Consider the following 72,089-nt stretch of genomic DNA (forward strand, 5'->3'; position numbering starts at 1 on the left):
GCACGTGATCCTTGGTTTCAACCCCATCTCCAAATGTTTCCAAATCCGTAAACACGTAATTAGAGCTAAGGATCCAAGGCTAGCTTTAATTGACATAGTAGTTCCTAGCTTCCTAACAACTCCACCTCTATCCGAAACTCAAGATGCCCAACTTCCAAACCTGCTCGTAACCAAACTACTTTATTCTCAGGAGCAGCCCATACCTTTGAATAATGAAGCCAAGAAGCGCACTCCCGAAACCACTTAAGAGGTCACAGATAAAGACTTTGAGGTCTTCTACCAGCAAGAGGATCCCAAAGACCTCCCCAGCCTCTCCCATCACCGTTTACTACTTGCCTAGGTCAGTACCAACCAAGAAGAAGCCAACATCCCCGAAGGAATGGTGCTAGAAAAGAAGAACCCAGACCTGTTGGCGTTGCTCATAGCCCATGTTAGGGTGCTTCCCAAGCAGTCCCAGAGATGCCTCGACCAACAACTCCTGCCCCCACACATATGTCCTCTGGTGACGCCGCTAACAAAAAAAAAGAAAAAAGAGGCCAAGGGGTCTAAAGGTGCAGAGGAGGGAGAGATCACATGCCCATCTTAGCAGCCTCCACCTAAAGAGCCCCAAACGACCAAGGCTCAATAAAAAATGATTGTTCCCTTTAGGACCTCTAAAAGCTCTAAAGGGGAACAACACCCAAAGGCCTCTATATGGAAGCCTTCGTTTGCCCTATGCTCGGGAGACCCAATCATGAACGAAGTCTCCCTTAGGGATCCCTAGAAGTGCAGGTTGGGCATTCTTTCTGAATGCCTAGAAAAGGTTCCGAAGATATGCATGAGCTGTAGTCTTTGCAGAAGCGTGAGGTCTTTCTTTCCTTTAAGAAAGACCTTGCCAAGATATGTACTTAACCTTTTACTTTTATAAATTTATATGAAACATGTACAGGTACTCACACCTAATGATTTTGTAGTTTGTGCAAGCAGCCCTTGTGGCTGAAGAGTGGGTGGACCACGCATTGGGTCAGGCCCATAAAGCTAAGGGCAAGCTAGAGTCAACTGAGTAGGCCCATGCAGGTTGGGCATTCTTTTTGAATGCCTAGAAGAGGTCCCGAAGATATGCATGAGTTGCAGTCTTTGCGGAAGCGTGAGGTCTTTCTTTCCCTTAAGAGAGACCTTGCCAAGATATGTACTTAACCTTTTAATTTTATAAATTTATATGAAACATATACAAGTACTCACACCTAATGATTTTGCAGTTTGTGTAAGCAACACTTGTGGCTTAAGAGTGGGTGGACCACGCATTGGGTCAGGCCCGTGAAGTTGAGGGCAAGCTGGAGTCAGCTGAGTAGACGAGGTGGAAAAAACACACAAAAACGCTAAGTCTACCTTGGCAGGCATTGAGATAATCTCTTTAACAGATGACTGATAATGATCATGTGTGGGCACAAGCACTAGTGACGTGTGGTCTCCTCATGGGAAATATGCCTTAACTTGGAGTAGACCAGGCAAAGGGTGAAAAAGGAGTCACCACCTGGTTTAGCTCCAAGAACCAAATTGGGCCATTTGGGCCACTTAACTATGCATATGCATGGTCGAAACCATGCACACACATACTTAATGATGCGTACACATCTTTTAATATAGATCCAAAAAATCACATTTTTATTGAACCAACCAAACACAAAACCAAAGAAACACAAGAGAAACCCTAAAAATAAATATGATCAAATACTGAAAATTAGATTAATATGACAAGAAAAGGAACATGGCAATTAAATAAAATAAACATGAAAATAAAATAAACTACATTAAGAAAAGCATGTGAATATAAAAACAATAATGAAATAAATGAATAAGAACAATAAAAATAGATTATATTCAACCTTAAATCAGATTAATACATATCAAAATAATCATTAACATCAAACAAATCAAATATAGCAATTAGAAAATACTATATTAATAAACTCATGTGAATCATATCAAGTAAAGGAGGAGTTCATGGGAAAAACACTCACCTCACTTAGGATCATGAGTTTGAGGTTTTTAACTGACCCTTCAGTGCCTATAATACTGAGATTAGATTGAGATAACAAGATTCACGATAAAACTTATTAATCACAACTCTAGAAGAAGATTATAATTGAAAAGGTTTTGAAAACAGTTGGAAAACTAGTTTTTGCCTTAGAACTAACTAAAGAGAGGTTTTGAATCTGTAAAAAACATGCTTAGGTGTTGTGTGGGAGTTTTAGAAAAGAGGATTAGGGTTTTAGAAAAGAGAGAGGAAAAAAATAAACTTTCTTTTAGGACATATGTGATTCAATGTTAGGAATATATGTCAATATTTTATGTAATTGGCTAATCTTTTGATAAAACACACTTAACTTATAATTTGGTAGATCTAGGATATGATTAATGCTTCAAGAAACAAAGTTTCAAGATCAAGTGTTAAAGCCATGTGAGTCTGTCCAAGAATCAAGTAATGAAGTGCTAGATTTTAAAGTTCGACAGCTAGCATCTATTGAGGTTTAAAAGCTATTGAAACCCGATGCTCGATAGCTAGCTCGACAGATAAACTATCTATCGAGGTTTATGAAAAACAGATTTTTAGTTCTGATTTTCATCCAATTCATATGTATATGTTTGAGTTTTCTTTTCTCACAACCCTAAACATATATAAGGAATATTTTAAGAGGCGTCAAAGGTGGCACAATTACATAAGTGTAGAGTAAAGTCTTGTTCATGCAAATTGTGACCGAAGACTGAATTTGCCCTAGTTCTTCTTTCTCTTGAAGAAGCTTTTGTGTTTATACACCGTAAGGTTTTGTGAACAAGAAGCTTCTTGATCTTCATTGTGTGATGAACTGAAGAACTTGTAGCCAACATTCTTCTCAAGTTGGTCATTAAGTCGCGTACTGGTATCCGCACATCTATTGGTTAGTCATATAATGGGAGCCATGCATTGAAAATAAGAGATTATTACTACAGAACAAGTCTAATTGGGTATTGGAGTAAGGGTTCAACTGTAGGTTGGTATAAAGTACTGGGATTCCTTTACTTGTAACCACTTGTTTTGATAATAGTGGATTCTCGGGAGTGGTGACCTTAAAATCACCCAATGTGGTTTTTGCCGTGTAGGTTTTCTCCATTCATAAACAAATCACCGTGTCAATTTATTTTCTGTTGCATTTAGTTTAATTGGTGATTTTTTTGTGCTGCCACACATTTTGTATGTTAATTTGATTAATTAATAAACTTGGCTAATTAATCAATTAATTCATCACAAGGGGTCAATACATTCTTGGCCTATCACTTTCTCTAGCTAGGGTTTGGATTGGAGACATAAGATGAGTATTTATACGTTAACACTAATGTTTTTGGGGCTTTTTAGAGGCCTTTGGACATTCCCAAGGGTCTAGAGGTTGGCCTACATCAAAGAATGATATTTTGGGTGCTTAAAACTAAATTTCTAAGGACCTGGAAGCAAGGGTGCATATTCAAGGCAAAAGGCGTGCACACACTCTTAAACCCATGCGTACGCATGCTTCCTAGAAATCCTAAATTTGACTGTAGTTTTGGTCCAATTTCAAACGGCTATAACTCACTCAATATAAATTCAAATTAAGAAAAATTTATATTTCAATTGAAGTCTAGTATGTTTAATTTCCAATGAAGCAAAACTTACTTAAAAATTTGTTGCGGATCAAAAGTTATGGTAAAAAAAGTGAGCAATAGTTATTTTTCAGCATCATTTTCAAAGTGATTTGAACACATTCGAGTTTTGATTACTTCCAAAATATTGTGAACTTTTTAATTACCCTTGGTTGACATATATCAAGCTATCATTGGGGTTAGAGACTAAAGGTTATTAACATATATAAAATGAGGTGTCTAGACCATGTACGAGAGATGTACGAGAGATTGCTATTGTGGAATTTGAGAGGATATGGGCTTAAAAGCTCTAAATTTTTGAGAGGCAACAAGGTGAGGAATATCAAAGGTTCGAAAGCACTGTCGGCTGATCTTTGAGTTCTTTGGGACATAGTGGAATCTATCCTAGGGCTTACTTGATCATTATTTTAGTTCTCCCAATGCCACGATTGAAGTTAGGTTGTCTAATCATGCTCGAAGCCCTTTGACTTCATTTATTCCACGTCTAGTCTTTGCCTCACCTTAGGAGATGGAGATCGTTATTTCATTTTTACACCATCTGCTAATCTAATAAGAGAGTGCCACATTAGCTTTTTACTTAAAACTTAATATATTCTACCACATATAATAACATGTTAATAAAATTATAGTTAATTTGGATTTTCAAATGGGCATTAGAATTGATTGGGTGTAATTATACCTATTCATTAATATGTAATGTGATGATGTGGTATGTTAGGATTGGAGAGTATAAAACTTAGGTTTTACACCACATTCTTACAAAATTTAATCTCTTCTTGTATTGACTTATTTAAGTGTAGGCAAGTACAGTAACATTTATTGTTTAAATTATTTTAAACTTGTTTAGTTTTTTATATGTTGCAAATTTAAAAATAGTAGAATAATTTAAACGTGTAGACTCAATGGTGGCTCCAGGATATATTTTTAGGGGTTTAGTAAGAAGATGCATTTTGGGTAAAAAGTGAGTCTTGCAGTCTACATGATTTCTTTATTACAATATATTTCATAGTACGTACTAGTAAGAGAATACAAAATGAGAAGTACTACATCTACAATATTTTCACAACACTTTTCCAACAAATTTTAGGTTATAAGTTGTTATTAGTTCTAATTTGAACTCACTACTGAAGTTACTTTTTTTTCCCATTAGTAACAGCTGATAACAATCTTTAACTTAGGTTTTTGTTATGAGCGTATTATGAACATATCATTTCTCATATAAGATAAATTATAAGTTTATTGCATATTGTTTATTAATACGATGACGATACTAATTATTTTTGCTAAGATTAAATCTTGAAAATCATTTTTTTTTTTAAATTAATACAATCAACATATGAATTATTGTTGTTAAGTGAGCTACAAGCAAGATCTAAATACAATAAACTTTTATGTATTAGTTTATTTCAAATTTGTTAAGATCCAAATGATTTTTTTTTTTTTTTTTTTTTTTTAGATTTAAGATGAACAAATTTATACTTTTGTTGTCAGGTTTACTATTCCCCCCCCCCCCCCAATATTTTAGATTAAATTGGTTTATTATTGGGTTTTTTTTTTGGTTGAAAAAGACCAAGATATTGTCAAGATAATCATATTCAAGTTTATTTCAGCTAGGCTTAAAAAAAATTTAGGTCTAGGAGGTTCAAAATTTATCTTAGGAGGATCAAATAAAAAAAATTAAAAAATTATAAATAATTTCTTTTTTGGGCCCACCAACTCAAGGGTTCATTTGAACCCCTTGGATTGTACCTAGAGCCTCCTATGTGTGTAGTCACTAAATTATTTAATGAAAAAATTGGTTTACATATTGATTGGATGAGAAAAGAATTATCTTGAATGATGTAAAGACTAACTTAATAACAATATTTATGTATATAAGAAATAGCATATATATAATTAAAAAGAGAGAGGGGAAAATATGTATATATATTATTATTATTATTATTATTATTCTATTCATTTATATTTATTGTTTTTCATTTGTTACTGTAGTTATCTTGCCAAATACGAGCAACACAACCACAACCATTAGCACGGGAGCTAGGGAGGAACGTATCTTAGGACTTGGTCCAATTATGGTATTGATGCTTTGCTTGTTTGCTCCTGATAATAACTCTTTATTATCAGACCAAGACAGACGGGGATTGAACTCCAGATCTCTTATTCAACCATTAGAAACTTTACCCGTTGAGCTAATTGGAACCCATGCTAATTTGAGTGTTAAAAGAGATTATTTGTAGCTGTTTTGGGAGACAACAAAAAACATTTGTGTTTCCCTAATTCCCTCGGCTCACGAATGTATCATTATCATCATCATCATCACCTGCTCACTTCTTCATGCATACTTTATTTATTCATTTTTCTACTAAAACTCAATATGTCATAGTTTTGAATAGAAAAATTACATCATGATCTTAGGTAGAATTCAACGATCACATCTTTAGCGAGTATAGAATGAACGGTTCAAATCAAAATACTATATTACATTTAGGTGGAAAATCCAAGTTTTAAACATAATTTAACAAAATTAAAATGAACCCAAATTCAAATAATTCAAAGAATCAATTTACAATTATTGTTATTATTTTTGTTGGTGTCAATTGATCTTTTCTTATAGGTACGCCCATTGAAATATGAAAATGAAATTAAAGGTTACCCTTTTGATGGCCAAGTATCTTTAACTCTTTATATTATAAATGCCAACTCATCATTATATTATATTCACTTAAAAAAAAATTGAATTTGAAAATTAAGAAAAGAAAAGGTTGGATCATCACAAAGAGAAAGAGGAGTAATTAGAAGACCATAATAGTAGATTATGATTGACTGTCTATCATTCTCATATGGACTCATTATTTTGGATTTGTCAATTTTAATGGGTGTGGTGTGGTCCTAAATTTTGTTGAAATAGAAAGGTCATGTAAAGAAAAAAGTGACTAAAAGAAAGATATAGTTTTCATTGCCCCAAATTTGAGAAAGCACATACCAAAACCTACAAAAATTATGAAGGACAAAAAATATTACCAAAAGAAAGAGAGGAAGCAAATGCAAAACAATGTAACGTTAAGAGCATTAGCATCGGGGAATGCAAATGCCAAATGTAAGGAGAATTTGGCATTTGTAGCCCCAAAGTGCTCTACATAAGAGAATTGTAAAGCCAAGTATTGCAAATTTTTTTGCAATACTGCTACAGTGCAATTCTAAAGGTAGAATTGCACTGTAGCAGTATTGTAAAATAAATAAATAAATAAATAAATAAATAAATAAATAATTTATCTTTGACTCTCTTCATCTCTATCTCTCATCTCTCATCTTTGTCTTTCATCTCGGTCTCTCCATCGCTGAAGCTTCACCAGACCGCAACCCACAGCATAGCCAACCCACCACCACAGAGCACGGCGAAACCCAAAAAACTCATATCACAACCAAATCATAACCAACACGACGAAACCCAAAAACCTACCGGATGCTGAGCACAGCGAAATCCATATCACGCCATCAAGCATGGTGAAACCAAAACGGCGACGCCATCAAGCACGGCAAAACCCAAAAATCCACTAGATCACAACCATTGAGCACGGCGAAACCCATATCATGAATTCACGATCCACAACCAAAGCAGTGCGAGTACGAGCTCGTCATGGAGCGAATGAAGTTTTGGGTTTTATCGAAGTCGAGTTGTGAAATTTAGGATTTTCCATTTGTGGGTTTTGTTGATTGATGCGTTTTTGGTTGATCTATGAAGTTTTGGGTGTTTGAGTTGATGGGTTATTGTTGGACTATTTCACCACCTTGCCAGAAATGAAGGCTTCGGCGGAAGTTGCAGATGGAAGAGAGCTAAAAATTAGAGAGAGGAGAGAGATGGGAGAGAAAAGATATAATTTTGGGATATATTATTTTATTATGTAGATATATTATTTTAATGAGTAGAAGAGGAAAATAAAAGTTTGAGATGCTGGAAGTATTGTAAAATTGTATAGTATAATGATAAAATGGCTTTTTGAAATGGTAAAATAGAGTGGAATTTTCCAATGCCAATGCTCTAAGTACTCCATTCGTATGCTACGTGCAATGGCTACACGTGTGTGAGAAAGAAAGTCGCTACGACAGACGACGGTTTCGGTTTCAGTTTCAACAAACCCATTGAAACTCTGTTAAGACAATGTAACGCAAGTTGCTTTTTTTAAAATTTGTCATTTATTGTGTTTTGGTGCTTTTGCCTTTTGTAGTTTCTTTTGTTTTCTTTTTTGGTTTCTTTTCTTTGATGCACTGTTTGACTTTTGTCTGTTGTTGAAAATTGTTTTGCTCTTTTGCTTTGGCTTGTTTTTCTTAATTTATTTTTTACATGATGATGATGATAACTTTCACTGCTACTTGATCTCTTCAATGATAATTTTTTTTTTTGTTGAAAGTGAAAATTTTTTGTTGAAATTGAAACTGAAACTTTTTGCTGCTTGAACTGCTCGATCTTCTATTTGGGAATAGTTTATTTAGCTGAAACTAAAAACATTTTGCTGAAAGTGTAAAAATAAAAAATAAAAAATAGAGCTAGCTGAATAGTATAATGAGATCCATAAATAGTATCAAAATGTATAATGAGATCCATAAATAGTATCAAAAAGTATAATGAGACCCATAAATATTACAAAAAAGAAATTACAAAATCAAATAAACTATAAGTTTTCATCACTTCTCAAACAGACTCGAAGAATCCTGAAAGTTGGATGAAACGAAATCCTCTCAAGATTTTTGTGCTAAGGCTAGGTTCCACTCTTTTCAGACTCTTTTGGGTGGAATATGCATGGAAAATGAGTTAATTTTTTAAAGAATATTTATAACTATTTTTTTTTTTTTGTGTCAATAAATTTTAGTTCAGTTTTCAACCAACAAAAATAAGGGTGTGTATTCAACCTATTAGCCCATTGAATCTAACCCATATAATTTCTTGAGTTTTCTTGGGCTGATGGATTGTGTTCAATTTATTTTTAAACTTGGGTTGATTTGGGTTTGAATTGACAAAATTTTGAACTCAAGTAACCCAATCCAATTCACGCTATTAACCATTTTTTAATAATTTTAAAATTTTGTTAATTTGAACTATTTTAAATTTTGTCACTTAGACTAAATTTGTTAGCTGAATTTATTTTAGTATTTGAAGTGTTATTTTTTAAAAAGTACTTTTGCAACATCATATGAATCTTATGTAAATTTTCTACCTCCCAATTTATCTTGTTGGATTGCTTTTCGTAATTAGGATGAGATTATTTCCATGTATCTCTTCCTCTATAGGTTTTTTCTCTGAAAATTGAGATGGTTTGGGAACATTCTCTGTTTCCATATTTTAATACTTATTAATATAGATATATATATATATATATAATAGTTTGAGCTTGCATATATATATGTCTAAAACTAAATTGAAAATTCTATATAAAAAAATTATTTTGAAAGCTAGTTAAAAACCAAAGACTATAAATTTATAACACTGGCATTGAAAAATGTCGATTTTAAAAGTTTTTGTGACAACATTTTAGAAGTTCAACAAAAAATAAATGAAAGCCTTTCAATTCATTATGTAGACATATGTAATAAACACATTGTATGTATAGAAGTTTAAAAGCATATATGTAATAACACTGGAATTTTGAGATTGAAATTTCTCTATTTAGTAAAGATTCGGCTAAGGAGAAACAATAAAAAGCAAATACAATAATAAAGATTATAGTAGTGGTGAAATTGAAAAAAATAAATAAATAAATAAAGATCCAAATCCTAAGCTTTATGAAGAAATCGTTTTTGATACTAGCTAAACGAAGTATATTCTCTAGCTGTGAGTGTTGTGTCAAATCCGGTAGCATGTTGTGTTCGTGTCATGGCAAGGTAGGGATGTTCGGTTAAATGGCTCAACCCAGACTTGACCCTTTTAATAATTATGTCATGACCTTTCAACTCAAACATGACCTGTTAATGCAGTGGGTTGACAAAACACAACCCACTTGACATGCTTAATAAACATGTTATGTTGGGTTAATACGAATGTAACAAGACCCATTTCAATCTACTTAATATTAAACATTTTGGGTTGACAAAAATTCAATCCATTTAACCCCCCCCCCCTTGTTTAGAGACTATTTAATATTGTTATAAATTTAATAAACCACAAATTTCATATGTAGTCTGTGGACTCGGACCGGTCACGTGGTCGTGGTAGTAAGTTTTCTACACGAGGTAGTAATAAAATGTTAGTGGTCTAAGTCTTATTGTACAAATTTCAATTCTTTCATAGTGGATCTTTTTTTACCTTGAGGATAGTTAGGTTAAATCCTCCCCAAGTTTTTTACCGGTTAGGTTTCCTTGGGTCATCAGATCTGTGTGTTCTTTATTTTCCACATTATATTTGTTTGACACATATTGGTTTAACCTAGATCTAATTAACAAACCTGTTAATCAACTTGGCTTAATATTAGGTTAAACATAGTGTGTTAAGGGGTCTAAAAACTAACAAGTGGTATCAAAGCGGGTTAGCTCTTGTGTTTAGATCTCTTGATCTAAGAGTTGATCCTTATCTCTTGATCTAAGAGTTGTTGTCATGGAACACGGTCACTCTCTTGTGATCCCTCCACACTTTGATGAGAATAACTATGCCTATTAGAAGGTGAGTGTTAAGGACATATTTTGTATAATTGGCTAATTCTTTGACAAAACGCACTTTACTTGTAATTGGGTAGATCTAGGATGTATTTAATACTTCAAGGAACAAGAATTCAAGTCTAGTATTGAAGCCATGCAAATCTGTCTAAGAAACAAGTGAAGAAATGCTGATTTTTTAAAGCTCGATAGCTGCTCGACACCTCTTGACAGCTAGGCAATTTGTCGAGCTATTCAAGTGATTTTTATCGCAATCTCAACACCTCTCGATAACTAGGTGGATTGATCGAGAAGTTTCCTGTCTCCTCGATAGCTCCTCAATAGCTTCTCAATAGCTGTATCTATCGAAATTTAAAGCTCGACACCTCTTGATCAATCGTGGTTACGAGAATTCAGATTTTCAGATCTGATTTTCAGCCCATGCTGACATGTATGTGTAGGGTTTCTTTTCTCACAACCCTAGACCTATATAAGGCTTATATTAGAGGCCGTCACATAAGAGAATACAAGGAGAACATATGCAAAAGGTGACCAATGCCTTATTCTCTCTGAAAGAAGCTACTACGTCTTTGCGTCTTAGGGTTTTGTAACCAAGTGCTTCTTGATCTTCATTGTTGATGAAGTGAAGCTTTGCTACCAATAATCTTCTTCAAGTTGGTGAGTGAGTCACGTACTGGGATTCGTGCAAAGGAGTTAGTCACGTATTGGGATTCATGTATCAAAGGGCGGCATTCATATATTGAAGAGTTCAGAGGTTCTGAAGCGATAGAAGGTTTCTGCTGTGAGTTCATCTACGGGGATTGTAAAGTCTAGGGACAAAGGTTTTGTACTAGATTTGAAACGTCTCTTTACTATAGTGGATTGCTTTTTGGGAAGGTTTCCCCCTAGGTTTTTTACTGTGAAACTAGTTTGTTTCATTAGTTTTCTTGAGTCATCATATCTTATCTTATTTATTTTTCCGCTACATGATTTTGACATGATATTGATGTTTGTTTATTTTAACAAGTTTTATTCATAATAAATCTAATTAACAACTTGGGTTTAAAATGTTAATTCTATCAACCGGGGTCTAAATTTCCCAACAGTGAGGATGAAAGCTTTCCTGAAATCTATAGATGAGAGAGTGTGGAACTCTGTTGAATGTGAATGGGAGAAACCGACAACTCCTGTTAGTGGGTGGTCGACGTTCCAAAAAGAGGCAGCTGCTTTTAATAGCAAAGCCATGAACGCTATTTTTAATACTGTTTCTATGGAGGAATTCAGGAGAATCTCAAATGTTGATATTGCTCATACTGCTTAGAAAATTCTCCAAACTGTGCCTGAAGGCACAAAGGCTATTAAAATTAATAAGTTGCAGTAATTAACAACTAGATTTGAAAGCATTAGGATGTCTGATGATGAAAGTTTTAATGAATTCTATGCTAAGTTTAATGATATTGTTAATTCTGTATATAATTTAGGTGAAATTTATGATCAACCTAAGATTGTTAGGAAGATACTTAGATCCTTAACTGAGGATTTTAGACCCAAAGTGACTGTCATTACTGAAAGTAAGGATGTGGACTCTATCCCTGTTGATGAGCTTGTAGGATCTCTTTAGTCCTATGAGCTACACCTACCCAGAACAAACAAATCTAAATCAATGGCTCTTAAGTTAGTTGATAATGTTGATAACAATGGATTTGATAATGAACTCTCTTCTATAGAGATTGCATATCTTGCCAAGAACTTTAGAAACTTTCTTAGGAATAACAACAGAAGGGCAAGAGGTAGAAACAATGCTGAACCTAAGAATTTTAAGAAAAATGAACCAACTAAAATCAATAATGCTAAAAAATCAATAGAAAAAGTCGGTCAATCTTCTAGTAATTCTTTAGGTCAACAATGTTTTGGTTGTCAAGGGTATGGTCATGTAAAATCTGAATGTCCAACTTTCTTGAGATCAAAGGGTAAAGCTATAGCTGTAACCCTTAGTGATGGTGAAGTTTTTGATCATGAGTCTGGTAGTGATGAAGATGGAAACTTCTTTGCTTCCACAGCTATTGCTGTAGTTGATGAAAGTGTTTTGGTTGAAGAGAACCCTTTTGGTGGGGAACTCTCTGAGTGTGTTGACTTGCAAGAAGCTTATAACAAGCTATGCAAGGTTGCTGCAAAGGATGCAATGAGTGTAGACTTAGGGCCAAAGAAGATTGCTACTCTTGAACTTGAAAAGAAAAATTTGTTGTTGAATTTTCTTGATGCTAATGAACTGGTTAATAAGGTGAAGATTAAAAATATGATGTTGCTTAATAAGATTAAGAACCTAGATCTAGAATTATCTATTGCTAGAGAACAAACAAATAGGTTTGCTAGTTCTAAATTTGATCACATGTTAAGTGTTCAAAAGTCTCCCTTGGACAAAAAGAGTTTAGGTTTTGTTGATAGCATCTTTGAGTCTGAAACTCATTTCACAAATTTTGTTCCTTTTACTGAACCATCAAAGATAGAGATTGTCAAACCTATAGAAGTTACTCCTGCTCTTAGGAAGATTAGAGTTGATTTGAAGGTGTCTAATCTTAAGAATCCTAACCTCCTTAAGGACAAGAAGCAAGATAGACCTTTTTGGGTTTGTCATTTTTGTGGAAAGGCTGGGCATACTCGCACAAACTGCTTCTAGTTGGAAGCTGCAAAGCGAGCAAATAAGCAAAAAGTACTTGTGTCTCAAGCACAAGATCCTATGGTACTTATTGGGGAATTGGTAAAGGTTTTAAACCTTTATACCAATGCTGGAGTTGCTCATAATTCTAATATGAATAATAACTCTAAAACTAGAGTTGCATCTAAGAAGTTTTGGGTGCAAAAGGCTCAATCTAATTGAGTCTTTCTAACATGGGACTTGTCCTTCATCTCAAAATCCTTTGTGGCCATTTTTTCCTTGATGTTTTTGTTTTCTTTTGCTTTTAGGATTTGTATTGAATTACATTCATGCATTTCATATTAGGTTGTTTTTGTTTGTTTTTCCAAAAAAAAAAAAAAAAGGGAAAGTGGAATGTGGAAGGATGTGTTTTGTATTACATATCATGGATGTGTAATTAAGGATGACCATATTATCTTTACATAACATGCTTATGTATCTTGTTTAGCTTGGATGAGTTTTTTTTTTTTTTTGGTACTTTGCTAGTTTTAGCTATGTAGTGCATGTTGTGCGGGAGTTGTTTATAGTTTATGATCACATGATCTTGATTTTGAAGTCACATGCTTTTAATCGTAAGGACTAAAAAATCCTAAGAGAAAGGCATAAATAACCATCTCACCACTATTTACTAGCCAATCATGAACACCTTAGTGCATATCATAAGATTTTGTGCTAGAGAAAGTGTAGTATATGCACAAAAAGAAAATAAGGTGTAGCCTTAAAATAATAATAAAAAAGGCAAAGAAAAAAATGCATGTATACTATAAGGCTAAAATAAAAAATAAAAATGCATGATTGCATGCTTGTTTTCTAGGAGATGTGGGGAGGTAATGTGCAAACCAACAATGCAAAAGAATTGTATATAGTTAGTTAAGCAACGTTTGAAACAATAAAGGAAAGTAGCATCTCGAGTTTTAGAAACTCGAGATCTATATTAGAAAAAGACCACATAGATCTCGAGTCTTTAAGACTCGAGTTTTATGCGAAAAAATTTCACCTACAGTGGCGTTTTTAAACCTTTCAGTGACATTTTAAAGTCCTATAGCGGCGTTTTCCTGGAAATTTTTTTTCAGAAGTACAGATTTACAAAGTCCTATAGTGGCGTTTTTAAGCCCTATAGTGACGTTTTATAGACCTATAGCGGCGTTTTTATTCAATTTATGAAAATCGAGTCTTTAAAACTCGATTTTCAGCTTAATTTTTTCCCACTCCAGACTAATCCACTTACAAATCGATACTTAAAAACTCGATTTTTATCTTGGAACTCGAGTTTTAGACACTCGAGATGCTAATTTTCAACATTGTTTTGAAACGTCACAATTAACTAAATTTTTTAATATTTATTGTTATTTAGAAAAAAAAATCGAGATGTGGGAGTTATATGATGTAACTCTTTAGGTGATAGTTAATTTCAAACTTATGTGATGAATAGTTTAGAAATTGTGATTGATTACTATCTACATATCACCTCACATGTATTTCATGCTGTTACTAGTTGCACACACTTCACAAGTTATTTTTTGCTAAACTTAGTACATGAAATTGTGTGTGAATTTGGTTTGGCCATCCAAGATTATATGTTCTATGATTTTGATGCAAAATATGTTCATTGATTGAAATTTGGGGGCAAAATGTGTTATAATTTTGTTTTTGAAAGTTTTGGGTTGAAAACAAATGTTTTTGAAAAACTTTTAAACTTATACTCATGCATTTAAGAAATCAATTGATTTGAGTGTTTTCTGCATAAAACTTCTGCTGTTTTTCAAAATTTCAGTTTTTCCAGAATTTTGATCGATCAAATGTGTTTCTCGACCGATCGAAAATCCCTTGAGTTTTTAAGCTTGGTTCTGCCTGGTTTGATTGCTCCTTGATTGGTGCTCTTAATCAATCGAAACTGTTTTTTTCGATTGATTGAATACTAATTTCAACCAATTGAAAATTTTGATTTTTTTTTTTTTAGCTTACCTTTTATCTGGCTCGATTGGTACCCGATCGGTGCTCGACCGATCTAGTTTCGAAAGAAAAGAACAAAAAGGTTTTTTCCCTCACGTGTTCATCACTTTTTCATAAAGTTTTTCTACCTTTTTCTCCTTTCTCTTTCTCGACCGATCCAATCTAAGCTCCTTTGTCGTTTTCTTCCTCAAAATTTTCAAAAGTTTTTGTCCTCAATAGGATGTTAGTGGTCTAAGTCTTATTGTACAAACTTCAATTCTTTCATAGTGGATCTATTTTTACTTTGAGGATAGCTAGGTTAAATCCTCCTCGGGTTTTTTACCGGTTAGGTTTTACTGGGTCATCAAATCTCTGTGTTCTATATTTTCCGCATTATATCTATTTTACACATACTGGTTTAACCTAGATCTAATTAACAAACCTGTTAATCAACTTGACTTAATATTAGGTTAAACATAGTGTGTTAAGGGGTCTAAAAACTAACATAATACAAACTCATAACATCAGAATTCCTATTAAGCATACAATTTAAAAGTTAATAATAAAATCAAATACTTAACGAACATCTTCCAAAATTTCAAAATAACAACAAAATACTTAATAAATATTAAGTCCATAATGTAGTACCATCCATCTAGAAATCATTTCTTTACATTTGAAAAGAAGTGCATACACTTTAACGCAAATTCAAAATAACATAGTTCAACAAATCTATATAGGTTGGATATAAAAGGTATTTGACAAATCTAAAATAAAATCAATATTTATTTGTTATAAGAGTTAAGTGGGTTGTGTTAAAGGGTCATTTTTGGTTGACACGAATAAATTGGCGTGTCAAATATGTCAATTGTGGGTCATGCGGGTCGGCCTGTTTATGACATGTGCTTATTGTGTAGCTTTCAAGTTGACCTGTTTACAGTTCGAACTTACTAAGACCGAAACCTAACCCGGAAAAACTTGTGTTGTGTTTGCTAGTTATGTCAATTATTGATACCCCTCTATGAGAGGGAGAGAGCCATTACATTTTCTTTACTCACTAGAATTTTTGGTTAGGGTAAATTACACTACCCTCATTTGAGCTTTTACAAAATTACACTCTTTGAAAATTGTCATGAAATGATACTCTCCATGAAATTTTTAGAAATATTGTTAAAAGTAAAATGAAACACAAAATATTATAGAGAATTGAGAGAGCGAAAGCATGGAGAAAAAAGAAAGAGAGAACACGAGGGTTACATGATTTGGCTTGACGACCTACGTCCACGAGATAAAGCCCTAACAACTACATTTTACTATATGATCAATTGCTATTTACAATGAATCCTAAGCAGGGTATATATAAAGTCTACAAGACAAGGTTAGCCCAAATTGAGATTTACACTAAATTAGGCTTCTTGAGCCATTACATAATAAACTAATGTAAGTTAATCTTTTAGTCACTCCCTTCAAATTCAAGGCACAAGCTTGATGAAACCTTGCATTAGAGATATAGTTGCATGATGATCCCTTGAAATTGGCCTTGAAAATGATCGGATTAGGCAAAATGGAGAAAAAATCTTGCGAATTGGGATGGCGATATCAAAGGAACGTTGGACAACAACCGCAAGGGCTAGAGAATGGTAGCATTGGCCCAATTGATTGACTTTTTTTTTCTTAAGAAAACCGAATCTCTCTCTCTCTCTCTCTCTCTCTCTCTCTCTCTCTCTCTCTCTCTCTCTCTCTCTCTCTCTCTCTCTCTCTCTATATATATATATATATATGTAAATTTTCATTTTCTTTGGCTGGAAGGTGAATAAATTCTCATGCAAAATGTCTATGCAATATGTCCTACTTTAATAGGTACTAGTGTTCATGTTCAAAGATGATAAAGGTATTTTAGATAGAGATTTAATAACCCTGGACATGTCACGCTAGGAAGCCAATGGTGCCCACGGGCCTATCTGCTCCACGGAAACAAATGAAAGACCCAGGGTGACGGCAACACGAACAATGACCCCGCAATGACAACTCGACGGGCGCTTTTGTAAACCAACAAGGGACCTTTGGACGGGGTGAAGAGGCCGACGGGGTGGAGGGGTTGACGGGTCTAGCATGGCTTCGTTTGATCCCCACGAATACCTATACATGGAAACATCTCGCGTGACACATAAAATAAAGCCCATTACTCACCCATATCACTCTCATATGGAAAGGTACCCTAATATCTAGGAAACCTTAAGTGCCAAACCCTCCCAGTAAGGAAAGATCCCTACTTTCAAGGGATTTCGATTCACCACTCACCACTATATAAGCACTAGACCCCCACTTTTCTCAGGTACGTAGTAAATCCCTAGATCTCTCACAATAGAGTTCTTAGAGATTTCTCATTCGCTAACTTAACCTTCAGAGAGTTCTTGGCCGGTATCACACCGGTGCTATTTGGCCTATTTGTTCTTACTCCACAGGTACCCATTGGAGTGATTTAGAGCCTACAACTCACTAACAATTTCATCACATCATCAGTTGGCGCCATCTGTGGGAAGCAATTGTGATTAACCATATCACCGCCTCTGAGATAAAAAAGTTGCATAGTCCAAACATGTTCAATGGCTACCATTAACCAGGAAACAGGAAATCCTTCCAACGCCCTAGAAAGACAAGTGCAAACCCTAGTTGCAGCGGTAGAGCGACTTCCCAGCGTAACTAGGAGCTAAAACAACAACTAAATCAAAGGAACGAGCAAGGCCAATGCAACGAGCGCGATGTCGATGAGCAAAATAGTAGTCACTTACTAACGGGAGACAGACAGGAGAGGGAAGACTAGGAAGAAAACAACGTCCCCAACAGAAGGGACTGTCTAGAGGATACCAACCGCCCTTTCGAAATAGAAGTAAGCACAATGCGCATGGCCCAAGATATGCAGATGATAAAGGAGAAGATGGATATGATGATGAATGCCATAAGGTGATAGGTGTCCACAAATTTGGATGAGTTGGTCCACTGGATGAACTCCTCATTCACTGCCCAGGTGACTTGTTTCCCCTTTCTAGCAAAGTTTCGGATGCCGCAGGTAAAGGCATACGACGGATCAAGGGACCTGCTCAACCATCTAGAGTCATGCAAAACCCTCATGCACCTGCAGGGAGTTCTAGAAGAAATCATGTGCAGAGCATTCCTTACCACACTAAAGGGGTTGGTGAGGGTGTGATTCAGCAAACTTACCCCGAACACTGTTTCCACCTTCAAAGAGTTGAGTGGAAACTTTGTTATGCATTTCATAGAGGGATAATGACATAGAAGATCCTTAGCGGCCATACTAAGCATTACGAAGTGGGAAGATGAGAGCCTAAGGTCATACGTAATCCATTTTAACAAAGAGGCCCTCCTGATTGACAAAGTCGACAACAAAGTCCTTGTCACTACCTTTACTCATGGGTTATGCTCAGGGGAGTTTCTTTTCTCCCTCTACAAAAATGACCCAAAGATGATGTTCGAAACATTGTACAAAGCCACGAAATACATGAATTTCGAAGACGCAATGATCGCCCGGGGGGACAAGCTGAGGAAGAGACAAAGACAAGATGACCCTCGTCCAAACCAAGGCAGGAAGACAGTCTGAACAAGTGACTGAAGGGACGACAAGAGTTCAAGGCCTCAGTAGGGGTGAGTGACGAATTTCACTCCTATAAATATCCCATTGGATCAAGTACTCATGTAGACAAGAGACTTCACAACATTGACCTGGCTTGATATGCTAAAGGGCGATCCAAACAAAAGACCCTGAAACAAATACTGTCGCTTCCACCAAGACCATAAGCACAATACTTCTGAATACTATGACCTCAAGCAGCAGATCGAAGCCCTCTTTAAGTATAGGGAAATTACAGCGGTTTGTTAAGGGTGGAGAAAACCCACCAAGGGACCCCAAACCCAATTGACGAGCCGAAGAAAGACCTAGAGCACTGCTTGGAGAGATAAGGATAATTGTAGGAGGAAACACTATGGCAGGATCATCCAAAAAGGCAAGGAAAACATATTTGCATATGGTGCAGAGCGTCCAAATCTCCGAACGGCCTCCTAAGCCCCGTTATCAGCTTTACAGAAGACAATGCTAGAGGACTGCACCACCCCTATGATGACGCTGTGCTTATCAGCCTATCAATTGCAGATTTTAATACTCGAAAAGTTATAGTAGATAATGGGAGCTTGGTAGATATCCTCTACTACCCTGCATTTCAACAGATGAGGATTGACAGAGAACAACTCCTACCCTCAGATGCACCGTTAGTAGGGTTTGGTGGCACCAATGTCTTCCCCGTGGGGAATATCACCTTATCGGTAACCATTGGGACGTACCCTCAGTAGCTCACTAAGGAAGTTAGTTTCCTGGTAGTTGATTACTCCTCTGCCTATAATGCCATAATTGGTCAACCTATGCTTAACGCATGGAGGGAAGTTACGACCACATACCACCTGCTAGTAAAGTTCCCAACGGAGTACAGGATAAGGGAGGCGCGAGGGGACCAGATGGCTACCTGCGAAAGTTATGTTGGCATGCTAGAAATGGATGGTCACCTACAGGCATTGAACATAGAAGAGAGGAGGGTGACTGTAGAGCCAACGGAAGTCCTAGAGGAAGTCTCCTTGGACGATAACATCCCGGGTCGAACCACTTGTATCGGTACACAAGTTGACCCTTCAATTCGCAAGGAGCTTGCCCTCTTCCTAAAGAACAATCCAGACATCTTTGCCTGGAGTCACGAGGACATGTTTGGGATCAGCCTTAATACTATGATACACAAGCTTAGCGTATACCTGTCCTTCCTCCCAATCTGGCAGAAGAAGAGGGTCTTCACCCAAGAAAGGGATATAGCCATAGCCGAAGAAGTACGCAAACTGCAAGAGGTAGATTTCATTAGCGAAGTCTACTACCCCAACTGGTTGGCCAACATGGTCATGGTCAAAAATGCAAATGGCAATTGGAGAATGTGCATGGACTTCATTGACCTAAATAAAGCATGCCAGAAGGATAGCAATCCACTCCCACGCATTGACCTCCTCGTGAACTCTACAGCTGGCCACCAGTTGCTAAGTTTCATAGACGCCTTCTCTAGGTACAATCAGATCAGATTGATGAAGTTGACCAAAAGAAGACCTCATTTGTCATAAGCCGAGGACTTTTCTGCTACAAAGTCATGCGATTTGGATTAAAGAAGGCAGTGGTGACATTCCAAAGGCTTGTGAACAAGATGTCCACTTAGCAGATTAGGCAGAATGTAGAAGTATACGTAGACGACATGCTCTTAAAAAGCACAAGAAAGGCTAGCCATTTAAACGACCTTTGGGAAACATTCGATACCCTTCACCTCTACGATATGAAGCTCAACCCTAGTAAGTGTGTGTTCGGCATGGCATCGGGGAAGTTCCTGGCCTTTATAGTGTCGCAGCATGGGGTGGAGGTTAATCCCGACAAGGTTCGAGCTATAATGGAGATGGCTTTGTCAAAGAACGTCAAAGAGGTGCAAAACTTTAATGGCAGGGTTGTAGCCCTCAATAGGTTTGTCTCCAGTGTGCTAGGGGGCATTTGAAGAACTGAAGACATACCTTATATCCCCACCATTGCTCAGTTCGTCCAAACCTTGTCAAGAGCTCTCCCTTTACTTAGTCGTATCCCCAACGGCTGTTAGCTCTGCTCTCATACAAGAGGAAGACTGAGTACAGTTACCTATTTACTACACCAACCGAGCTTCGGGAAGCTGAAGGGAGGTATCCCCTAATGGAGAAACTAGCCTTCGCACTAATCACAATTGCACGGAAGCTTAGGCCGTACTTCCAAGAACACACCATAGTGGTCCACATAAATAAGCCACCACGGAAGGCGATGAACAACCCAGAAGTAGCAGGGCAACTAGTTCTATGGGCGATAGAACTTAGTGAGTTTGACATCTAGTATCGACCCAGGGCTGCAATTAAAGCACAAACTTTAGCTGTTTTCGTTGCTGAGTTCATAACAAAAGAAGATGAGGAAGTGGAATCGATGGTATGGATGATATGGACGGATAGTTCGTCTAATAAACGGGCTGGAGGAGCTGGGATCCTACTACGATCGCTAGAAGGAGATACAGTAGAGTGTGCGATCCACCTCCAGTTCTCAATAACCAATAATGAGGCAGAATATTAAATGGTCCTTTCGAGCCTCAACATGGCTAAAGCAGTAGGAGCTATGTTAGCAATCATACATTGCGGTTTACAAGTTGTTGTCAGGCACATCAATGGTGACTATGAGGCAAAAGGGGAATGGATGAAAGAATACTTGAGCATGGTCAAAATCAAGATGAGCAAGGAATTCTCTACTAAGTTCGTGCAAGTCCCAAGGGAAGAAAATGAGCAAGTAGACCGTGTTTGTTTTTAAACCCCTTAAAACACAACCAGATTAACCTAGTTATTTAGCCAAGTAATTACTTAGTCAAATTATTAGATCTAGGTTAACACAAATATATCATATCAATGTAAAGTGTGGAAAATAAAGAACACAAAGATATGATGACTTAGGAAATCAAACCGGTAAAAACCTGGGAAGGATTTAACCTAGCTATCCTCAAGGTAAACCTGAATAAATTATGAAAGAATTGAAGTTTACACAATAGTGACTTAGACCACTAACATTCTATTGCTACCTCGAGTAGAAAATTTACTACCATGACCCCATGATAGTTTCGAGTCCACGGACTACTTCTTTCTTGGATTCCCAGTAAGTACAAGCACACCAGCTTGTGTACCTTTAAGCTTTTTGAATGCAGCAAATGAATGATCACCAAGTACTTGACATAATCTTGAATCTTGGAAACCCAAAGTATGTGTGAAGGAAAACACCTCTAGATCTCACAAAAGATTCACACATACAGCATAAGGAGCAACATCAAAAACGTGGCTAGGGTTTCCTTTTTATACCTAGGGCAAAACATAAAACCCTACACATCATATGGGCCTAGGGATGAATTGGAAATTTTGCAGAAAAAAAAAATCTGCACGAGTTTCGATCGATCGAGTCTAATTCTCGATCAATCAAGCCAGACAGAATTACACACTCAATTCTACAGTCACTCGATTCCAACTTTACATAAAAGGCCTATACTTTGAGCCAGTCTAAAACAAGACTAAACTTGTTTTGATCATGGTTTGCCAACATATAAAATGAAGTTTTAATACATTAGTTTCTAATTACTTAGAACTTAACAAACTCCCACTTTGACAATCCGTGACAAAACACAAACACAATGCTCAAAGTTACAAGGAAAACAACCCTTTACAAACAATAAAGCCCATTACAAAAAATCCAACCTAACTACTATCCATCAGTTGCAAATGTAGATAGCAGCACGACTGAATCAACCTGGATATTTCCTGAAACACTCAACAAACGCATAAACGCATGTGTGGAAAATACAAGTAAACAAAAAATAAATTCTTGATTTCACATAACACAAAATAAAGACATATATCATGAATAACTCATAAATATAAATCAATAAGCAATGTGAAACAAGAAACATATACAAAATAATGTATCTCCCCCTATCATGAATAACCCAAACAAAAATACATCAAGAGCCAAAAAAGGTAAATACACAATGAAGCACCTAGATACAATCTATAGCTCCAACATACAAAAAACTCCCCCTAACTACAAAAACCCTTTACAAATGTCCAAATGTACTCACCCATTTTGTGATGGAATGCCAAAGGGCAATCAGAATTCATCATCAAAAGGAGGTGGCGGAGGCGATCGTCTAAAATGCTCCAGATCTGCTCGCAAAGCACGGATCTCGTCAAGCAAGTTCACCAAAAGCTAACCATGAGCCGACTGAACAGTCATGAAAATCTCCAACGTACGATGAATGTAAAAAACATCTGAAGTAAATGGTGGAGGAACAGCAATAGTAGCAGGATCAACAGACGCCTCATCCCTAGGAGGAGGTATCACCTGTAGAAGTGGGAGGAGGGGCTACGACACCAGAACGCTCATCCCTAGGATGTTTAGAGCCAGTTCTCATATGAGCAGCCCTCTACCTAAGAAAGGTGGCACTTATGGGAGCTACTATGTGTATGGGCTTAGAAGCCGGAAAGTCATCTAAACCTAAAAACAACAAAATCCGATGAATGAAAACCGGATGGAAAAGAGCATGAGCATTAGAAGAACTCCTATTAACCTCATCCATAGAGTGAAGAAACAGATGAGGAAAACTGATAGGAGCATCAGTACCAAGAGCATACAAAAATACACAATGCTCCAAAGGAATGGTGTCCAGATGAGAGATAGGCTACAAAGAATGACAAGCTATCCTAAAGAAAAGATAGTGAATCTCAGTGAGCTCAGCAATAGTGATCCGAGGATCAGAACCCCACTGGATAGAAGACCCAGTTATGTACGACATAATGTCATCAAGGGGTGGAGACTCTGAATAGGGATAGACAGGGTGTTGGACCAATGGTACCCCAAGAGCATCAGCCACTACCCTAGGAGTAATGGTGTACTCTTCACCTCGTACCCAACACTTAACTTGAGTGTTGGAATCATAGATGTGGATAGAGAGGTTCAAGTAGAACTCTCTAATCAGGACAGCTGGGGGTGGATGATCAATATCCAACATTGGCAACCGGCCCCTACGCTCAAAATTAGCCCTAATGGCTAGATCAAGCTCATCTAACAAAACCTTTCTCTCAACCCAAAATTTTCTCTTAATGTTCAGCATCTCATACAACTCTTGGTTTTCACAGTCGAAAACTTATCACTCTCAAAAGAAGGCTCAAACGAAGTGGAGGCTTTCCTATTGGCTCTAGTCTTCCTAGTCATGGTGCTAGGGTAAGGACAAATACACAAGAAAAAGAACCAAAAGAAACAAAAAGAAAAACCAAGGGCAAATTGCAGGTTAGCAAAAAAAGAAAAAAGAAAAAAAAGAAATAATAATCTATATGATGCATGAACAGTATAATGTCATGATACATGCTCTAATGCAGTGAGAATAAGTTCAATTTGAGTTTAGAATCACAAAATTGGCTTGAGCATAGAGTTTATAACAAAAACCCCAAAATTTTGAAAAAACCACTTGTTCAATTTGTAATAAATTGACCAATTGATAATTACACAAGTTAGAAAACAATTTAGAATGATCAACTCAATCAACCCAACAAGCCAATTTCATCAATTAATCTCAATTTGAACAAAATCCCCAATTCGGGTATATTTAAGCCCTAGAATTTTCAATTTCTCACAAATCACCAAATAGATCAAATTAAACCATCAAGAACAGTTATTTAGCATTTTAGAACAAAAACCCATTGATCAATTTGAACAAAACAATCTTGAATCATCAAAAAACCCCAAAAATTTATAGGTTCAAAATTTCCCAAAAAATGCATGAAACTTGAAAATAAATGCAAAAGGAAGGGTAAAAGAGTCTTACCGGCCTTAGAGGAGAAAAACCTTGCAAAAGAATTGGAGGAAAACGACAAAAAATTTGATTTGAGCCTTGACTGATCGAATAGAGAGAGTGTTTGAAAACTTTTTGAAAAGTAAGTTGAACACGTGAGAATCAAGTTTTTAAAAAAAACTTTCTATACGATTTTCAATTGATCGAAAATTCTTTGATTGATCCAGTATCAATCGAGCATCGATCGAAACAAATAAAGGCTGACCAAAGATTTTAATTGCAATTTCGATTGATCGAAAAACAAATTCGATCGATCGAAATTCTAGAAAAACAAATTTTTGAAAAACAAAGCAATTTTGTGCAGAAACTCCTCAAAGCATTGAATTTTATGAATAAAATGCATGAGTATAAGATGAAATATTTTTCAACAACACAAGTTTTGAACCCAGTTTTCCCAAAATTAAGATTTTCAATCCATTCTCCTTAAATTCTCAAGCATCAAATATGTTTTGCATAAAACTCAAGGAATTTCAAACTTGGTTGGTCAAACCAAAGACACACACAATAACATGTACAAAGTTTAGCAAAGAGTAACTTGTGTAGTATGTGCAACTAGTAAAAGCTTGAGATACATGTCAGGTGATATGTGAATAGAAATCAAACACAAAGTCTACAAAATTCATCACATATAATTTGAAAGAGACTATCACCTAAAAAGTTACATCATATAACTCCCACATCTCCTAGATCATAAGCTTGCAATCATGTAAGTTTCTTGATTTGCCTCATATTGTACACACTAATTTTAATTGAGCAAAAACTTATTAAAATAGCTGGGATAATGTTCCCACCAATTTTATTTGATTGATTTAACTTTAGGTCCAATAATGTACACACCAATTTTAAGTATTTAAACCGAGGCTATACCTTATGTTCTTTTTGTGTATGTGCTACACTTTCTCGAGCACAAAATCTTACGATATGCATTAAGGTATTCATGATTGGCTAGTGAATAGTGGTGAGATGGTTATTTATGCCTTTCTCAAAAGGTTCAAGTCCGACAGTCAAAGACATGTGACTTCAAGATCAAGACAAAGTGATCAAGACATGTGCCTTTCTCAAAAGGTTCCCACACAGCATGCACTTCAATGCTTCAACTAGTAAAGTGTAATAAATAAGTTCATTCAATCAAAACAAGGTACAAAGACATGTTATGTGAAAATAAATTGACCAACCTTGTTTTCAAAAACCAAGAAGATAATACAAAAACATAATTTGCTTCATTTTTCCCTTTTTTCTCCTTTTTTTAAAAAATTTTTTTTAATAAAAAGAAAAACAAAAGCAACCTAGAATGAAATGCATGAATGTTATGCAATGCAAATCCTAGAAACAAAGAAAACAAAAACCAAAGAACAATGATCACAAATAGTAGAGCAATGAAGCACAAGAGCCATGTCCGAAAGACTCAATTTGATTGAGCTTTTTGCATCCAAAACTTTTTAGATGTACCTCGAGCATTGGAGTTATTATTCACATGAGAACAATTACCAACTCCAAGATTGGAATAAAGGTTTAGAGCCTTTACCAATGCACCAATAAGTACCATAGGATCTTATACTTGAGGCACAGGTACTTTTGGTTTGTTTGCTCGCTTAGCAGCTTGCAGCTTGTAACAGTTTGGATGAATGTGCCCAGACTTTCCACAAAAATGACAAACCCATGCAGGCTTTTCATGCAACTTGCCCTTAGGAGGGTTAGGAGCCTTAGGTTTAGACTCTTAAAGATTAACCCTAATCTTCCTAGGAGGTGTAACTTCTACAGATTTAGTCTCACTCACAGAGGATTTGACAACCTCACTCACAGGGGGTTCGAAAGAAGAAGAAGGAACAAAGTTTATGGAATGGGGTGTAGGCACAGAGATACTTTCTACAAACCTAAGCCAGTTTTGTCAAAGGGAGACTTTTGAACACTCAGGATGTGATCAAGTTTGGAGCTTGCAGACCTATCAGTTTGTTCTCTAGCAACAGATAATTCAAGTTCTAAATTCTTAACTTTATCAAGCAAAAGCATGTTCTCAGTCTTCACATTATTCAACAATTCATTAAGATCAAACAGTTTCACAAGCAAATTTTTCTTTTCAAGTTCAAGAGATGCAATTTTCTTTAAGCCTAAATCAACACTCATAGCATCTTTTGCAGCAACTTTGCAAAGTTTATTGTAGGCTTCTTGTAAATCTGCATCCTCAGAGAGTTCCCCATAAGAAGGGTTCTCCTCAACAGCAACACTTTCATCAACTGCAGCAGTAGCAGTGAAAGCAATGAAGTTTCCATCATCATCACTACTAGATTTAGTGTCTGAAACTTCATCATCACTAAGGGTTATAACCATAGTCTTACCCTTAGACCTCAAGAATGTAGGACATTCAGATTTCACATGACCATACTCTTGACACCCAAAACATTGTTGACCCATAGTATTATTAGAAGGTTGACCTACTTTTTCTTTAGGTTTTTCAGTGTTATTAACCTTAGTGGGATCATTCCTCCTAAAATTTCTAGGTTCAACAGTGTTTTTACCTCTTGCCTTTTTGTTATTATTCCTAAGAAATTTTCTAAAGTTCTTGGAAAGGTAAGCAATCTCTGTAGCAGAGAGCTCATCATCAAATCCACTCACATCAACATTATCAACAGACTTAAGAGCTATTGATTTGGATTTGCTAGTCTTAGGTAGGCCCAACTCATAGGATTGAATAGATCCTACAAGTTCATCAATAGGGATAGAGTCCACATCCTTACTTTTAGTGATGGCAGTCACTTTGGATCTAAAATCCTCAGTTAAAGATCTAAGAATTTTCCTAACAATTTTAGGTTGATCATAAATTTCACCCAGATTATATGCAGAATTAACAATATCATTAAGCTTAGCATAGAATTCATTAAAAGATTCATCATTAGACATCCTAATGCTTTCAAATCTAGTTGTTAATTGCTGCAACTTATTAATCTTAACTGCCTTTGTACTTTCATGCACAGTCTGGAGGATATTCCAAGCAGTATGAGCAACCTCAACATTAGAGATTCTCTTAAATTTCTCCATAGAAATAACATTAAAGATAGCATTCATAGCTTTGCTATTGAACACGACTGCTTCTTTTTGAGAAGTTTGCCACTCATTAACAAGAGTAGTGGGCTTCTCCCATCCGTATTCAACGGAGTTTCAGACTCTCCCATCAATAAACTTCAGGAATGCTTTCATCTTTACTTTCCAATAAGCATAGTTATTCTCATCAAAGTGAGGTGCAATAACAAGAAAGTGTCCATGTTCCATGACAACTAGGGTCAAGAATCAACTCAAAGATCAAAGGATCTACAACAAGAGAGCAACCCGCTCTGATACCACTTGTTTGTTTTTAGACGCCTTAAAATACAACCAGATTAACCTAGTTATTTAGCCAAGTGATTACTTAGTCAAATTATCAGATCTAGGTTAACACAAATATATCATATCAATGTAAAGTGCTGAAAATAAAGAATACAAAGATATAATGACCCAGGAAACTAAACCAGTGAAAACCTCGGGAGGATTTAACCTAACTATCCTCAAGGTAAAACTGAATCCACTATGAAAGAATTGAAGTTTACACAATACCGACTTGGACCACTAACATCCTATTGCTACCTCAAGTAGGAAACTTACTACCACGACCCCATGATAGCACCGAGTCCACAGACTACTTCTTTCTTGGATTCCCAGCAAGTACAAGCACACTAGCTTGGGTATCTTTAAGCTTTTTGAATGCGGCAACTAAATAATCACCAAGTTCTTGACATAATCTTGAATCTTGGAAACCCTAAGTATGTGTGAAGGCAAACACTTCTAGATTTCACAAAAGATTCACACACACAGCATAAGGAGCAACATAAAAAACGTGGTTAGGGTTTCCCTTTTATACTTAGGGTAGAACATAAAACCCTACACGTCATAGGGGCTTAAGGTTGAATTGGAAATTCTGCAGAAAAAACAATCTGCACGACTTTCGATCGATCGAGTCTAATTCTCGATCAATCGAGCCAGACAGAATTGCACACTCAATTCTGGAGTAACTCGATTCCAACTTTACATAAAAGGCCTATACTTTGAGCTAGTCTAAAACAAGACTAAACTTTTTTTGATCATGGTTTGCCAACATACAAAATGAAGTTCTAATACATTAGTTTCTAATTACTTAGAACTTAATAGATCGTTTGGCCAAAGCTGCATCTGCAGAGTATACATACGTCACTAATGAGGTTCTATCCTTTGGCTAGAGGTATAGGTTATCCCCCTAGGGACTGACTGGATGAGGCCAATCGTATCCTACCTCAAGAATGCGACATTGCCAGAAGACTGCAATGCTTCTCGTAGACTAAAGGTATAGTCGTCACGTTTCTTAATGATTGGGGATGTCCTTTACAAAAGGGGTTTCTCCCGTCCATATCTTAGGTGCCTAACCCTAGCAAAGCAGACTATGTCATGAAGGAAGTACACGAAGGGGTATACGGGAACCACTCAGGGGCACGCTCACTAGTATACAAGTTGATATGAGCTGGATACTACTGGCCTACTATGCAAAAGGACGCTTAGTCCTATATAAAGGAGTGTAACAAGTGCCAACGCTTCAGCAACGTCATACGACAGCCAACAAAGGAACTTACACCAATGAGCACCCCTTGGCCATTTGCCCAATGGGGATTGGACATAGTATGACTCTTCCCCATTGCCTTATGGCATCTCAAGTTTCTCATTGTAGGGATTGACTACTTCACCAAATGAGTTGAGGCTGAACCATTGGCCATTATCACAGGAAAAAATGTCCAAAGCTTCGTCTGGAAAAGCATCATTTGCCTCCTTGGAATCCCTAGGGTCTTCATCTCTGATAATGGAAAGCAATTCAACAGTGATGCATTTAGGGATTTCTGCCAACAGTTGGGGATCAAGAACCACTACTCCTCCCCCGCTCACCCCCAAGCCAACAGACAAGTTAAAATCACAAACTGATCCCTGCTTAAGATGATCAAGACTCGACTTGAGGGGGCAAAGGGTATATGGCCAGATGAACTACCTGATGTTTTGTAGGCGTGTAGGATGACAACTCACACACTTATAAGGGAGACACATTTTCGCCTTGCATACGGACACAAAGCCATCATCCCAACAGAAGTGGGATTGACTAGCTATCTAGTATCCTACCATGATGGAGGAAGGAATGAATAAGGGATGCACCTGCAATTAGATCTTCTTGACAAAGTCAGAGCAACGACAAAACAGAGGATGACTCATCATTTTAAGGTCAGAGACCTGGTCCTTAGAAAGATGACCACGGCCACCTGAAATCCCTCACAGGGTAAGCTGGGCCCCAATCCTCAATTGGGAGGGACCTTACAAGATCGTCGATTGCCATAAGAAGGGGACTTACTACTTGGAAACCCTCGACAGGCAGATACTCCATCACCTATGGAACATCGAGCACTTGAGGACGTACTACCAGGAGTAGTTAGATGCAGCTTATTTTATCGCTTTCTTTTTGTTTTTCCATTTTTATATCAAAATTGAATATCGAAAGATGTTAAGACTCTGAGGATGTTAAGTTTCTTTTTAGCTTTTTCTATTGTTATTAATAAGACTTGGATGCATTATTAGAAACGTTGCTCTACTCTCTACCTTTCAGTGGACCATGTAAACCATACTAAGTCCTACGTACGGGGTAGACAGACGGGGTGGATGGACGACCAAGGATACCAATAGGTACCTGGTCTTGGAAATTTTACAAAGTCCTACTTATGGGGCGGACGGAAGACCAAGGATATCGACAGGTACCTGGTTTTGAAAATTTTACTAAGTCCTACCTATAGGATGGACGGATGACCAAGGATATCGACAGGTACATGGTCTTAGAAATTCTTACCAAATCCTAGATATGGGGAGGACGGACGACCTAGGATACCGACGGGTACCTGGTCTTAGAAATTTTACTAAGTCCTACCTACAAGGCGAACGAATGACCTAGGATACCAACGGGTAGCTAGTCTTGGAAATTTTACTAAGTCCTAACTATGGGATGGACTGACAACCAAGGTTGCCAATGAGCACCTAGTCTCAAAAATTGTACTAAGTTCAAGCTACGGGGTGGACGGACGACTAGGGAAATTGATGGGTACCCATGCAAGGCCTTGCCTATGAGGTAGACGGGTAAAACCAAATATCAACGACACTAGTATGATGAGGTCATATAAACAAGTATAGTAAAAATAAAAATGAAAGTATAGGCAACGGTTAAAAGTAGTGGGCAAACACCCAGAAAGGGAAATATTCTTACATAACATAAAAATAAAAGTATTTACATAAAACCCGACGGAAAGGGCAAACGCTATTGACTTACAAAGAAAGCTAATGGAATAAAAGAAAAAGTAGAACTTATAAGAAGAAAAGATTCAAGACGGGGGGGGGGGGGAACTTAAGAAGCAGTTGAGTCCATAGGAGACGGGGTAAGCAGCTTCCACCTACTTCAAACAATCATCGAACCCAACACCATAGTAGACGCCGCACACGTCAAAGAAGGATTGGGAGACACATAACTCCACCACAACGTTTGCCTTGGCCTTCTCCATCTGCTCGCGAAATGCAGTCAGCTCCACCACTAGATTGGTCTTCGCCTTTTCTGCCTTTTCATGCTGATGGGTCTCCTCTGTAAGCATCGTTGTTTTGGATGTTAACTCCTTGTTAAGGGTGTGGACGGCCTCCGAATATTATGCTCGCTCCTTTTTCTCTATCTCTTGACGCTTGTGGAATTGACAGATGACCCCCTCGTTGGCCACACATCTGTCCTGGAGGGCCCTCATCCGCACCAACACCTAAAATAGAAAAGAACGACGGAGGTTAGGATGAATACATGAAAATTATCAAACTGAAAACGACGGGTACGTACCCTTGACAAATCATAAAGGCTTGAAGCTCCTATGTCTTTAGTAGCATGCTTACCACAGGGGTATAGATCTGTCTCCTTGATGATCGAATTGACCATCTCTGCAGCATAGTCTTTATGGGTAACAAGCCTTTAGACTGGGTGGTGATGACTGGGCCCTTGCCTATCATCAAACCCTTACCAACCCCATGGCATATAGGTGAAGCGGATTTCTGTTACTGATCCCCCACGGATGGGCTCGTCCCCTTCTTGGGCAGACGGTCGTCCTTGGCATCATTTTTCTCTTTAGGGCAACCTTAGGGACCACCTCAGGTGTTGACCCCACAGCCTCCCCCTGTTGCTTGCGTGCTGTAGCTGACTTCCTTATCAATGCCCTCTACCTGCCTATATCCATCTTTGGAAAAAGTGACAAGATGAATTAGAAAATGGATGGATAGATATAACAAAGTTACAGACAGACAGTGGGACTTACAACGTCGTGAGGAGGCATGTAGTCGTTGGGCTATGGGCATTAGCTTGGGACTTTCGTAGAATGCATAGAGGGTGTCAAGAGTGACCAAGTTCTTCTAATTCCGTTGTTCCAAGGGGATCTCCTAGACCTTCCTGAGGAAGTTCTCCTGCTCGTCAGTTATTTCAGGATGAACTTGTGTTGAAAAAAAGAAAGCAAAGTGTTAGATACATGATGAAATTGACGAGGCAATAGGGAAAGGACACCAACTACTCACCAGACTCTTTAACAATTCCACATGTATTATCAAACCCGTCAGGCATGCCAACCCACTCCAAAGGCCTACATACCCACTCCGTTCCTTTAACAAAAAAAAATTATGTTGGAATTTGGCATGTCAGATACTAATTTGAGCGATGACTTCCTAGCAAAGAAGTGGTAGATGCCCTTTGATGAGGAAATTTGTTAGGGTTTGTAACAATAACAGAACTCGTCAAATGTAAGCCGACGATTCCTTTCGCTCAATTGACCCTATATACCTCGGCACCTATAAAAATCCTCCGGTTGTTTGGGGTAATCTAGTTGATGGACAAGCCGAGATAGTTGGCAAGTTGACGGTGTAGCTTTGTCAATGGCAAGCTCAACCTAGCAGTGAACAAAGCATCATACATGCCCATGTTTGCCATCTTCCCTGAGTAACACTTCTCAAACTTCTCTGGTAGATGGAGGGGAATGTTGTCTAGGATTTAATGACGGTCACAGAGGGTGTTAAAAACCTTAAGAGACATAGTCGGGTAAAAATTGTTCACCGTCCATATACTCGGTAGAATGAAAGGTCTAGTGCTGCTACTGTCTACCTGGCCTACCGATCCGTCATTATCCTCTTCGCTCCCTTCATCACTCTCATCTTCTTCTTCATCGTGTCCTCCTTCCTCCTCCTTGTCTCCTTCCTCCCCCTCGTCACCTCCTTCTCGCTCATCCTCCTCATAGCCCTCTTCCCCCTCAACAGGAGAATGAGCGGACGGTTCCCTTGCTGGGGACTAGGTTAAATCCTTCTCAAGCTCACACCCTCACAGATAGACATTGTTATAGCCCCCACCCTCACGAATTGATGATGACTGTTCACTCGTCGCTTCTCTACCACTTGACATCTATTAACCTATAAGTGACGGAGGTATTCTAAGAACCTATCTGACTGTTCTCTAAACAAGCGATGACAAACGGGAAAATAAATAAAAATAAAGTACAAGAAGAAGAAAATTATGATATAACGGTTGTACGGGGTGACGGTTGTACGAAGTGACGGTTGCTAAAAAATGACGGTGTGATGCGGTAACTCTGATCTCCAAAGCTCTTAAGTAGCAGACAGTGAAATAAAAAAAATGACTAGAGAACAAGGAACTATTTATAGAGCAAAGGGGCACATTATACAAAGCGACACTTTTGATTAGAAACTAGGCCAACCAGCAAATGCCACGTGTCGCCTAGCATTTAAACTTAGGGCCACCTACACCATTTAATGACACTGTCTCCAATAAAACACCTAATTAATGGTCATAAATACTCGTGTACTCTGTGACTCGTCAGCCAAAACTGACGGTACCACAGAGTAGGGGGCAGTTCATAGGGTTATTTTAGACAGAGATTTAATACCCCTAGACACATCATGAAAGGAAGCCAACGGTGCTCACAAGCCCGTTTGCTCCACGAAAACAAACAGAAGAACCAGGGCGACGACAACACGAACGATGACCTCGCAATGACAACTCGACAGACACTTCTGTAAGCCGACGAGGGACCCTTGGATGGGGTGAAGAGGCTGACGGGGTGGAGAGGTCGACAGGTTCAGCGTGGCTTGGCTTGATCCCCACAAATACCTATACATGGAAACATCTTGGCTGACACGTAAGATAAAGCCCATTACTCACCCATATCACTCTCATATGGAATGGTACCCTAAAATCTTGGAAGCCCTAAGTGCCAAACCCTCCTAGCATGGATAGATCCCTACTTTGAAGGAATTTCAATTCACCACTCACCTTTATATAAGCACCAGACCCCCACTTTTCTCAGGTACATAGAAAATCTCTAGTTTTCTCACTATAGAGTTCTTAGAGATTTCTCATTCACTAACAACCTTCGAAGGGTTCTTGGCCGGTACCACACCGGTGCATTTTGTTTGGTCCATTTGTTCTTACTCCACAGGTACCCAATGGAGTGATTTGGAGCCTACAACTCACTGACGATTTCTGCACATCATCAAAAGAATTTACGAAGCAAGGATGTATATCATAGCATAGGTCATAAAAAATACAATGAATTTGTTTAAATGAAAATAAATTAATGTATTTAAGGATATATGAAAGAATAGTAAAAATGGCAAAAGCAATTATTATTATTATCTGTTTTTTTAGGGTGAAGGCAAAAGCAAGTTAAAAAGTAATATAGTTCATTTATGGATATATGGCATATGATTAGTATATAACATATACCGAATATAGTGTTCTAAAAAAAATATTATTCTCTCTTATCTCAAAAACAAATTCTTAATCTTCCTAAAAAAAAAAAAAATTCTTAATATAGATTTCCTTTTAATTAATATTTTGCCAGCCATAACAATTTCTTGAAATTTTCCTAATGTAAACTTTTTGAAAATTTAAGTTTCCTTTTAAGTCGATTCTCAAAAAAAAAAAAAAAAAAAAAAGGGTTTCCTTTTAAGTCATGCTTAGTCCATTAAACCTTGATTCTGAAAACTCTCCTTCCCCCTTTCCAAAATTAATTCCCAACACAACCAAGGCTTCTACAACTGTTTCCCTAACACCAAACCAAAGTTACCAAATGAGAGAGAGAGAGAGAGAGAGAGAGGATAATTCATTCATTTAATGTAAAGGTTAAAAAAAAGGGGTTTGGCTTACCTTCAGTATTTTTTTAACTAGCCATGTCCTTTTGTTTTAAATATACAATGACAAGTGTAGTGGGTTTTAATCTCCACCTTTTATTTAGTTAGTGGATAATGTGGTAGTTTCTCCTTAAAACAAAAGGAGATTCCAGTTAAAAGTATTGCAGTTAAGCCAAACCCAACTGTTAATAACAAATAAATTAAATAACAACTATGATTGTTACTCAACTCAATTACAAACTTTCTTTTACTACTTTAAAAAATAGAAAAGTGATATGCATCTATTTAGTACACAACTTTATTTTCAAAGACATGTCTCCTTCCCCCCTCTCTTCCTCTCCTATAATATATAGCTTGACTTCTATGTAAGTAATGTTGTTGTTGTTGTTATTATTATTATTCTTGTTGTTGTTGTTGTTGTTGTTGTTTACATTTTATTTATGTGCATTTTTTACTCCATATATGTATTTAATTTAGTCAAATTGCATAAATTTAAGACATTAACTCTAAAGCTTATGAATTTGAAATTTTTTTAATACAAGATAGAATTTCTACTTTAGCCTAATCTAAGTGTATATGTGTGTGAAACTCCCTCCTAGAGACTTGAACCCCGACCTTTGCCCCCCACACCCCATAAGCATTTATACTTCTAGAATGACCATTGCACCAAAGGTGCGCATTGGTTTATGATGATTTTTTTTTGGGAGCCGGAACCAACCAATTTTCATTAATTTAAAGCATTAGCATCCAAATACAAAGCATCCACCATAGGTGGGGGATCCTCTTCCAACCAAACAATATCATCATCAATTAATCTAGCGAATCTAGACAAAGCATGAGCGACACCATTAGTAGTGCGCCTAACACAATTAATCAAAATGGATCTAAAGCGTACAGCCAAGCACCAAATATCCTCATAAATTAATCCAAGCCATGAAAGATTTGGTTAAGCCTGGGAAACCATTTGCATCACCAATGCACTATCACCTTCCAAAATAATTTCCATGAAGCCAGCGTCTATTGCAAACTCGAGAGCTTTATGACATGTAAGCACTTCCACCTCTTCACTATCACTTATAGCACCGCCCTTCACAGCCAGAGCAGCCATTACTTCGCCCTTTTCATTTCTAATCACAGCCCCATAGCCTAAAGCAGCTCCCTCATTAAAGCGAGCACCATCAAAATTCAGTTTGAAGCAATTACCTAGTGGAGGCTGCCATACCTGTTGCGATGCAGATAGAATTGGAGCTGATACACTCAACTGGTCTTGTGCCTCTATATACTCTCTCAAATACTCCAATGCTCACTGAGATGACCTTGAAGGATGTTGGAATACACCTTTGTGCATGGCTGAATTGCGCTGATTCCATATTTGCCAACAAGTGACCCAAAACAGATCCCATTCCTCCCTTGAAAGTTTCGGCATTAAACTTGTAACCAACTGCAGAAAATCGGTCTGCTCAATACTTGATTTTTGAAGTCGAGTTAAACTCCTAGCCCAAACATCCTATGCCACCCCACAGCCCCACAACACATGTAAAATCGATTCAACCTCCTTTTGACAGAAACAACACCATGCCTCCTCCTTCACTACCCTTTTACGTACTAGATTTGCTTATGTAGGCAGAATGTTCAGGCATGCACACCATGAAATTTTTTTAATCTTGTTAGGAACATTGGCCTGCTAGATATGTGACCAGAGTGCCCCATTCATTCTTTGCCTTGATGACTCCCCAAAGTTGCTCTCTTCCATTTGTAGCTGCTTTGCCACATAATACCCGAACTTCACTGTATAATTTCCCTTCTTTGAACCAGACCACACCACCACATCTTGCACCACCTGCCTGCTTAAAGAAACTTGGAGAATATCTTCTGCATCAAATGGATGAAACATGGTAGTGATACGTTCTTTGTCCCATTGGTGATTCGGCCAAGCAATTAAATCCGAGACCCTCCACTCCCAAATCTACTTCTCTGATTGAAAAGGAATTTTTTTTGTTGGTTGATTAGGTAGCTAGCAATCCTTTAAAACCCGGAGAGAAGCCCTATTACCCACTCTCCAATAATATCCTTTCATCAAAATTGGTTGAGCCGCTATCAAACTCTTCCATACATAGAAACTATTTTGACAATCCTTTGCCTCAAGGAAATCACACCTCGGAAAATATTTTGCTTTGAAACAACTATACAAAAGAGAGTTTTTATCTTGCAATAACTGCCAACCCTGTTTTGTGAGCATGGCTAAATTAAATGATCATAAATCTCTAAAACCCATTCCACCCTCTTTCTTTGATAGTGTTGAAAAACTCCAATTTTTCCAGTGTATTTTCCTTTCCTCTCCAATTTGTCCCCACCAAAATCTAGCACACATAGCGTCCAACTCATCACATAATTTTCCAGGTAGCTGAAAAACTCCCATTGAGTATAATTAATGTCAAGCACCATATGACCAGTATGGAGAAAATTTAACACAACATCGGTCACCACATTACCAACAATATGTCAAAATTTTTGATAAAAAAGTGCATTCATGCCATCAGGTCCAGGAGCCTTTGTTGGTCCCATCTGAAACAATGCTGCCTTCACTTCTTCACTGCTATACAGCCTAGACAGCACCTCCAACATATCATCAGTTATTTTTCTGTTAACTGTATTAAGGCATTCCTCCATTCTATCACAAGTACTTGCTTTAAAGATATTCATGAAATACTCCGATGCCACCTCCGCCACTTCATCCACTTCCTCCACCCACACCCCATTAGCATTCTTCATTCCCTCAATAAAATTCCTATGCCTTCATTGGGATGCCTTGGAATGAAAAAATTTAGTGTTTCTATCCCCATATTTTAACCATGACACTCGGGACCTCTGACGCCAAAAAATCTCTTGCTTAAGCATTAAATCATCCAACTATTTACTCACATCAAGAAATTCCCTTCTGCTCTCTTCGGCCAACTCCTCTGCATTCAACACTTCCAATTTCTTTTGTAATCTTTTAATTTCCTCTGTTTCAGGTTTAGTTGCATTCAAATCTACCCCACATGCTTGGATTCAGTCCATAACACCCCTTCAACCCGGACTGCCCTGCCCACCTTTGTCCATGCCTCATGCATAACTTCCTCACAATCATCCCACAAAAACCAACTCTCCTCAAATCGAAAACCACCAGCCCCCCTTCCCCTAAGCCGCTTGTCATTCATAGTTCTCAACAAAATAGGAATCTGATCAGAAGCATGGTTGAACAAGTGAGAAACCGAACTGGCAGGGAACTTTTCAATCCAATCTTTGTCAGCAACAACTTTATCTAATCGTTGTTTTGTATGGGCTGATCCTGGGCACCGGTTTGTACAAGTAAATTTATGCCTTATAAAACCCAAATCTGTCAATTCACAATTCTCCAAAGCAACCCGAAAATCCTCCATCTGATTATGATTAGGTGCATTGACACTTTGTTTTTCCAACAAAAGACTTTAAATGAGCTAAAAGTGCCCACAACTTCTGCTTTTCATTTGCCTCTGGCCATCCATAAAACCCTGTGAGATACCACACAAAACCATCCTTCTCCACAACCTTAGCCAAAATATGGTTATCAGTAAAATTAATAACATCTAAAGTCACCTCCTCCTTCCAAAGCAAAGCCAACCCTCCACTCGAATTAAGCTTTTTCGCTATGAATTTATTTTTAAAAGGTACATCACCACAATGCTTCTCAAACCCACTTCAATCCAACCTTGTTTCCATTAAGAAGCATACATCGGGAGCTTGTTCCCTCACTAATTTGTGAAGGCTTTGAAATGTCCAAAGGTTTCCAAGTCCTTGGCAATTCCAACTTAAAAGCCTCATTGCTCCTAGCAAGGGTGTTGCAACACCCTCGCCGCTTTAGTCATGGTTAAGTCCTCACAAACCTTCCCTTTTTTCCCAAGATTCTTGTCTACCTCTACCTCCCCATCAACTCCATAGTAAAGTTATTTCTTTTTCCCAAAATGGATTTAGCTCCTTCTTTTAACACTCCCACATGCCCAACCTCCATCCGGACTAATTTGGTCCATGTAGAGGGCTTTCTAGTGTTATTCAGCCCAACCCTAACATTACTGATTTGCACGCGCTCTGCATGAATTTTTGGCACCACCTCAAACCTCTCATGTAGGCACGGTTTCTACCCTCCCAAAATTAAGGAACCAGAATCTCCACCTCCCTTCTCCACGCCTCCACGCCTCCACTCCCTTGATTCTCAACAATGATTCCGCTGTCAACCCAATCTTCTCCCACACTTTCGGTAGCACCCCCCCTCTCCTTTTTGACCGTTTTAGTATGTTTACTCCCTTCCCCACCACCGTTGACTCCCACCTCTTGCTGTCACCTTTCTTTCCCTTATACTCATCATCCTTTGTGGCTTCTCTCTGCTGTGGTGATCTCGTTCTACCCCCGGAAGCCTTCAGCCAATCTCCATAACCACATTCAACCTCAGTCCTAGATTTTGTTTTGCTAAAATAATGAGCACAAAACCTTAGTTCATGCCTAAGCAATCCACAGTAATGACAGAATATAGGCAACCACTCGTACTTGAGATCCACCCAATATTTCTTCCCATCTGAACCTGCCAAGAAAGCCCCACGCTGTATCTCGTTTTCTAATGGGATAGCCACCTTAATCCGCATAAAGAAATTCTGCCTGTCATTGTTGCGCCGCCTGTCGACCTCTAAAACCCTCCCTAACAGGTTCCCCACCTCCTCCGCTACCCAGGCCGATCTCATCTCAAAAGGTGCCCCCCAAATTTGTATCCATAGAGCTATTGAATCAAACTTAACATTCATCGCCGTCATCCCCGACTTCCATCTTGTTAAGAGTAGTGCTTGATTATTAAAACTCCACAGACCTCCAATATAGACTCTGTTCAACTCAAATTCAGATCCGAACTTAAATTGAAACAAGTTTGAGCAGACTTCCACAACTTGCACACTGTCCTCAAATCCCCAAGCCTTTTTGAGTGTCGCCAAAGCTGCTCTTTTATTAAAAGGTTTGCAAGTTAAAAACTTCCCAATAAGACTCAAAGCACAGCTCTCTAATTCTTCTTGTTGACCTTCTTCAGATATGTTAATTGTCTCTTCTTCATCTAATAAGGTTAACTTCATCTTCTCTAGGATTTGTGAGACATCGTCTGCCATGTTTGTGGACTCCACGGTAGAAGAAAGCAATGACAAAAGAAAAGCAAAAAGGAAGCACCGTAGGCAACCCTAGGGGAGAGTTCTCGCGGAAAACAAGAGAGAAAAACTCCTAAAAATTTTAGATGAGAATTTATTTCCTTTCAAAGCAAAGTTTTAATGTGTCAGCAACATTATTTGTGAAACAAAGAATAAAATTTTATTTATATTATTTTAGTGAAAAATATTACATACAAGGTCCACAAAAATATTTTAATATTAAAATTATTTATATAACACTCGTTAAAGATTATTATATAAAATTTAAGACTATACTTTTGCTTTATGAAATTTTTTTTAACAATAATATTATATATTTTTTAAAGAATACTACGATATAAGAAAATTTGAAATACAAAAACATGAAATTTAAACATTTGATTGATGACATAGGTATTAATCTTTGGTGTTTTTGAAATTTTACAAGTATGAAGGATATAAGAAAAAAAAGGTAATCCAATGGTGGATTTGTCAAAATTTACATCCAATAAAAAATATTGAGTGGAATTATAGCCTTAATCTATAATCAAGTTTGTTGCCAAACTTTATCTAAAGTTTGATTAAGTTGGGCCTACAAAATTTTAGGGTGGTTACTAATATTTTTCAAGGGTAAAATAATTATTCAATTTTTAAATTTTATATATAATAATTATATTTTTTCAAGATCAGGGTAGTCATGTGACCACCCTGGATTCAATGTGGAGCCGCCCTTAGGTCATGCTATTACTTATGGTAATAGATTTGGAATATGGCAATAGTGTGGGATGCCTTGCACGTTCTTTGAGCCAATCTGTTATTTTTTTTTTTTTTTGTTTGGAACATATTTGATGTAGGTTTGATGGAAGATATTAAAAAAAAAAAAAATTGTCATTGAGCTAAGATCGGATTTGGCTTTCATACTGTGTTGAAATTAAAATGAAATACAAAAAAATTGTAGAGAATTTGAGAGATTGGAAGCATTAAGAAAAGACAATGAGAGAATACGATAGTGTAAATATCTCATTTTGTACCCGGTTAATAAACTTTAGTCCATAGTTTCAATGATGAACTTTATATGTCTACAAAGGGTAATTGAAGTTATCTTGATAGTCCGAAAGTAATCATAAATCAAAAGTGCTTAAATCGCTTTGAAAATGATGCTGAAAAATGACCTATGCTCATGATTTTTATCATAACTTTCTAACCACAAAGTATTTTTAAATTAGGTTTATTTCATTGGAAAGTAGACATCTTGAGCTTTAATTTGAACATATATTCTGCATGATTTCGATTTACATTAAGTGAGTTATGGCCATTTGAACTTGGGGCATTAGTGCAGTTAAAATTAGGGTTCCTAACGAGTATCGGTGCACATGTTTTAAGTATGCACACGCATACTTCTTGCATATGTGTGCATCGACATTTCTAAAACCTCAGAACATCAATTTTCAGGGCCCAAAGCTTCCCTTTTTGATAGGGCCAGGCCCCTCTACCCTTAAGAACGTCCAAAATCATCTAAATAACCCCGAAAACCCTAGTTTATAAGCATATAAATATCATTTTATGCCTCCAACTAAAACCTTAGCTAGAGAGAGACTCTTTTTCTCTAAAAACTCTTCCAAAACTATTTCTTTCTCTGAACCTTCTGAACACACAACCATAAGCACTATTTTTAAAACCTCTCTCTAGTGTTCATTCAAGCAGTAACTATTACAATCATTGAATCAAACATTTTCAAGAATCCTTTTTATTTTGAGTTGTGATAATTAAGAACTATTGAATCTAGTTGCCTTTGAATCTTATTGAGAATTTTTGTGTAGGCATTGAGGGGCCAATTATAAATCTCTGATTTTCAGGTAAGGTGAGTCTCTCATCCATGGCTTTTATATTTCTTGAATACGATTGAGGTTTGTGTTATTTTTATTGATTATTTTCTTCAATAATATCCTTTTCTAAGAATAAGATTTGGTTTGCTTATTTTGATTTGATGTGCTGTGTTTTATTCTGAATTAAGAGCTGAATGAACATGATTAGATATATGAATATGAACATGCTTTGTTTGTTCTTGTGTTGTTCTTAAATAATATGAGATTCTATGCATGATATGTTTTTATTTTTTACTTTTTATCTTTGATACCTCTGTTTTAGTTTAGGTTTTATAGTTTTCATATTAGAAGCATGCTAGGTTGTGTTTAAATTGCTGTTTTGTTACTATTTTGAAATTATGTTTCTGGGCATGTATGCATGCAGATGTTTCATGTATGTGTACACATACTCGAGGCATGCATATGCATACTTCGTGTATACACACGTATACTTGTGCCTAGGAACCTAAATTTAGGGTTTTTGCTGCTTTACTGTTTTGCTTCGTTGTATTCATTTGTTTAGGTCATATTGAGTCTAGTTTTCACATGTTTGGCTTCAATGTCAGTCAAATAACATGTTTCACATGCTTTGATTGTTGAATTAATAATTAGGGTTTATATTTTGGATGAACAGTATTAACATGCATATGAACGTGAACATGCAATGATGTGTAGGTGCTATGATGTTGTAAGATAAATGAGGTAAGTCATGCATAATTACATGAACATGCATTGATGTATATGCACTATGATGTTATAAGGTAAGTGAGATAAGTCATGCATAATTACATGAACATGCATCTAATTTGGATGATGAATATGATATGGTTGATGAACATGAAGAATACTATGATGCTATGCTTGAATGCTTAAATATGTTTGATTGAATGCCTTGTGATGCTACTGCATTGTGATATGTTTGCTGCTCTTGGGTGTTTATAATGCTAGATGAATGATAGGATCTTATTCCATGAATGCTATATGATTGAGATGCCACGTTGTGTGTTAGATGCATGTTAGGAAAGACTTAGTGCATGTGTGTATAGAATAGTAAATAAAAAGACCATTTGATGGGATTAGGATTTGGAACACAGTAAGTGAAGGTCAACCTATGGGTCGGTTGGGGTTGGGTGCCTAACACCTTCCCATCCCCATGCCTAAACTCCGGACACATGCTTTGGTAATATTAGTCCTTCACATTGGGCGCTATATATATGGTTCCTAGTCCTAATCAAGGGGGCGGCTCCATTTACACCCTCCACCCAATCCACTTCTGGCTGAGGCATACTTCCCACGAGAAAACCACTCGTCGCGAGTGTTATGCCTTAGCGGCTACACCTTTACTATATGCTCAATTATTGTTTACAATGAACCCTAAAAAGGGGAATATATAGAGACTACGAGCTTGGGTTAGCCCTAATTGGGTTGTACACTAAGTTGAGTCTGTTGAGCCATTACATAATAAACTAATACAAATTACAAATACGAATGAAAATTGATGATGCCAAAAATGGTCGTCGGTTGTGGGCCTCGTCTAATGACTGGTAATGATCCCTATAAAGATGAGAAGAAATGCACTAGAGTGGCGTCAGTCAATAGTTCTCTGATGACTCAATCAGAAAACTTCCTAATATCTCTTAGAGAATAAGGAAAGAATTCTGTGTATTTTTGGATGTGCGTACCTTTCTCTTGGTGTTAGATCGCTTATTTATAGCCTTTTTCTGTATAGCCGTTGAGGGCCTTTAATGGCCCTTTTGGCTATAGGAGTAATGTAAATCTAGACAATCATGGAAATTAATTGGCCCAAGATTGCTTTTTTGACCATTGTAGCTCGTTGGTTATGAAATCATTTATTTCCCTATAATCAATACCATAATGTCATCTATTCATTTGACGTCGTTTGCTATCCTTCTTGTCAAATATCTAATTTTGACTATTTCATTTTAAAAAAAAAATTGACTATTTCATTTTATACTCCATTGATCATAACTTGTCACATGTTCTTTTTTTCTTTCCTTATAAAACTACAGTTTAAAATGATGAAAAAAAAAAAAAATCAGACATATGATACTTGTAGTTGGTGAAATATAAAGTGGAACATAAAGAGTGAGACAAAATATTTTTATTTGTGTATTTAGAATAGTTAATTACATGCTCCTTCAAAATATTTTATTACTAGTATATTCTCTCTCTCTTTTTTTAATGGGAGGATATTCTATTTTTAGTTTTTTTAAAAAAAGTTTTTATTATACTAGCAATGTGAAATGTTTATAAATTTGTATACATTTTCAAAAAACCCTAGTGAGGGCTGAAGTATAAAGAAGAAGAAGAAGAAGAAAAAATAAAAAATATAATAAATAAAACTCCATGTAGGCATTCATATAGTATTAAAAATTTTATTTATTTATTTATTTTTTTGATACAAGATAGAATTTCTACTCTAACCTAATCTAAGTGTGTATGTGTATGAAACTCTCTTCTGGAGACTTGAACCTTGGCCATTGCCCCCCACACCCCACAAGCATGTATATTTGTGAACTCTAACCTAATTTAAGTATATATGTGTGTGTGAAGCTCCCTCTTGGAGGTTTGAACTCTGGCCCTTACCCCCCACACCCCATAATCATGTATACTTGTGGAGTGGCCACCGCACCAAGGGTGCGCAGTGGTATAGTATTAAAAAATTATAAATACTCAGAATCATTGTTTCTAAATACATTAAGATGAAATTATTTACCAACAAAGACAAAAACATAATAATAATAATAATAATAATAATAATGTCTTTCTTTAATACTAGGCTGACTTGGATTTATATATATATATATATATATATAATTTTTTTTGTTGAAGTTAGGGCATTCATAGTGATGGTGCTAAAATTTTTAGCTTTTAGTACCTAAAAAAAACTATTTTATCTATTTTATCGCCTCACTTTACAATAAACCCAATATCAAATGTTCTATTTTTTTCACTCCATTTAAAATTATATAAACAACTCATTAAAATAATAAAAGAAGTGAGAGAATTTAAGTTTTTTATTTTTATTTTTTTATTTATTGAAGGAATAGATATAATCTTAATAAAATATTGAATTTCATTTTTAACAACTTACTACAGTCAACTAGTATTTATACCAATTTATTGTAGTTGCAAAAAATTTAGGTTTAGTTTCTTCAATAACACATGATTTTTTGGTTCTTCGGTGATAAAATAGTTACTTTTTGCTAAAATACAATCACTGATGTGAATGTTTTTATTATTTTTGGTAAGTTTTTGTGTTTGATAGTTTCTATTTGGATGAGACTAGTTAAGCTTATTGAGGAGAGATATGACCTAAGAACTTCAAAAATAAAATATATAATAACTACAAAAAAAAAAAAAAAGGACCCGGGGGGCCCGGGCCCCTGGCCCCCACTTGGGTCCGCCCTGGTATTATATTTATACAAGGGTGCATTGTCTATTTCACATTTGTGTGCATGCACACGTGTGTAAATGTTCATGATTTTCAAATTGATATTCTCTTCACGCTGTTCATCAAAATCACCTTTGTTAAATCTGGCTTAAAACCCTGAGTTTGCTTAACTGCCCCTTCACACTTCAAAGAGGCTTCCACTAGCCTTATTCTTCATTCTAATTGATATGGACATACAGCCCTCTAAAGCCGTACTTGATTGAAGCTGAATGAAGCGTCAAATATACATGCCTTGATAAAATTCAATCCGGTTTTCAATTTCAACACCGAAAGTTGGAAAGTAGTACATTCATGCGATGGCTTGCTTTGCATATTATATTTAGTCCCTGAGTCCAATTTGCTTGCTTAATCCAATCGTAGCTGAGTACATGCATTACAGTATTACACTCCTGCAACAAAAAAAAATAGTACAGCGGTTTAAATCATTGCGTCTTCTGTAGGTTAGGCTTTGGTCGAGGACTAACAATACAAGGTAGTTCAATTTGTTCGTTATTTTTTAGTCAAAATCGGACATCGGCATGGAGGTTTGAGATACATGCACTTCATATAAGAGTGATATTAGGATATTGTAAATTTTATTATAAAACTTTTACAAACAGTTGTGTTACTAATACAAAAAAAAAAAAAAAAAAAAAAAATTAAATATTTATTTATTATGTATTAACATAATATCAATCAAATTTATTATCAAATCAATTTGTAAATCTGTTGTAATAAAATTTGAAAATAACTTTAAAATTTTTTGTTCGTATAAATATGTGGCAAAGATTGATGGCATCCACAATTTGGTCGATATTTGGGAATTTAATGCTTGTGTTGTGTTCAAGGATGCTTTCATTGGTTTGTGAATATAAACCTTAGTCGTAATTCAAAGTCTCTGTATGTGCCTTTTGACATTGGAGATAAGCGGTTTTTGTCCTTTCCCGAAGTATTATAGGTCGCTATCTCAACAGAATTAATTTTTCTTTTAGGAAAGTACTCTAAAAAGTATGGCTGATGAAGGATATGGTCTACAAGAATCTGCTATGAAATTGGGAGACTACTTGTTATCGACCAATAAAATTGGTGAAAAACATTGGGAATCTTGACGACAAATAAATGGAAATCTTTTCTTTTTTATAGTCAAGGAAATATGGTAAAATATTGTTTCAATTATCTTTTGATTCATAAGATCCAAGACTCTCATACTCAAGGTTAATTCTTTTGACTCAAGGATATTGCTATTGGAAAAATTTACAGAGCTGTTTAAAGTCAAGTTGAGATAACATGTTTAATACACTGGCTCTAACATTTATTTTATTTTATTTTTATCGATATGATGTTTTACAAATGGGTTCAACTTTTTGAATCTTGTCGTAACTTTGGTGAGTCCAGTGTATCTGGAAAAAGTTGCTGAACAGATAGTGACATTATAATCAACATGCGCAATTAGAGGAGAATTAAAACAAATACTGTTAAATGAACTGGAGGTAAAAACCAAATGCCATAAACATGAAAATGTGTCACAGGACAATGATTTAGGAGCCCATATAAAGAGATACAGGACGGAACCTCGTCTATATATATCAAGAGTGGTCATGACCCTTAAATTTTTTTTTTTTTTTTTTTTTTTAATTTTTCATAATATGAAATTTTAGACTTCCAATTTAAAGTTTCGTCAAAAAGTCTTGTATTATTTAAGAAAGCTTGTTGTGTGCAGTATAATTTGATCCACTATTTCTTAAAAGTTATCATGATTTTTGAGTAACGTTTATAGTGTGCTCCTAAGTTAGAACCCTATTTCCTCTCTCTTGTGTGTGTTTGTTTCTTAAAAAAAAAAAAAAAAAGAGGTATTTTAGAAACAAGCCTAGCTAATAAGTTTTTCCAACTCGTCCATACACTAGCAGTATCTTGAGGTGCCTCCATCCCTCCGCTTTTTAATTAATAAATACTTAAGCTCAAGTGGTGCTACCATATTTAAGATATCAACAAGCTTAATAAGTGTCCCCAGCTTGTACATTCGCCTGCATTTCAAAAATAATAAAATTTTCGAATGATCTTAATAAATTTTTTTTTTCTTGAATACAAAATGCTTAAACTTTAAGAATGGAAGAATATTCATTTCTTTCTTATTTCTAATTATTTTACTAATTTTAATTATAAGAATAAAAATTAATAAATAAAGTAAGCCAAGGCTAACGATGTGGGTATGTTTGGGTATTAATCTAGCTAAGAAAATTAGAACAAATTATTCTATAAAAATCATTTGCTTATATATAGTTGGGATGGGTAAAACATATAATATTGTGTAATTTTGATAGAGTTGAATTGGATACACTATTTTTATAAGAAATTGTTTGGTTTTTGTTTTTTTTTTTCAAAATTATATTTTCTCTCTTCATTATAGTCATCAATTTGTCCATTTTTTGAAAATAAATTGGATTTGGAATTAATTAGTTGTTAGAATATAAAAAAGTAATTTTGTTTATAAAAGAAAATCTATGGTAACCTTTAGCTTTAGAGTAAAATTGTTGCAAAATTTAGCACAAAAAAAAATCATAAATGATTTTTTGGGCTTAAAAGAATATCGAGATACATTTCTCATAGATGATTAAGTTGAAATGTGTTAAAACACAGTCATATGTTTTTTTAATTTATTTTGTTGTTAGCACTAAATAGACAGTGTTTTATCTTTTGTGTATTAATTTATTATTGAACCTATGTATAATTTTCAATCTCAAACAATGACAAAAATTCTTCGTACATAGAGATATAGTAGTGCATAGATTTGTTTTTCCCATCAAGGAAAAGATTTTATAATCTTATGGCTAAAACTTTGAGACATATTCTACTTTATCATCATAAATAAAAGAAAATTTTATTTTTCATTAGATATATAAAATCATAGGCAAAATTAGAGTGTGCATGGTTATATATATTTCATTTAATTTATAGGATAATTACCCAAGATAACTAAAAAAAATTGTCTTAAATTATATAAAATTGACTTGATGAAATTTTCTTAATAAAATATAGGTTAAATTACATATTAAATTCTTTAACTTTTCTTGAAATTCAAATAATGATAATCATGTTAAAGATATATTTTAAATATTTATACGCGTGTGTTATTTTTTGGATTTTAAAATTTTTATCGATATTGAATTTGGGCTCTTGAATTTTTTGTTTTACTCGACCACTAAATGAATCTCTAGGGTCCGTTTGGTTGGAAGAGTGGAAAAATGGGAGGATGGAAAAGTGAGATAATAGAAAAGAGTTAGCTTTCCCTCTTTTGTGTTTGGTTGGAGGGGTGGAAAAATGTGAGGGATAGAAAACTATTTTGTTTGGTTGAGAAGAAAGTAAGAGGATAGAAAATGTAGTTTATATTAGTTTAATCCTATGCCCTTATATATATATATATATATATATATATAAAGATAAAATTTAGAGAAAGTACAATTAGAATTTAAAATTAGAATCCACTCTTATGCCATGTGTCTAAATTTATGTGGGGACCACACCATAATTTCCACTTAAGTTTGTGTCATGAGTCCACTTAAGTTTTTTAATTTTTGTGCCCAGTGAGTTAATGAATATAAGATACTAAGAATCTAATATTAATGAACTATTAAAAAAAAAAACCAATCACATATACTCAATAAAAATCGTCACATAACAAAGATCATCACACTTTTTATCTAATTATAAATTAGAGAAAAAAAAGGATCATAAATAGTATTAAATTTAGGTAAGACTTTTAATATGTGACTAATTTCGTTTACTTTTAAAAATAATAATAATTTGACTAAGTATTTATATTTCTATAATAAAAATTGTGTTTAATTTTAAATGTATATATACGTATGAATGTGTTACATGCTATGTTTTATTTTAATAATTTGCTAATTATTTATAGTTTTATAATAAAAATTGTGTTTAATTTTAAATGCATCAATACATATGCATGTGTTACATGCTAGTTACATATAATATATAAGAAATAATTTATTTGTACTCATTAAATAATATAAAAATTAACATATCATACTTATAAAACTATATTATTTTTCTTTGTTATTATAGATACTTTAATCTAATATATATATATATATATATATTCCTAATAATCTGGACATGTTGCTGGGTAGTACTAAGTTAATAAAAATAAAAAATAAAAACTGGGCAACAAAACAAAATCTGGTTCAAAGACCATTTAGCATTAGTTTGGACATGTTCTTTTCTCTTCTTTTAATGAATAGATGACTAGGAAAAACTGGACAACACAAATTCAGTAATCTGGACATGTTGCGTGGGGGTAGGTGTGATGCGTAGGGAAGCACTAAAGTTGGGAGCGCAATTTAGTCATTGCTTGGAATTTGGTGTTTTCATCCTTGTTTTCTCTCCAATTTGGAGAGATGAGTTTTTGGCGGGTCGGAGAAGAAAATGTATGGGTTTCACCCAAAAATTTTCATCCTTTCTCTAATTGCTAAATAATATAAAAAACTTTGGGTATATTTGGTAACTGTTTTTTCTTTTTATTTTTTGTTTTTAAAAACAATTTTTTATTTTTGAGACTAAAAAACTTATTTGGCAACCCAAAATGGGCAGAAAACAAAAACTATTCTCAAAACTCAATTTGTGAAGGAAATTGAAAATATGCAAAATGCTGTTTTCAGTTTTTAATTTTCAAAAGCTAATGAAACATATATTTAATTTAATGAATCTGTTTCATTTAATGAGTTAGTATTAGAGTTCAAATCTTAGTAATAACATATTTTAGTATTTTATATTTTTTTCTTCAAAAAATTATTTTTTTTAATTTCAACTAACCAAACATGTTTTTGATTTAAAAAATACAATAAAATTATTTTTTCTTTATATTCTCAAAAAACAGATTTTTGAAAATAGAAAATAAAAATTATTACCAAACATAACCCTATTTTTTCTCTTTAATTTTCTCTTTATTATTTTCCATCCTTCCAATTTCATTTTCAACCAATCATACCTAAGTTCTGTCCTGGGATTGAGAGCTACCAACAATTACTTAGTTCATAACAAAACGTCATTTAGCTATAGGTTTGATTGCATTAATGTATGAGAGAGAGAGAGAGAGAGAGAGAGAGAGAGAGAGAGAGAGATTGATTGATGGAACGATCAAAAACAAAAAGAAGAAGAGAAAAAAAAGAAAAAAGAAAAAAAAGGAAAAGATTGGCAATGATTCCAAGGATTAGTTAGGCCTGTTGCTTTAGAAACAAAAGGACATAAAAAGCAGCCTTTGTTGAAAGAAGGGTATGAGGGCATCGACGATGACAACTTTATTTGACTGATCCTTTTCTAAAAGGGGTCTTGGCCGATAGAATTTCCCTAAAAAACAACAAACAAACTTTGGCATCACAGAAAATATCACAGCATTAACATAAAGTTTAAGCTTTCTTTTCTCAATCAAAGTGAATGTCCCATAAATGGGTATCATTAAAAACATTATTAACGAGAAGCTTTTTATATAAATTAGTAGAAACTAAAACATATGTCATTCACAACACAACTTTATGTTAATTTAGAATCTAATCATATATGTACATTACTAAACATCTAAAAATCCTTTTAACTTAGTGCGAATAATAATTAGGTTGGCTTAAACATGAAATGCTGACTCGACCCTAACTAGTTCATTTATTATCTGCTGGTTAATAAAACGTGGAAATAAATAAAAAACTAAAAAAAAAAGAAAAAAAAAATGAAGAAAGAGAAAATGACTTATCACCTACGTGCAATTGTGTTAGCAAAGTTGTACGTCACAATCTTTTGGTGTCCCACACCAATATTCTTTTGTCCAATTTTGCATTTTCATCGGGCTGATAGCTGACTCTAGTTTTGTTGCATGCATGAACCACAGAATACTTTTGACTCTTGAGAGACCAGAATAAGCCACCAATTGCAATTTGATGAATTGGTACGGTTAAATCAACCAACCCCCTTACTAACGAGAAGAGTTATATTTATGTAGCTTGTTCTATCTCTATATGATAAGTCAAATCTATTAGTATCTTAGGTCTCAATCACCAAGGTTGGTTTTTATTCTCTCTCATTCCGCGTGCCCACACATCTGTTATCTAGAATTTTGGGTATTTGTTCTTTCGGCTGACCGAATATAGACATCTCAATAGCCAATTGGTACCAAAATCAAAGAAACATTTGGAGACAGAATTAAATGTTAAATGTTTATGTAGCTATTATATATATATATATATATATATATAGTATTGGGCTATATGTAGGATGGGCCTATTTTGGTTTGAAGGGTGTTCTGTGTCCTTGTGGACAACTCACGACTACAAAAACTGTACCCGTAATTAGGGTTTCAGGTAATATATGAGTATCTAAGAGCATTTACATTAGTCTATGTAAATTTTTTTGTCTATTTTATAATAAGAATATACTTTTTTTAATTTTACACAACAATTTTTCTAAAATACCCACATCAAATTATCTATTTTACAAGATATTTCAATAAAATATTCATTCTTTATTCTTTCTTTTTTTCTCAAATGGTCATACTTTTTGAAGAGAGAAAGCTATAGTATCAATGTGAAAACTACACAATTATTGTAGCACATTTCAATATTTACACAATTATGCAAAAGTTGGTGTGAGCCAGCTTTATGCCACATTTTGTAAAATTTTCCACTTTTTGTATTTTAACTTGACTGATTCAATTGCTCTAAAAAATCTTGTTGTTAACACATAATAGTAACAAATTTTTGTTATTGTAACTTGACTGATGCAATTGCTCTATTGTTGTTATGATGTACAATTACATTCATTCCAAATATTCTAGCATAGGCATGCGTTATTGTTTGGGGACACAAGTGTCCCCTTGAAAGAAACGATCACCATGTGTTTTAGAAGGGCCGTTGTATCAAAACCTTTAGGGGGCGTTTGGTTCGCTTGATGTTGCATTACACTGTAATGTTAAATTATTATAATCTTACATTAACGTATTCTCATTACAAGAATATAACATTACAATGTTTAGTTGGTTAATTAAATTCCCAAAATAACAGAATGTTCAAATAGCGTATAAAACATTATGAACGTTTAGACCCCCAATTTTCAAATTATCAATTCAAGCTTATTATCAAACAATTAATGTGTGGAATATGAACATAAGCATATAACAGAATTGATAAACAATCTAAACCAAATAAAATCACATCCACAGCAGAAATTAAATGGTAAAGATTAAGTAAAGAGAGATGCAAATAAAAGGACAACACAACGATGTATTATCAAAGGGGAAACCTAAACCCTCGATGTAAAACCTCTTCGCCGACCTCTAAATGGTAAATAATCCACTAAAGAATGTAGTTGGGATACATGAATAGCAGAAGACCCTCCAAACCTAATTTACCCACTGTACCTAAACCCTCCAAGCTACCACTCTAACGAGGTTACGCCGAACCTATTTCTTCTTTAGCTTACTGGATTCCGCTATAGCCCATAGCATCAACGAATATGAAATTGGTCCCTTCTTAACTGCTTCCCAAACACCAAATGGTCTTCTCACAGATGTGGGTATGGTAAGAAAAGGTTTTGATAATGTACCTCTCAAGGATGTAATAATGGAGAGGGTGAGAGTAAAGGAATTTGAAAAGTTTCTATGTGAAGATTGGGGATGAGTCAATCTTGTTTTTCTCTAGGGTTTCTCTCTCAAAATTCTCTCTGGAAGCTCTCTACATTTTGTAGGTATAAGGGGTATATATACTAGGGTGAGAGTGGAATGCAAAGAGTCAGTTTTTCAAAACAGAGTTGGCTGGCAGCTTGGCCTCGTGACTTGACTGAGCCGCAAGTTCTAGCCGCGAGGTAACTGAATGGCCAGACTGGACTTTTTGTTCTGTAGTGCTACAGCTAGCATGATGGTTCAGCTTCTCTGCATGCTTGGCACGTGTGCAACTTCTGGTGGCTTGCAAGCCGCGAGCCACCCGCGAGATCCAGTCGCGAGTCCTTGCTTCTTTGCACAATCTTGAGCATTTCTTCACACTCTCTCACACACTACCTTTACATGATTCCCACCTAAATACAAGGTTACTAATTGCTAAAATACAAGCAAATTTGGCACGTAATAAAGCCAATAAGATGGTAGATAAAATTCAACCTTACAATATCCCCTTTTGGCTATTCCGTGACAAAACCCTAAAACAAAGTCTAGACTTAACGTGTGAGTTGGGAACAGTTAAACAAAACTCACTCACACCTAACTATAGAATCTGTGTAGCTCTTGAATCATATTAACAAGTATTTCCTGAAACACAACAATACAATATGATCATTGTATGTAGAAAAACTTGTAATGTATATGAGACAAGCACAATGCGATCAAGCAAAATGGAATTAAGTAATAAACCATAATAAACCATGGCTTGACCATACAAGTAATCACTATAAAATAGTGACCACAATACTCATTTATACTTGAAATGAACATCCGGACATACAAGCTAATAAATTAAATACAAATCACTTGCATGTCCAACACTCAACCAATGTACAGTACAAAAAGTATATGCATCTAGGAACAAGATCCTACTAGGGAACAAGAGTGAGAGTACTTAAAGAAAATGCATAACATTTAGCTAGAAGTACTAGGTTACAAAGCATAAAGGCTGCATAAGTATGGTACAAACCATGAAAGCCTACAAAACACATGAAAACAAACTCTAAAAACTTACAAAAGCAACATGGGTACAAACCCTAAAGTACAAAATAAAAAACACAACATAATATTAATTTCTTCAACATTAATACTCCCCCTTTGATCAAGCTCTTCCTCCCCCTATCATATCACTCCCCCTATCATATCACTCCCCCTATAATGAATCATATGAGCTGTGATGAACTTGGAACATATATATCTGTAACCTGAAACACTTGCACAAAACACATTAGACCTTCAAGGTAAAGCAAGTAATAAAAGGATAAGTATAATGTAACAAGTAAATTGCGATTAAGTAAACATGATGTGAAACATATGAGCAACTTGATCATACACCAAAACAATCATAAAGAAATGATAGCCAAATTTTTTTTTTCTTATTAACACAATGTCTTCTCCTCCTTGGTATATGCATCTCTCCTATAGAGTATCTCTCCCCTTACAAATGTGCACAAGAGGCATACAGAAATGACAAAACTCTTTGGTATACTACTCTAGAGTATACTCTTCCCCTTTTTAACACAAATAGACAAAGGGTCAAAGAAGAAATGAGGGCAAGAGATGAAGGTATGAACAAGGAGAATGATGCATGAGGAGTGCAAGATGAATGAGAAAAGAAACTCAAACAAAAGAAAAAATAAAATGCTACAAAGCATAGGTAAACATGACATGTTAGGATGAAGAAACAAAGTATAGACCAATGCATGACAAGGGTAGCAAAGGTGTGTGCAAGATGTGGCGATGTGCAATGCATGATCAATGCATGAAAAATGCACATGTGGGGTAAGGTGTGTTAAATACACAACCAATGAACCAAACATGTTCCTAATGAGGAAACATGAAAAACCCCAAAGTTTGGTACTCATCGGAGTCCAAACAAGTAAGAAAATGCCTAAGAGGCATTTTATCAAACACCTAGTGTGCACACAATGAACAATAATGTAAAACAATGCATAAACATCATGAAATCCACTCTTAAAACATATCCTTTTTGCCACAAGGGGCCAACATCCAAAGCAAATCATCAAAAGAAACCAATCTCATACAAAAATTTGACAAAATTAATTTTTCCCAACCCCTATGATGAAAATCCCAATCAAAAGCACAAAACTCTTCAAAACATAATCTAAGGATCCAAATCAATGAAAAGAGTTTAAAATTACCTTAGAAATGTTAATGGAATGAAAAACCATTCAAATTGATTGGGTTTTAATGTAAAAATATTGAAAGAGGGGTTTAAGAGAGGATGGGAGAGGTTTGAAACAGGTTTCCCACGAAAAGCCCTTTAAAAAGCCGTTTTTGGGTGTTTCGTAACTGGGCGAGTCGCGAAGATTTTCATGAGTCGCAAGTGAGTCACGAGTGAGTCGCCAAAACTTTTGGATGAGCTCGCGATTGGGCGAGTCGCTAAAATGAGTAGCCAAAAATTCTGACACCTGTTTTTCAATAGAGAACATGTTTAAATACTAAAGAACAAAGTAAGCACTAAACATGAACACAAAGAGTGATAAAAATTACTTCCAAATACATATAAAATGATAAAAAAATCTTTTTGGTTTGATCCATATATAGTTGAACACACATACATCACATTTAGACAAGTACAATTGAAGAAATGAATAAGGCATTCATTGAACATTAGGCATGTGTGTTGTGTGTGTGTATTGAATGTGGAATAGTCCTTAGTCTAGAATGAAACTTCAATGATCAATTCAATCAAGTCATACACAACTAGTACTAAGTCAAGTGGTCTATCTCAATTATAGAAATGAACATATATGATCTCCCACAAGAAAATGATTACATATCTTTGAAACTTTTCATTTGGCTTCTTTACAATTCATAATATTTGATCATTTTTTATTTTTACATCTCTTTTTGAGATCGATGCCTGAAATTTTTTATATTTCAATTTGATGAACAAGCCTTTGGCTTTGGGGCATCATACATTTTTAATACAAGTCGCTTTCCCTTTTTCCTAGTCAAATACTAGTATGTACGATGACTTTTGCAGTTCATTATCTATTTTCATTTTGAGATTTACATTTGTTGAATTCTTTAAGCAAAAACAATAAAAAGTGTGGGAAGACATATAGACACAAGTCTATGCAAGTATCAAAACCATCAAGACTATTAACCAATCATTTATGACAAGCTTGAAGATCGATTTACAACAATCACACATAGATGTCAAGATTTTTCCCACAATGATATGAGTGCATAAAGAACAAGCTAAGCTTGTAAATACATAAAGCCATTTGTATGAAGATACAAGGCAAAACTCACACGTGATATGTGCTCAAACATATAGGATTAAACTTTTTGAATTTTACACTTTTTATGTGGTTTTGGATTTTACTCACACAAAACTAAAACATAAAAGAAAGATCAAAACAAAAACAATGCATATGAATAAATGCAAGATGCACAAAATGCATAAATATATGACATTTAATGCATGAAGGGTCCTACAAAGATTGAAAGAATTAGATCAAGGACCAAAAGAGCAAAAATTCAACCATAGGAACCCTTCCTCATTCAAACGGAAAGATTGTTTGGAATAAGTGTCTCATAAGAAGTGAGACGAGGGTTGGAAGAATGAGAACCGGAGATGCACATAGACAAGAAGTTAAGAGCATTAAACACTTTTTTTAACAACATGCTATTTTCACTCAAAACTGGTTTACCCTTTTTAGCATAGCTTCCAAGAAGCTCAAGTTTTTCTTTTCTTTTGATTCTTTTAAGAGCATGAAACTTAGAGCAGTAAGGTCTTAGATGACCAAAAGCACCACAATGGTGACAAAGAATGTGTTTAGGCCCACTAGGCTTTTTGGGAATGGATCTAACAACTTGGTTTTGTTCTCCCTTCAACTTAGAATATTGAGGCCTTATATGACCAATCACACCACAATGGTGACAAGTTGGAACAAACTTAGATCCATCCAAAATCTTAGTTTGAGACCTAAACAGAGGCTTAGATTTAATAGCCTTTCTCTCAACCTTTTGATTTCTTTTATGTGGAGGAATGTACACCGATTTGTCCTTTGAGGTAGAACACACAATAGGCACAAAATCGAGTACCACAACATGATTGCAACAAATATTTTCATCCTTTTTAGCAATAGGTTCAGCAATCAAACACTTGACATGCATTTTCAGAGATTCATTCTCACTTTTTAGCTCATCAACAAGTTTGTTAGACAAAATAAGTTTTGCATCCAAGTCCATATTCAAACATTCAAACTCTTTCAGCTTTTCAAGAGAATTTTCAGTAAGTTTCTTATATTTCTCAACTAATTTGTTGGATTTACTGAGTTTAACAATCAAACCATCATTTTTACAAAAAAACTTGCTTAAATTCTTTTGAAACTTCTTAGCATTTTTCTTAAAGAGTTTGTCATTTGGAATATCAACAACATCCAAAGATTCAAGTAACATGTCATCACAATTATGAGGATTAACACTCATAGAGGTATTATCACAAACACATGGCATGTTACACTCAACAACATCCAAAACATCCATAGAAACATACAAAGCATTATCCATGGCAAAACACACAAGGGGTCAAGGATCACACTTAGGTATTTAAATCACAACAAGTGTACCTGCTATGATACCAAATGAATGTTCAAATAGCGTATAAAACACTATGAATGTTTAGAGCCCCAATTTCTAAATTATCAATTCAAGCTTATAATCAAACAATTAATCTGTGGAATATGAACAAAAGCATATAACAGAATTGATAAATAATCTAAACCAAATAAAACTACATTCACAGCAGAAATTAAATGGCAAAGATTAAGGGAAGAGAGATGCAAACACATGGACAACACAGCGATGTGTTATCGAAGAGGAAACTGAAACTCTCGACGTAAAACTTCTTCGCCGCCCTCCAAGCGGTAAAGAATCCACTAAATAATGTAGTTGGGATACATGAACAGTAAAAGACTTTCTAAACCTAATCTACCCGGTGTACCTAAGCCTTCCAAGCTACTACTCCAACGAGGTTATGTCGAACATATTTCTTCTTTAGCTTATCGGATTCTGCTATAGCCCATAGCGTCAACCAATATGAAATTGGTCCCTTCCTAATTGCTTCCTGAACACCAAATGGCCTTCTCACATATGTGGGTATGGTGAGAAAAATGTTTTGGTAATGTATCTCTCAAGGATGTAATAATGGAGAGGGTGAGAGTAGAGGAATTTGAAGAATCTCTATGTGAAGATTGAGGATGAGTCAATCTTGTTTTTCTCTAGAGTTTCTCTCTCAAAATTCTCTCTGGAAGCTCTCTACATTTCGTGGGTATAAGAGGTCTATATACTAGGGTGAGAGTGGAATGTGAAGTGTTAGTTTTTCAAAACAGAACTGGCTGGCGGCTTGGCCTTGCGATTTAACTGAGCCGCGAGTTCCATCCGCGAGGTAACTGAATGGCAAGACCAAACTTTTTGTCCTGTAGTGCTGCAGCTGGCATGATGGTTCAGCTTCTTTGCATGCTTGGCATGTGTGCAACTTCTGGCGGCTTGCAAGCCGCAAGCCACCCTCGAAATCCAGTCGCGAGTTCCTGCTTCTTTGCACAATCTTGAGCATTTCTTCACACTCTCTCACACACTACCCTTACATGATTCCCACCTAAATACAGGGTTACTAATTGTTAAAATACAAGCAAATTTGGCACGGAATAAAGCCAATAAGATGATTGATAAAATTCAACCTTACAATAACATTGGATGCCATTAAATTTTTGCATTGAATTTCCAGAATTGCCCATTTAAAATAACTAAGTAACAATTTATTTTTTAATAAAAAATCTTAAAATAATTCACGAAATTTGTTCTCACCTTCCATCACTTTCTCACAAACCAAGCAACTCTAAATCCATAAAAAAATAAAAATAAAAAAAATCAATTTCTTGCACTTTTCTCACCAACCATACAATTACAATCCATAATCACAAAAAATAAACAAAAGTTTTTTTTTTTTTTTTTTTTCACCAAAACCTCCCATCTTCTCTGAATAAGAGAAACATAAACGAGAGAGAGAGAGAGAGAGAGAGAGAGAGAGAGAGAACAATTTATTTTCTTTTTTGTAGAGAGAATTTTCGACCAATCTTTGATCTTGGCCTCCTAGGGTTCCAAAACCACCTCCAAGGCCTTCCACATCATTATCACCACTATTTCTCACTCCCTCCAACTCCAAGTAGCAACAATGTTGATCAAGTCCTCTTCAAGATCATCCCCAGCAACTAAAATCGTAGATAAACCGATCTACTAACAACAAGGGCTTTGACCTCTAGTGGAGAAAATGGTGGCCAACGATAGAAAGGAGCTCAAAGTTAACATTGCCATGGGGTTTCGTCCAAAGAGAGAGAGAGAGAGAGAGAGAGAGAGAGAGAGAGAGAGAGATGACTAGAGTTTGAAAGGCTGGGATTTGAGTTTGATGAGAGAGAGGAGGGGGGCTATGGTTTTATCAGATGAGAGAGAGAAGGGTTGGGATTTCAGTTTAGACAAAGAGAGACACAGAGAGAGCAAGCTAGTGTTTGAAAATATATATGGGCAATCTTGTAAATACAATTTTTTAGTATAAGAAATTTTTTCGATTCGATTAATGATTATCTCCCACCTATAAATGATGTAAGATCACTCTTAAAAGGGGTGAAACAAGAATCAAGCCAATGTGAACAAGAATGGGCTAAAAAGTAAGCCTGATGCAATTAATTTATAGAGATGGGTTATCAAGGCCAATCCTTAAAATCTTAGTAGCTTTACCTAGTGATTTTTAAAGAATGGAACAACTTCCAAGATAGAGTGGAAGGTAAGGATTTTTATTAAAGATCTTCCTCGGTTTAGCCAAGGAGAAAAGGTTCTTTGGATTACACGCTTCTCAGTAGTAAAACTCCTAGTTCTTCTCTCTTTTTTCCTTTCTTTTTTACTCCTTTTTTCTGATCCCCTTTCTTGGAGGAGTTGCCCTCCTTTTTAGAGTTGTCGGGGTTGCATCCTAGCCTCTCACTTGGACTACTATGGATCCTCACTTGGATACTTGTCCCATCATTGTCTTGTTGGTAGTAGTAGAGTAAGTTGCAAGCTATAAAGACATTGTTTAGAGGTCATTCTGCCATTAAATACGGCAGGCTGAGTTGGTACAGTACATTTAATGCGGAAGTGGTGGGTGTTTATCAGAAAGCTTCATCCTTCCCCTCCCTACATGTCTCTACTTTCTTCCTCGGTCCCCCATCCTATTGGTTCTAGTATGAGACCCCAGTCCCCCAAGGGAAGCTTGCTCCTTGGACTCCTTAGACTAAACATTTCCCTCGATTTTTGGTATTTGGTTGTCTCGTTTGAGTTAGACCCAATTTGATGAATAGTAAGGCCCAATTGCATCCACGGTTTGTTCTCATGCCACGTGCCTTTGCTTCTCAGGTTCCTCCCTCCCACAACTCTCATTTAAGAAGGTGATGTGATGTATTTTATAATCTTACATTACCTTAATGTTAGAAAAAATTAAGTGAACCATACATCTTAATGTCACATTATCATAATGTGCATCACATTAAAAGTAGATCATGATGAAGTTGGGTCCGTAGGGAGCAACACAGAGGTGAGCCCAGTAGCAAAACCATCATAATGTAGCTTATTGCATATTATTGTAGCTTATACCATCATAATAAGCTATAACCGTTAAATCTATAACCGTTGAACCATAGCTTATAGCTTATTGCATATTATTGTGCTATAAGCTATGGTTCAACGGTTATTCTTACAACCCGGATGACGATTTTTTTATTCTTGTTCTCATCAAATACCTACTTAATGCATTTCCAAGAATATATATCTTAAAACCTACCCCTTTGAATGATTAAACAATTCAAAGAATCAGTAGCCACAACACATTCAACAAATTTAGGTCTGAGAACTTGACAAGAAATGTACATTTCCCATAAATTAAACATTAATGGACTCATAATCCAATCGTAAAACTCTTGTCATCTTAATAAGCTATAACCGTTGAAGCTATGGTTCAACGGTTATTCTTACAACCCGGATGACGGTTTTTTTTATTCTTGTTCTCATCAAATACCTAAATAATGCATTTCCAAGAATATATATCTTAAAACCTACCCCTTTGAATGATTAAACAATTCAAGGAATCAGTAGCCACAACACATTCAACAAATTTAGGTCTGAGAACTTGACAAGAAAATGTACATTTCCCATAAGTTAAACATTAATGGACTCATAATCCAATCGTAAAACTCTTGTCATCTTACTTTAAAAAAACACTTTTATAATCTTTCATTCCCAATAATGTCTGCTAATAATTCCAGTGATAATATATAGATTTAAACTGTATAACATTAGTATTAGCTAGCTATATCATGACAAATTAAAACTGCAGTGATCGCTATCATGGTAGCTGATAATTAGGATCTGTTTAAATACAGCTTATTTTGCTGAAAACTGAAAACACTGTAACAAAATAATTTTTAAATGTGTAAATAGTGTCGTAAGACCTATTTTTAATATTTTTTTTTCAATAAAGTGGTGGTGGGCTCTGTAAACAGTGCATGAACAGTGTAAACAGTGCATAAATAGTAACTTTGTTCCCTAAAGCTAAAATGTGTGCAAAAAAAAAAAAAAAAAAAAACGCTAAATATGCAAACGCAAAATAATTTAGATCCAAACGCTACCTTAGTATTAAAAATTAGGATTCAATCGATGTTCCTGGAGGTAGAATAAAATCAATTGATATGCACATATATACTTTTCTTGAATTGAGAAATTTTTTTTTTTTTTTGAGAGACTTGAATTGAGAAATTTAGAACAATATTTAACAAATAATTAATTCAATAGACAAAAGTGGACCTCATGAAAGGGATCTCTACACGCATGAAAAAACTACTTTTTATGATTTTTGTGGGGTTCAAACTAAAAGCTTTGTTGGGAAGACAGTTATGAGTTATTTATTAGTATGCTTTTTCCCCAATACATTTCACTATACATGATTTTTGCAACACTAATTCATCTAACTTTAAGTCATGTCGCCGTCAAGGGTAATTTAAACCTTTTATCTTTCACTCACCTATCAAAACATTAAAAAAAATAAAAATAAAAATAAATATCTTTCCCTCGCTGGTAACATACTCTTTTCATTGCTAAAATTAATAGTTGCATCCTCTTTCATTAAGATATGATTTGCACGATCGATCCAAATTGAGTGTTAGTTTGAAAACACTAATTTTCTATAATTTATTTGCATAATATCAAAACATATAATTTTTGGTAAGTTTTATATCAAACATGTGATAAAAAGCTAAAAATAACTTTATTTAAAAAATAATAATTCTATTAATTATTTAAAAAAAAAAAATTAAGACTCAAAGCAAAAAAGTTAAAAAGCTATTTCTAAACCGACACTGAATCTTTGTCAAATAATTAAGAATTGGAATATAATTTGGTTGGAACATTGGGGCAAACTGACCTTAGAATATCCACATCTAATTTAAACCAGGGTCTTATTGGACCAATGGTTCATCAGCAAACCAAGTTGAGTTAAGGACTCAATTTTGTTGCATAGGAAGGGTGGCTGCACCCATGGTTGTGGACTGAATTACATAGCAAAATGTAAAAATGTAGTCTCAAGCTGTTCCTATGAATGGATCAATGTGAGGATTGAAGAATATCTCATTTAACCTCTAAAACGCAAATATGCCATGTAAAGGTAAAAGAATAAAAATTTTCTAAAAAAATGGGGCGGAATGAAAGAACATAAAATATTTTTTGAGATGCTGATATAGGCACATAGCTCTCTCTTTTTTGTGTGTGTGTGTGTGTGTTATCTAAGCATCTAACTTCTAATGTTTTTTTTTTTTTTTTTTTTTTTCAAAAAAAAAAAAACACTTAAATATTTTGTTATTGTTACATATATTAAGCAAGGTTTTCAGACCCGGACCGTTCAAAGAACCAGAGAAGGGAGAGGTTCAAGGTTTTTAAGGTCGGATCGAGGTCCAACCGAGGTCCAACCGTGTTGACGTCAAAATTAATTTAATATTAATTAAAATACAAATAAATGTATTAAATGTGTAAAAATATGAAAATTTACCCTTAAAAAATATTATGCAGTTAAAAAAACTTTCAAATGTATTTTTGTTATTTTTATAAAGTGAATAGAAAATAATAAATATAAACAAGCTTTAAAAAATTGTATTTATTAATCTTTCGAATAAAAAATGCATTTTAATTTAAAATAAAATCATTTTTAACATAAATTTACAATTTTCATATTCATATTTATTGATGTAAAAGAATAATTCTTGAAAAAAAAAAATAGAAAATACTATTAAGTAAATAGTGATAAAATTAAATGCAAAACTATTAATCTTGTAAAATTAAAATAAATAAAATATAAATGTCAAGAAGCACCCAAGGAAGCCTACTGGTTCAGTGGTTGGCGTGTTGGACAAAAGTCCAAAACTCCTGCGAGGTCACTAGTTCTATTCCTGAAGCACGCGTTTTTCCCAATTAAGTTTAGGACACGTTTTCTCTTGCTAAAGAACCGGATTGGGGCCCGGGTCACGGGTTTCAAGGTCAGACCGTCCGGTTCGGTCCGAATTTAACAACTTTGAATTATTAAGTGATCACTTAATATATGTAACAATAACAAAATATTTACGTATCAGGATACTTAATATATGTAATTAATAGATTAATTACGTATCATGATACACAATTAATCTATTGATTACATTAACATTTTCCACGAGGCTATGATTAAAATGTGTTAAAAACTTAAAGGAAAGGTTAGATTGACAAAAACTTTTTTAAGGATCAAAATCATACTTAATGATTAAGAAAAGAACGAATTTGAAATTCGAAAAGTATGAGGGTAACAAGCACAGCACTACTCCGAAACGGTGAGGAACACCACTTACAAGACAATGGTCTCCAGTCCTGATAGTTGGGTTTGCTTCTTTTGTAGCGAAGAAGACATATCAAGTCAAGACGCAGCCTTCTTTGAAAATTTTTATTAAAGTCTGCCGTCCTAATTGGGGAATACCATATGACAAACTTTCCCAAACTACAAAAACTTGCACATTCTTATTATAACAAACACACATTTAACGAACAAGAATAACTTCTTGTTATTCTGCACGTGAGTGCCGACAAGGATGTTATATTATTTACAACCCCCCCCCCCCCCCGGCCACTTTTTGGACAAAAACATTTCCAATCACTCTGTCTATATTTTGAGATCAGTACTAATCAACTTTGTATGCTTCCTCTTTTTTCATTACCTAAAGTGATTCTTTTTATATTTTCCCATCTTCTATTATTTTGCGCTATCTAGAAGCTCTTCTAACACGATTCAAACATATACTATTTCTTCCCTGATTTCTAGCACTAAAAAGCGGTGCAAGTACCTGCACAATTTATAGAGGAAAAAAAAAAGTGATTTGTTTGTAAATGCCCTCAGGCATCAAATCATGGGATTTACCATCTCATTTAAAGCACTGAAAAAACAACACGTTTATTTACATCTACTTTACATGCAGAGCATGTATAAAGGACAAATCTTAGGTCATGTCCTTCTAGTATTACATAGTCAAAAGTGGATATGGGTTTTGATTATAACGGGTTTGATGTATTGAAGTATTAGACCCAAGTCAAGCCCGTGTATGAAAGGATCTATATAGTATTAATTAAAATAAAATAGAAGTAGGAAATAGGGTTTTCTTTTCTTCCCAGTATAACTTCTCGTCCTTCTTGAACAAGAAGATATATAATAGCGTCATACAAATTTTACTTGCTGCTACTTTTTCCTGTGTTCATCCAAATTAAAATTTAACCAAAGAGTTGTTTATTAATAGAGTGTTTATATAGTCAGAAATATAATAAACAAATATACAAGATAGATTATTCAGTTTTATTCAGCTATAACGTACTTCAGTTAAAAGTGAGAACACCAAGAAATTAGGCTATCCCCCACCGCCCAGTGTTCTTGAATTCATTGCACGTGAGGTCTCGGAAGCACCATCCAACTATCTAAGACTAAGTAGATAACTAATTAAGCAAAAGCCGGTTGGCAATGAAAGCGTACATTTCTTTTTTATTAATCTTCTTTTATCTTTTCTATAAGATAAGCAATTTCCTTATCCACCCAACATGTGCCCAAGAGCCGAAAAGCAAATGCAGTGTTTTGTTGCCATGCAACTAAGAGCAGCTTGTGTCAGAATTCTTAAGTATGTTTCAAAAAGTCTCCCAAGTAATCTTGAAACATTTCACATTGCCTGAGCAAGAAACGGTTATATAGGAAAGGATATCTGAAGATAAAAATTGCCTAAATAGCTTTAATATTTAAATTATGTAGTTAAAGTCTATTTTCAAACTTTAGTAAAATACTACAGTTTTGGAATTCAACATCAGTAATATCGAGTTCTATAATTATTTTGCTTCTTAATTATTATTATTATTATGTTTTTTGAAACTTTTGCATAGAACTCAACAATAGGAATGTCGAATTCCACTTAAAAATATGCATAGATAATATTGAGTTTCAAAAAAGAAGTATTTTGCTAGATAGTGTTGAGGGGAAAATTTTTGATGTTCCCAAATAGAATATGGGGTAGCCAAGCCGAAACTCAACGATAAGCCCTAGAAATAAAGCCCAAAGGCTATCGGTGTGGTGTAAGTCTGCCCAAGTAAGAGATAGAAGCTGCACCCTAACAAGAAGATAACAATAAAGCCCAATAAACACGTTAATATTATTAGTTTGTTATATTATTAGTCTTTTTACAGCGTCATAATTCAAATCAGTCCTCTAGCAGTATGGTATTATCTCCAGCGATAGGGGTGAAATTATACTTAGAGTCCAGCAGTCAATGATTAAATAAATTTAGAAAAGTGTTCACTCTGGGGGTCCTTGAGTGTCTTGGTCAAGGGAATTTATAGTACTTTTAGCCATCATTACATCAATGTGAGGGAAAAATTCAATTGTTACAAATACATTATATCCTTCATCATAATAATAATAAACAATGATTAAAAGCTCCATAGTTACAAATAAAAGAGGAAAAATAGGATGGAATGAAGGGAGAGAAAGATTCCCAGCTCAGTGCAGCAAGTATTAAACTAAGATTTTGGTGAGTGTATAATTATAAGGCATGAATGAGATGAATGTGGGTTATTTTGAGTGAGTGAGATGGGATTACCTCTAAAGTTAAGGCTTTTTGTGGGTAGTGGTCTGTTTGTGACTAGTTGAGAGAGATTTATGGACTGTGATTGTGTGAAAGGGGTGGGAAGAATATTTGGGATTAGATGAGTGTAGGCTGAAGATGATGAGTGGTGAGCTTAAGGAAAGCTAAACCATGAGCAAAGTAGTAAATAAACCAAGGGTTTCAGAGAGAGTGGCTGTCCTGGTTAGTTATGAGACATTTATGGAGTAGGAAGGTGTAAGTAAGGTGGTGAATGTTGGTGTTATGGTGACTATAGACTAAGAAAGGTTGTGAGTGAGTTCAAGAGAGCTTGGGGAGCTTAAAGAAAGCTTAATAGGGGTTGAATTTCTGCAGAATGTAGTCAATGACAGAAGTTCTTAAAGAGGCTTCCCCCCTCCCCCAGTGGGTCGAGGTGTGTATGTTTTTATAATGGAGCTTTAAAGAAGCATTGATTGACAAGAATCCAAAAATGCATGACTCATCAAGGGTGACAAAATCAAGGTTTAACTTTCCTGAGATTTTTTATCAGAAGTAGGAAAATCCACTTTGAGGGGTTGTCTTGCTTCTTTGGATAATGATGGGATTTTAGAGCTTTTTGCATTAAGTGCCAAGATTTTCGGGGCTGAGCTTAATTATTGTGTATCAAGGATGAATCCTAATGCTGCAAACTGAGATTTGGTCCTCCAAGAAGTAAGATTTCAACACCCCAAACCAGGTGTTAAGTTCTAGTCTACTTCAAGGGGTTCCGCTAGAGATCCCTTTATGTCCTTCAAACCACATGTTTCCAAATTTTCCTCTTTAGGATTCATGGGCTTGGTACATGAATTATGTCTTGATCCTTTTTAACATTTATAGCATCAATTTGTTGAAGTTTGGATAATTTGATTTCAGCTCCCTTCCGCTGGAGGTGCAGTCTTGAAGAAGATCATGGAGTCTCTTCATCCTTTTGACTTCAGCTGATATGACAGCCCTTGGGCACTGTTCACGTCAGACAGAGGGTGACAGAAAATTGATGGGACAGCCCTTAGTCCATTCTCAAAGGCTTGGTTCCCTTGTATGAGTACCTAGTTGCTCATTTTGGTTAGAAATGAACAAGGGCTAGTTGCCTACTTTCAAGCCTCTTGCTGGGGGACCTTTTTGGGTTGGAACTCTTTTCCATTTCAGCACTTTTAGTTGGGCCACATGGCCCTTTCTTTGCTTGGGCTTGTTCCCTACTTCATGAGATTCTTGAGCCTACAAAATGGGCATTAAAGATATGCTTTGCCATGGGTTTTTTTACTCCTCATGGGCTTTAGTTGTTAGTAGAAATAAAATGAATCCATGAGCTTTTGTGAAATATTTATGATAGATTTTGGGTATTAATTTTCATGGGCTTTAAATAACAACTTGTATAGTTTCTCTATAGATAATCATAATGGACATGTAGGATGAATAATTACCATGAGTTTTGGTAATAAATATTATGAATGTTGTGGTGTAAGATAAATAATGACCATTAGTTCTTATATAAATTCCATGGGTTTATATTATGGTTGAAATAAATAAATGTCATAGGTCCAAAATAAATAATCATAACTTTCCATAGGTTTTTATATTAGTAACATAAATTCATAATTCTCAATGGGCTTAATATATGTTTGCCATGGGTTTTGGAAAAATGAATAGTGTTACGTAACATAAATACTTACCATGGGTTTATAATAAGGTATGAAATAAATAAATATTATGGGTTTAAAATAAATCATAACTTGGGTTTTTATATTAGTAACACAAATTCATAATTCTCCATGGGCGTGATGTATATTTGCCATGGGTTTTAGAAAAATGAATAGTGTCACGTAACATAAATGGTTACCATGGGTTTTATGAGATAGATTTCACAGGCTTGTAATATTGTAGTAATAGGTTTAAGAACTTAAAACATTGTTGATCATTGGACTTTTAAGTGAAATAATTATGATATAGTATTTTGTCAAGTATTAATAACCTTGGGCTTTTGATAGAATAGTGCCAAGTAGTTAGCTTGAGATTTTAAATATTGCCAGCGAGAACTGGGCTTTGATATTGCAAATGAAAATTGGGCTTTTTTGCAATATTTTATATCATAACCTAATTTAGATAATGAGATATGAAACATTTGTAATTAACATAATAATAGAGCAAAAAATATTTGGGAAAATCCAATAACTTATTAGTGGTGTTTGAAAATAAATAAATGGTACTCAAATAAAATTAGTTTTTTTTATATTTTATTTATTTTAAAAGTTCCCTAACAGATAGTTTGAAAATATAACTATTTGGCTACATAGTTTAAAAATTAAGGCTATTTAGCCATTTCCCCCATGTATTTGGCTCGTTAAATTCTATAAAATCATTAAATACCAAATCTGTTTTATGAATAAAAAAGGATACAAGGGGCAACTTGTGTCTTTCTTACTTAGACATGGTCATAGTAGGGTCTAAGTGTCTTCTTGTTGGGCTTAGTGAGCCATAACTTCCTTTTCCTACAAGTACTCAATGATACTACGTACCTTGCCCTACCAGTACTGATTGATGTCTTGGTGGTGATTGGATAGCTATATGTCTCACTAAGCCCAACTAATATGATGTTATTATGATCATGTCTAGGTAGGAAAGCAAACTATATTGTTCCCTCCTACTCTTTTTATTTGTGAAAAAATTTTCCTTTATTACGAATGAATATATATATATTTTGCTTCCCACAACCAAGCAAATTTAGGATCCGTTTTGTTTAACTTTTTGGTTTTGGGTGTTTTGAACATTTGTTTTTATTAGTGCTTTTTGTAATTGCAGCTTAAGGGGTGTAACATAAAAACACAGAAAATCATAACGGTGGAGTCCTTAAGTGTGATTTTGAAGCTACATCAATCGCCAAAATATGCATTTACAAAATGCTGTGGTGTTTTTTTCACCAAAACCTAGTGCGTCATAGGTCACCATCACAGTCCGTCCACAACAAAACACTTTACCTTTTGTCTTTCACAGAAACCACCATCTTATGGAAGGCATCAGTTCCCAGCTACACTGAACATTATCACCGTCTTTCCATGGGATATGAAAGAAAATAAGAAATGTATTTGAGTGCAATCCTTCCATGTGGTCTTTGACCCAATTACTTTCCAATCCGGGTTGCCTTTGCATACACAACAACACTGTTTTAACCCGGATCCTCTTAGCCGACCACAAAAGGTTCTCACTTGCTTCTCTTTTATTTCTCTCTTTTTCTCAAAAAAAAAAAAAAAAAAAAAAAAAAAAAAAAAAAAAAAGAAGAAGAGAAGGAAGAATTCTTTGTTTCAAAAGCACAAAAAAATAAAAAGTCTTAAATACTTTTTTTTTTATACTCCCAATGGACCCTTTATCTAAATAAGAACCTCAAATTAAAAAATAATAATAATAAAATAATCTTTCTCTACATCCTATCGGATCCTTTTCTTTAGCTCTTTACTCTTTTAGCCTTTACCTCATCATGAATTTTCCATTTCCAAATCTATTTCGTTCACAACGAATCCTTTCATTGCTTCTTTCCTTATCTCTTGCTCCTATCCTAAGATTCATTTTTTAATCCTAACGATCATTCCCTTATTTTGATCATAGCAGCCAACGTTAAACATATTCTTCAATGTGCCTTTTAATTACCCCAATTGGTTTCATATCAATCCTCTCCTTTACTGGCCATTTTTTTAATTAAAAAAAAAGGGGTAAAAACTACTTTGGAAGACATACTTTCAAAGAAAACAGAGGGGAAAAATATAGATTCAATTTTTTACTAGTTGTCCATCTCGTCATACACAATTGTTAGGACTAGACTAGTGCCCTAAAACCCAACAGTAAAAACATTATCTTAAATAATAAAAGTTTTTTATTCTCTGAGATTATTTTGATATGAATATTTGCACATTATATTATAGTCCATGAGATGAATGTATGTGATTAAGGTATGCGAATAAGATTTGCATGCAGAAGATCCAAACTACAAGTTTTTTGTAAACTCATTAATCCTTCTTCATAGTCGGTGATAAAATTGGAAATTTCATATGTGAAGACGGAGAAAATGGGCAAATGCCACTTTCAAAAAAACATATCCAGCATTTTGTCCCCTTTCCCAAACTAATTAATGAAATGCCCCTCTTTTGAAACTCGATTTTCTCAAAATCGAGTTATAAAAAAAAAAAAAAATTCTAGAGTCCTATAGTGGCGTTTTAAGAAGCCTATAGTGGCGTTTTAAGGATCTATAGTGGCGTTTTGTAACTTGATCTTCATGAAGTTGAGTTACATGCAATTTTTTGTTTTTTTGTTTTTTTTTGCCTATAACTCGATTTCAAGGAGCTTGAGTTTCAAAACGTCACTATATGTCCTTAAAACGTCACTATGGACTTATTAAAAACGCCACTATAGGGCTTAATTCGATTTTGAGAAAATCGAGTTTTAAAAGAGGGGTATTTTCCTAATTAGTTTGGAAAATGGGGCAAAATGCTAAATTGTTTTTTTAAAAATGGCAAAGGCCAATTTTTTCCATGTGAAGACTATTACATATCAATTAAGATGATTTGTCTTGATCATGAAAATGGAGAATATTAATTAATATGTTGGTGTGTCTCAAGTATGTAAGGTACCTTGAATTAGACTTTGGCCTCACCTCATCCTATTGATTGCTGTGAGATTTATTGTTCTACTAACTACTATCCCTTGAACAATAAGTCTTACGATTGCTATATACATAGATTCCCAATCCTGAGAGGATTCATGGTGAAGCCAAACATTAAATGTTGGTTGCTTTAATGTATACCAAAGTGGGATATTGCATGGTCAAAATCTCTATACATTGGGCAATCACATGTAGTGTTGTGGGAAAATACATTCCCAAGACAGATTTCATAATCTCTTTCTAGAAACTTGAAACATCTCCATGAGATAAGTTTATTGATAATTGGTTGTGCTTGGCTTGACTACTTTTATAAAGAGTTACTAGTGGCAGCTCTAGAAATTTTTTTTTAGAGTGGTTATGAAAAAACTTAAATTAAACAAAATCTATAAGAAGATAAATTCATATATTGACTACAACCAAAAATAGAAGCCAAAAAAAAAAACATGAAATCTTAGAGGCTGTTTGGATGACCTGTTTCTGTAACTCAATTCTCAGTTTTCATAACTCATAACTCAAATATGGTGGGACCCATAGCTCAATATCTGTTTGGCGCATGATAACTCTGTTTCCATCACTTAATTATCTAATTTTTGAGTTATGAGTTATGGAAACTAAAACACATTTTAGTTGTTTTTAGTTTCCATAACTTATAACTCAATTACATTTTTGTAATTAAACACACATAGGGACCCACTAGTCATAACTCAGCCGTACCTTTTGACCACCTTTTGAATTTTTTTTTTCCCTTTCTTCTCCTGGTTCGGTCTTCAGTGTTCTTCCTTTTTTTCTTTTTTCTTTTTTCTTCTTTCACTGGGTTTGGTCTTCAGTTCTTTTTTTTTTTTTTTTCATTAGGTTCGGTGAGCTTGGGTACTTAAAAAAAAAAAAAAAAAAAAAAAAAAAAAAAAAAAAGCTATACTGGGTGACAGGTATAGGGCTCACAAATAGAGTGAAAAATATTAAGTGATGAGTAATGAGTGATGGTGCCAAACGGGTAGGGTATTTTAAGTGATGAGTGATGAGTGACGGAAATTAAGTGATGAAAAAAAATGATCCAAACAACTAAGTTACAATTATTATTATTATTATTTTTAAAATTGTTGCATGATAATCTTATTATCAATGTTGCATGATAATCTCATTATCAATGTTACAAGCTACATCTTTTTCAAAATTTTAGTTAAATAAAATTTTTCTTGGATTTTTATTTTTGTTTGTAAGGGTTCAATATATTGTTAAGAGGAACAGAGTTTAAGGAAAAAATTTAACTACAAACTTAGTTGTAGCTCAAGACTACAACTTTCACTAAACAAATTAACATGGCTACATATTTTGAAAATATAACCATTGAATTGTAT

The 72,089-nt window shown here is 35.1% G+C and overlaps 1 protein-coding gene across 1 annotated transcript; it reads right to left on the bottom strand.

The window, feature by feature from the left end:
* Positions 1-37,679: 37,679 nt before the first annotated feature.
* LOC115951683 lies at positions 37,680-38,069 on the bottom strand. Its single transcript, XM_031068842.1, has one exon. It carries the CDS (start codon positions 38,067-38,069, stop codon positions 37,680-37,682), a length of 390 nt encoding a protein of 129 aa, XP_030924702.1.
* Positions 38,070-72,089: the final 34,020 nt, after the last annotated feature.

The sequence above is a fragment of the Quercus lobata genome, chromosome 7 (assembly GCF_001633185.2).
Source record: "Quercus lobata isolate SW786 chromosome 7, ValleyOak3.0 Primary Assembly, whole genome shotgun sequence".
NCBI lineage: Eukaryota > Viridiplantae > Streptophyta > Magnoliopsida > Fagales > Fagaceae > Quercus > Quercus lobata.

Bases quoted from the DNA above. Each gene is read 5' to 3' on its own strand.
- LOC115951683 (XM_031068842.1), bottom strand. From the start codon at position 38,069: ATGGAGGATTTTCGGGTTGCTTTGGAGAATTGTGAATTGACAGATTTG.